This window comes from Nicotiana sylvestris, chromosome 1, assembly GCF_000393655.2.
Source record: "Nicotiana sylvestris chromosome 1, ASM39365v2, whole genome shotgun sequence".
NCBI lineage: Eukaryota > Viridiplantae > Streptophyta > Magnoliopsida > Solanales > Solanaceae > Nicotiana > Nicotiana sylvestris.
The window spans coordinates 52,725,640-52,797,728 of NC_091057.1; the positions used below are offsets into that span (position 1 = coordinate 52,725,640).

Sequence of the window (72,089 nt, forward strand, 5' to 3'; positions counted from 1 at the left end):
ATTAGTGGCCGACCAGCACTGGCGGGCATTCAATGTTTTGGGGAAATGGACTGACAGGACATTTCAATCACTTCGAGCGCCTACCAGAAAGGACGTCAAAGACTCCGGAAAAACAAGGATCAAATCGTTTCTTATCATCTTACTCTAAGAAATACGGGGACTATCTATATACGGTCAAAATCATATGCCTCCGATTTATAGGCTCGAGGGTCCATCCTAGGCCCATGTCCGGGCGAGGTCGAGTTCAAGCCCGGTGGACCAGACTCGAGCTCGAAGACAGAGTGAAATGCTGGGAGATAGGAGTACGAGGAGTACCAAGGCCAAGTATGCTCGACCCCAAAATAGTACAGTTATGGATTTGCAACAGAATGAGCTAGATCCCTGCCACGTCCCCAAGATCATGGCACAAATCCCGAAATAGCATTGTACGATTCCATATTAGGCGGTTAGACAGTTGTACCAAGAATATTCCTTACTGTAAATAGAAATATACCTTATTTAGGATTCCCCTATTATATAAAAGGGACTCCAATCATTTGTAACAGCATCTAATCATTGAGCAAAGAATATACTCTCTACTTTTTGCCTATTATTCATCAGAATTGTCCTTTAGCTCTACTGCTCTTACTTTACTTTTTTTGCTTAATTGTTCTTATTGTTCTAAACTCACCTCGAGGTCACTAAGCTCGAGGTCACTGCTGCTGAGTTACATTGGTTTGATTCACTTATTTCTTTCGCTTGTACTTCATATTTCTTGATTATTAATTGGTATTGAACTAAATCACATATTTTTAAAACTACAAATCAAATTTAATTGTTACTCGTATTTTGAGGTAAACAATAACATACATTATACTGCAGAAATTGTAGTAAAGTTGTAGTAATAATTGTAGAAAAATCGTATTATATTGTTTATATATATATATATATATATATATATATATATATATATATTATTTAAATATTATATGAAAGTTGAACAATATTGTATAAAAATTATATTTAAGTTGTATGATATTGTAGTTGTATATAACAAGGTAGAAATAATGTATGAAAGTTGCAGATAAATTGTAGATAAGTTGTTTAATATATAATTAGTTGTATGAAATTTATTTTTACTATGTATAAATCAGATACAAAATATACAAAAGACATATTGTATAAAATTTGTATAAAAACTGTATTTAAGTGGTATGATATTGTAGTTGTATATAATTGGGTAGAAATAATGTATGAAAGTTGTAGATAAGTTGTATAATATATAATTAGTTGTATGAAATTTGTGTCTTTTAAGGTGGTTGACACTCATAAGATAACGTCGACCTCAACTGAAAGATTAAACTAAAACAAAACGAAACAAGGCATCGTAGCGGGATTAGGGTTCTTCGAAGTTTCCTTTTACTAATACTAGGGGTGGGCATCGGTCGGTTCGGTTCGGTTCTGAACATTATCGGTTTTGCCTATCGGTTATCGGTTTACAAATATCATAACCCGATAACCAAACCGATAAGATATTGGTTATCGATTATCGGTTAATAGGTTATATATCGTTATCGGTTCGGTTATCGATTTACCCGATAAGATAAAACAACTAAAAAATTTTGCAATATACAAAACAAAGAAATCAAACTGTCAGAACGTGTAAACTGCCAACTTTTGTTGTTTCTTAACAAAAGCACGCTCCCACTTCTGTACTGATGTCTGGGGGAGAACTGGTGGTGAGTCTTGCGTCTTGACTCTTGGGGGCTGCGACGGAAACAAGAATGAGAACTGAGAGACAAACGACTGAAGACTGAAGAGTGAAGAGGGAATTAGGAAAATAAATAACCCTAGTATATACTCAAGGGTAAATTAGTAAATTATATCATTCTTATTGGGTTATCGATTTTTACCCAATAACAAAAATGCAAACCGAGCCCAAACCGATAACCCAATAAAAAAAGAATTTAACCCGTTACCGAACCGTTAACCCAATAACCCAATACCGATAACCCAATAAAGAATTAACAGTTCGGATTATCGGTTTTACCCGATATATGCCCACCCCTAACTAATACGATATATTTCCAAATTGATAAGAACAAGACAAGCCTTTGTATGTTACAAGTGTCAAATTGATGGGCGGCCAAGTATTCTTGTATTGTTTTGCTTTTAATTACTCTACTAAAGTAGCAGCTTCAATCAAAGTTACTTAGAGCCACAAGAGAATAGAAACAAAGATCAACTAAGTAGAGGCAGAAAAAAGTGTTATTTCAAAGGTCAATAATTCATGATTTGGCAAAGATTTATGTTTTCAGTGAAACATCATCTTCAATAGCCCTTAATTGAATTTTTACGTCTTATGTTCTTGTTCCTTTTCTTAATCTCCATTGTCAGCATTCAACACTATTAATTACGTGGAGTTTGCTTCGTAATTTTAAAAATAGTTTTCGAAAATAAAAATTAATTTTAAAATCAACAACAGAAAAGTAACTGAAAAACTTCGGAGTGTAGTACAAATATCTTTTTGATTAGAATTATATGTTTTCTTAGTTTCACACGATATGGTTTGATAATAAGTGTAAGTAAAATGGTGTAACTAAATCACTTGATTGAAGGTACAAATAATGGATTTGTGAGCCTTTTAAGGTGGATTGTATATATTTTATAACTAAAATATGTTTAGGTCGGATAAATACCAAAACATGAATATTTTTCGTAATAAGGTTTCCAATAGTGTATATGTATGTAAAAATTCTATTTTTATGCTGATAGTATAATGGAAGGTAAAATTAAACCTTTTCCTTATATAAATTATACATCATTTTTTGTATCTAAAATACATTTTTTTAATTAATTCTACGGATAATTAATTATATCACAGGTTGACGTGTAATAATCGTATTTCTATTTCACATCAAATTAAACGATCGACAATCTTCAGTAAATCTTTTGAAGTAACTTCCAAGAATGTCTTCTTCTTTTTTCTTTTCTTTTTTTGCAACACAAAAAACATGTTTGAATAGTCGTATTCTTCCCCAGAAAAAAACACAGTTGTACTCTGTTTGGAATTTTGTTTAGAAAAATTTCCACCAATAAACTTCCTTCCCGTGCGACAGAACCTTTCGTTGCCTCATGCCCACCGTTCACTTTCTCTGATATGAAATTGTTGCAATTTTCTTCTACACACTATATATGACAAAATTAACTACTAACGTTGTTCGTGGGGTTCCATCTTTATTTAATTTAGAGAGAAATATATGCACTCCTCCGTCTAATTGAATATGAAATTTAAGAGAGAAAAAATAAAATCAACTTGTGGTCCAAAAATTGTTATAGATATTTGTGTGACTATAAATCTATCTTATTAAGGTTAAAATTAGAAGTTTAAAGTTAAATTATTGTTAAATTTAAAATGTAACATTTTTTTTTGGATAGACCAAAAAAAGAAAGTACACCGCATAAATTAAAACAGAGGAAATAGTTATTAGAGATGGATCCTAGATTTTAACTTGATGGGTTCGACTTTTAAATTTTTTGCTCTAAACTCATTGTACCTATAAAATTATGGGTTCCGATTTGATATTTGCTAAATTTTGTGATTTTTACATTAAAATCTATACTCCACATAGAAAATACATAATTCGGAAGAACCCGCTGCCGAAGCATTGGATCGGCAAATAGTTATGACACTATTTATATTAGGATCTTTATATAAATAGTTATTCAAATTCACTGTTTACTTTCCCTAATCGATATATATAAATTATACAATGATTTAGATGCACGTATGCTTATACGTAACAATGAAGAAATATCATTATTCATTCAGTTATTTGATTCACTTAGTGAATGTTTGAATTAAATGTATGACTTTGTGAATTAGTCTTCTCCATTATTTGTGTAGGGTCAATCTTTCACACGTGAACCAGCAATAATTCAAAATGGGACATCAATCATATTTTTGGTAGGTAGCATTAGAATTGAAAGGGCCACGAGCTAGTAATTCTTGTTAGTGGTCATAACAGTTTCAGATTCAGATTCAGATTCAGTAGATACTAGTCCAAATTATACCAAATTTAGTCACGTTTTCATGTTCAAATTGTATTCTATTTCGTGCCAAAGATATTTATTTGTGTATTGCAGTGTGGTCAATTGTCACTGCTAACAAACAAACTCTTTTGTTTTTCTCGGGGATTACTTTAAAACTTGTCAGTACATATAATATGTGTTTTACCAATTTTCAAGTTGAAATTCTCTTTTAATCATGAATTTTGTTACTGACGTGTTAACATTTTATTTTTACCAGTCTTAGGGTACGCGTAATGCGCGTCTACCTAATACTTTTAAATATAAATTTATTAATTTCACAGAAATAAATATTATTAGAATTTATTTTAGTTATAAAATAAATATTAAAAGAAAAGTTAAAGATAAAAGAATCAAGAAAGTAGGGATCAGGAGTTTCTTGTTCATGGAGTCCCTAAAAATTATTTTTTTCTTAACTCTTCAAGATACTACGGATATAATGTATAAGAACATTAATGTAAAATTTATTTTTAAAGAAGGAAAAAGTTAATTAATAATAGTACAGATAGATAGATAAATAATAATAATTATACTAATATAATTTTTAAATATGTGTTGCATGTTTATCTCAAATAAATGAATACAAATTTTAATATTATTTAAAAATATATTTGAGTTATACAATAGTATTTTAAGAAAAACTTAAGTTCCTGAAAATCATAAATACTAATTTTAATTAGTTAATGCAATAAATGAAGCAATTGTATCCTACAGAGTTTCTCTCATATCTTATTGAATACCACCATATTATAGAATTTTACTAAAAAGGCATGAATACTCGAAAAACATATGTCTATATTATATGATAGAATTATTACTCAATAATTATCGATAGTTAATTAGTTAATGCTGAAATATCTTATTAACATTGATAAATTATCTCCAATGGAGATTAAAATTGTGAGATAATTTTTTGTATATGACCGGCCATTTTTGTATAATGGAATCAACCATTTATTTTTCATTATATAGTTTTCTTTCACCTGCACCTTATAATTGTGTAAAAACGGGAGATTATACACATACAATTTACAAAATAATAAAGTCATATGCAAAAGACAATTAAAAATTTGGAACCATAAAGAAGAAAAGGAACGTGTCCGACCTTGAACAAATTAAACTAACTCCATGTCTGCTACATCATGAGGAAAAATTACCTATTGACAACATAATACGCTTCGACATATTTTTTAAATCTCTTGCCAATAATTCTTCATCGAGATGATCACCTTCCCTGCCAGAAAAGAGGCCTTTAAACTCAAGGAACTTAACAACTTCATATATAAAAAAATTATCTAAAGGAGCATACTCTGAAGAAATCGATTTTAAAATTAAAGCACAAACATGTTTGAAGTAATAATTGTACATCTACCTTCCATCTATTGGCTCTTCAAAAAAGAATCTATACATAAGTACCTTCATATCTCAAATACTATGGATGGATAATTTTTGAAAATATATTACCATATCCAAGCCTTAGGAAGAACATGTGTATATCCACACCACAAATAAAAGGAATTATACTTATTGAAAAATTAATAAGTTTGGAGGAAAAAATAGAGAAAGGCAAGTTTTGAAAATACGTGAATTGATGTATAAATGCTTGTCTCCTATTTTTGGCATGACTCTAGTATTTTATAAAACTTGTACAACCTAAAAACCCACCCTAACTTGGTTTTAACTTACAAAAGTAAATCCTTTTAGCTTGCAACTCTAAATCACGTTAATATTTCAAACATTATGTCACATAAATCAAAAAAGGAAATATTTATATATTACAAAATTTTAATGAATTTTGAAGTCTTAAATATTAGGACTCTTTTAAGTAGTTCAAATAAGGTTAGATTTAATAAATAAAATTTTAGTTGATTTAAGAATCCTAAATATTAGGTAAATAATCAATTTACTATTTTGTCTAGTGCGAAATTTATTTTTAAAGGGTAAAAAAAGCGAATAACATTTCGATAGGGGCTTCGTGATTTTAATATAGTATAGATAGATTTTTAGCTGCGTGAAGGCGGCTATCTAATGAACTAATTTGACATGATTTTTTTTATTTATTAAATTTACGTTTCAACTACAATATTAATATACTTTTTAACTTGGATTTAAAAATGTTATTTAACTTGATTTTTCAAGGAGAAATATTTAAATATTTATAGTTTAGTTTCGAAATCTTTAAAGTTAATGTCAAATAGTTGAAATTTGATAAGCAATCTCGAAAATTTTGTAAAAATAGCACGGACTAGCCAGTTTTCGGACTGGTCATTGAAAAATAGCCAGCGTATTCAAAGTCATTGAAAAATAGCCACTATTTTGCTGCAACACAGAAAATTTCAGCATAATATACTGGAGATCGATGCACCTGTGTATGAACTTCCAGCATATTATGCTGAACTCCAACACGCAGAAAGTCCAGTATATTATGTTGGACCGGTATAATATATTGGAACTCCAGTATATTATATTGGAGTTCTTCCAGTATATTATACTAGAGTAATTTTTCAGATTTTAAACAGTATTTTCGTTCAGATTTATCTTTACATGAAAAATGACTAAATTTCAATTACTTTTGAAACTATGCCTATATTTGAATGACAACTTATAAATCTGGCTATTTTTGAATTTCTCCCGAAAATTTTGTAATAACCGGCCCAGTTAGTTTTAGTGAGATTGAGGACAGTTTGTTGATTGATTTGAACTTTGATTGACTACTACTGCAACTCTTACAAGGAATAAGGATAAAATTTGGAGTTGCATTTATCTCATGTATGGTTATAGATAATCTCATGGGATATCCTTGTTTATCTCACCATTATACCAAACAACCCCCTAAGTTAACAACTGTCTAGATTCAAAGGGGTTAAACATAATCATTGGAGGAAGTAGTGTTTTGATGACAAAGAGGATAGATAAAACTAGTTAGTTATAACATGTAAAAATGACTTGATAGTGTTAAAAAATACACAGATTTACATGTATTAATTGCCTAATGGTAATACTCTGCAATTATATATAGTCAATATGTACATACATCAAGGGAAGGCAGTCGCCCGCACCTCCCTTTTCCCCCCTTCCACTCTAAATCCCAAGTACAATGGATATAATATATATTCTTCATTCAACTACAACTTCTGAATCAAACTGATACAAGATTGGCATTCAAAGAAACCAACTTGGACCAAAAATATGAACCCCAAAATTTCAGTTTCAGAATATATGTCGTTTAGTTGATGCATCTGAAAAAGGCAAGCGAATGCATTAAAATTTCTTGTAAGACAGTTTAAAAGTAGAAAAAGTAGCAGGCAACTTTCGTTTACCTCTTAGAATAATCAAATGAGTTGTACAACAGCTGCTATGCGCAATGCTCCATTTTGGAGAAGGTCGGCTACTTCATCAAATAACAGGGCCGAGCGCCAGCCCCATCCTTTGGGAGCTTTTGGGAGAAGTGTTCCAGTTTGTTTGAAGCTTCCTAACACCATCACTTCTCTCTTTGATGGACATATCAACTGGTTTACCAAATTATTGACAGTAAAAATAAAAGCGGTTTCAACATGATATTCTGGAGAAGATACCAATATAAAAGCATTAAATCTTAGCCTTTGTAAGTTCACCTGATATCTAGAAGTAACCTTTTCACGGGAATCGACATACATTTGCACCTGAATACACGATACAGAAAAGATCATCATGGACAGAGAAATCAATGTTAACTTACAACTTTATTGAAAACAAGAGAGAAGGGAAAGGAGGAGGAGAAGGACCTATCATATTTTACTTGTATAAAACATTCCAATTAATTAGCAGCTCCAGACTTCATACACACACACACACACACACACACACACACACACACACACACACATATATGTTCAAGAATGGTTTTTTCTTCTTCTTTTGATAATATATGTTCATGAATGGTTTTGGACTTTTGGTCCGGATTAAGTATTAGAAAATAACATGCTGTTCCACACTTAAAAGTAACTTCAATTTGCTCATGAAATTACAAAGGAAAAGTTCACCTTTCTAACTGGATCAGCTATTTCTGCCTTCCTTCGATGAAGAAATAGCCCTGAGAAAACAACATACCAATATAGTTACAAAAGAGGTCTATTATCATCATGCAGACAATTTGGAGGAATACAATATTACCAAGTGTTCGGCGTCCCTGAGGGTCTTCATCACTGAAAGCCTGTACACTAACCTAGAGGATGCAAAAGACCAGATTTTCATTTACTCCTTATTGGTTGCAATAGCAAAAATCTCGTGAAGAGCACACACGAAATAATTTACATTTCCCCTAAGAAAGATGTGAGTATTGAAATGCAATAAAGGGTTGAAAGATCCACAAACCTTCCATAAGGAACCAGCATAAAAGAATTCAGGAGAGTGTTTGACTTGGCCATCAATAAGCCTAAGAACATCGTGAAACTCAACCCTGTGAAGCAATTCAGGTGTAAGTATACACCTTTGTCATAACAACAACAACAACAACAACAACAACAAACCCAGTATAATCCCACGAGTGGCCATTAGGCCATGGGCGCTGTTGTTGGAGTATACACTTTTTTTGGGTCATAAAGAGAAAAAAAAAAGGATTCTATTCTCACAAAGAGGACACCATATTCAGAACACAAATTAGAAGGAAATTCACACCAAACAAAGAGTTCTGCTATTGCAAGACCAATATCACGACATTGAGATTTCTGCAATTTGAGAGATTGATTAAGGATGGATTTCATTATCTGAAGAAAGAAACATTGAGAGGCACATAAGGATCTCCCCGTCTCAACTATCAATTTGTTGGTCACAAAAAGGTAAGCAAACACTTTCAGGAAATTCAAGGGGTTGCATCTTGCAAAGGGCAAAAGGTACATGTTTTTGTGCCAAATAATTGCATCTCTTTCGGGGGGAAAAGGTACATCTTTATCACATGAAAGAACTATGTGAATTTTCTTGAAGATTTCCACAAGAAATTTGTAGTGTGGTCCCTTATATGGCACCATATATTTGAGAGTTGAAAGGTGGACACATGGTGGACAGAGAGACAGCTTTATTTGCAGTTATGAACCAACAGATCATATGGGCAGTTTCTAAATCATATGGAAAGGTCCACCTTAATACAAAATATGAACTGGTTATACTTCATCCTTTTCTTTATTTTATTGGTAACTGGTTATGCTTCATCTTCCACTATAATGAAAAGAATATTCAAGAATGTTGGCTATATTTGTCTCTTTATGAAAAGTGAATAGTGAATAGTGAGTATAGAACTTCTTCTTCTCAAGGTTGACAAATTACCTGGTCAGGAGCTAAAAAAATTGACACTTCCAAGGATTTAACAAACAAAGATAAGTGTGCAGAACCTAATCTGCAGAACATATTCTGCATACAAAGTATTGACCTTATGTAGAAGTCAAATGTCAACCAAACATAGCAGAAAGAATAACGTACCCAAACCGAAAGGGAGGAAAGTGACTTAAAGGTGTTTTCATATCCAATGATATAGAAGTATTTCCATTCTCCCACTCTATTCCCATTGCATGTCCAGACGAGTCTAGCATCTGGGGGGAAATACTGCTTGAACTTGGGCCAACAGTTGGTGATCCTACTAGTCTGTTCTGCGGTTCTGTCTCATATCCCCTTTCTACCCGTTCAACATGAATATTAGCACTACTGCTTCCTTCTTGGCTAAGCCCAACCAAAGCAGTTAATCCATCTCCAGCAAGATCCCCGCTCTGTTCTGCTCTATTTTCTGAGTCATCATTGGCAGGAGACTGCTGACAGTTCCGGTTGCCCATACCAAGTGGTACACGAGAGAAAACAAAACGAGTTGGAGGCCAAGCGACTGCAGGTACAAATGTAGTTCCACGCCCAATACCGGCTAGCCCATCAATGGGGCCCCGAACATGAACACGAACAGGCCTAAACATGCCACTTCCTTCCCTGTGAGGCGAGTCAGTGACATACATATTTCCTATATTGTTGGATTGATTACTCTGATCATGCTCTGGCATGTAATATCCAGTAGTTCCACGTGAATGTCCAAATGGCTGCCGACAAGCACATTCCATACTCACAAGACAGCAATTTTTGCAAGTGTCAGCACCAATTTCTTGCACCCGTTGACTTAAGAGAATCTGCAAAATACACAAGCAGTTTTAAAAGCACAATTAAATTAGGAAATAAGAAATCTGATATGGTTAGGAATGACGAAGGGCAGACTATTCTGTAAGCTATCAAACATATAAAAGAAAAGCAAATTGGGGATGAAAATGGTTACAGACCTGCAGCCATAACCCGTCGTTCACAGCTTTGCAAGGAAACCCCATTTCTTCAAGTTGTTTTCTCACACTAAGAAGTGCATCAAATGACATGTTACAATATAAAAGTGAGCCACCCTCGAAAACGTTCGCAAAGGCATCGTAATCTTCTCTACTTACTCCGGAATGTGCCTTTAGACAAGTTTTGACTTCTCTCCGGCCCACAGTTCTACCACCCCAAGATAGAGGAGTGAAATTGCATCTTTCCCATTCATTTGGTATCATCAAATTACAGGATGAGCCCATTGAAGAGAAGTTCCTCTGATCCCCACAAAGCCAACTGTTGTTATTCAATTGATAGCATGAATCTTCTTCAGATGGCCCTTCCACAGCCATACCATTGCCCCCTAATCCACTAGCTCCAGCATTAATGGGCATTTCAATATAAGAACATGAAGACCTGACGTCATCAGTGAATAAGAACGAGTTATTTGATGAAGGATGTCCACTGCTGCATGGGTATCTTGACTCCGAGTCTGACTGAAGACATGCTGATTCTTGCATCTTTTGTTTAGAGTTAGTTACCTCAGTGAGCGAATCAACACCACAATCTGCAAGCTCAACCAAGATATTTTGAGATGTATTACAACCATCAACTCCATCTATTAAGCTTAGGTGTCCTAGTTCAGATTCCACCCTTCTGTAATCAGTTAAATTCTTTGGCGCTATTCTGGGAATATCAGAAACTGTACTTGTTCCAACTCCAGAACTAGGATTTTCTTCTTCATGATGTTCTGCCTTGCAAAAAGCATTTTTTGCAAGAAGTGTATATAAAGCTAGTTCAAACCTGCTCAAATTTGCAAGCAGAAAACCAAGATAGGGAAAGGGTTATCATGCTAAAATCAAATTTCAAATGTCACTTTAGCCAGTCTAAACAAAAAAGCAGCCACAGTTCTCACCGTTTCTTTTCGGTAGGGACCCATAACTCGTCTGAGGTCAGTAGTGCATTTAGCGTTGGAGCAGAGAGCTTCGGAAGGACCTGGTATTGACAGGAGGATAACAGGCCAACTAGTTATCATCTCATGGCCTTCATCATAACTCAAATAAGAAAGAGAATCATGCATACGAGAAATTGAACTGCAGAATCAGGAATTATCTTAATAACTAAGCAAGGTCTCCACATGCTTATTTACAGTGGCAAGGACGGGAAGCCAGGTAACTTGCTTTAGCAAAGGCACTAAAAAAGGAAATATGGCCATGTCAGAAGATATGCAGAAATCCCCATGTATGTGAAATGTTTGAAAAGAGACTGCTGTAGATCTTTTGCATTGTCATTTCACAGATTGCATTTCAAGATAAAACTGCTTCCTCAAGTTGCATCATGTTGAAAAGAAGGCATTTACATGACAGCAATTCAACACAGAAAAACATGTACCACTTAGCCCTTGCATATACACCATCTTAACACCTTGGAGTGAAAATGCAGTTTTGTAAAAACATAGTTCCTTCATAAATAGTTCCGATCAAAAAGAGGTTCATAAGATTTTGGAATAACTGAAAGCTCTCACATGCACAATGAGAGAGGACTTTACTGATCAGTTGCAATAAATTAGGAACAGAAGCGTCTTTTCTAGAGAAACAAGCTCCAGTTTGGCCGTAAATTTTGGCTGCTTTTTTCAAAAAAAAATTGAAAACATTGTTTGTTCATGGAATATGATTAGTTTTTGAAAAAAATTAAAAAAGGATTCAAGTTCTTCTACACACAAAACTTCAACTCTTGTGAAATTTTTTCTTCCACTCACAAAACTTCAACATTTTTTCAAATAAAATGCATGTCCAAACACAACTTTAACTTTCAAAAATTACTTTTCAACCTTCAAAAACTCTTTTTTCAAGTTTCAACCAAATCTATGTCCAAATGCTAGCTTAGTTTCTCCTGAACACACGCCACAACTAAAGTTGGTTAAACAAATACATGTGGTGCAACAGAGTTCCTGCTAAGCTTTGTAAAATACGCCTCCAGAAAAGACAAAAGCTGTTGTGATTTAAATAAAGGGAGAAAAGACAAAGCTGTTGTAACTTCCACTATTCACTGATTAAAACCTTAGAATGTTTTCAAATAGTTACCTCTTTCAACTCCACGGCACCACTTTGACAAAGGTATCCCCAACAAGCATTTCTCACTCGTTCACCATGTATGCCATAATCTTGGCGTTCTGCGAACACCTAAACCTCCACAACAATGTGATCAGTAAAATACATGAACGTACGGATGATGAAGTATAAAAATATCGAACAGCAATCTAACCTGGTATGTTAAGAAATTTGACGTCCACAACTCGGATATGATAAAGTCTGTGCATATTGCACATAAATCCTGCATGAAATTTTAAATCTGTAATGTTATGCCAGGGAAGAATATTGATTATCGAGCAAAGGATTGGACACATCATTCAGCAAATTCAGGCAGATCTTTTTTTTTGGGGGTCGATAAATCAAAGTAACTATTGATAACACACCAAGATGGGGTCAGCTTTACAAAAGGTGCAATGGCATTGTACATCAAACCTCCCAAAAATCCAACCATCTACAGAGGGAGACATGTCTACTTTGGACCAAAATTATAACAGGAAGATATAAGAACTCATGACTCTTGATATAGGGCTCCCGACATCATCAAAATTGAGGACATTTTTCAAGTGTTCTTTACATTCAGGTCATGCCTTTAACCTAGGAATTCTTGAGACTGTATGTGGAACTTTGATTGGATTAAGAAAAAAATAATAATTGGTTCGATCATTTTTGATACTCTAGTTACTTCTATTTTCGCTAGAGCTTTTGAGTTGGTGATCGTGAACTCTATGTTTCCGAAGAGGGAGGAACATTTGGTTACTTTCCAGAGTATGGTGGCTAAGACTCAAATTGACTATCTCCTCCTCAGAAGGTGTGATAGGGGGTACTGCGAGGATTGCAAGGTGATCCCGAGTGAGAACCTCGCAACTCAACAGAGGCTCCTAGTGATGGACGTCGGTATTTTGATGAAGAGGAAGAAGAGGTTTGTACGGGGTCCGTCGAGGATCAGGTGGGGAGCTTTGTCTAAGGATAATTCGCTAGAGTCGGAGGGGCAGCTGACAAATATGGGTGCCTGGAAGAGTGGTGGGGACGCTAGCGCTATGTGGACGGCGACGACAGACTGTATAAGGGAGGCAGCAAGAGAGGTGTTGGGAGTTTCGAAAGGCTATTATGGCGGGCATCGAAGCGACTGGTGGTGGAATGACGTGGTCCAAGGTAAAGTGGAAGCCAAGAAAGTGTCGCACATTAAGTTAGTAGAGAGCACCGACGAGGATCAGAGGAGAGCGAACAGAGAAAGATATAAGAAGGCTAGGAAATAGGCGAAAGTAGCGGTCACAGAGGATAAGACTGCTGCTTTTGGTCAGCTTTATGAGGAACTTGGGGGCAAAGGTGGGGATAAGAAGTTATTTCGGTTGGCCAAAGCGAGAGAGAAGAAGGCACGCGACCTGGATCAAGTGAGGTGCATCAAAGACGAGAACGGTCGAGTATTGATGGAAGAGGCCCAGATTAAGCAAAGATGGCAGTCGTACTTTCATAAACATCTGAATGAAGAAGGGGATGGAAACATCATGTTAGGGCAATTGGGGCACTCCGAGAGTCACCGAGACTTTAGGTATTATAGGTGCATTAAGGTTGATGGGTAAGATGAGTCGGGGCAAAGCGACCGGACCTGACGAGATTCCAGTAGAGTTTTGGAGATATGCGGGTAGGGCAGTGGCTGACTGGGTTGTTTAATGTTATCTTCAGGACAAAGAGGATGTCTGATGAGTGGCGGTGGAGTACAATGGTTCCGGTTTACAAGAATAAAGGGGATATCCAGAATTGTAACAATTATAGGGGTATCAAGTTACTAAGTCATACCATGAAAGTCTGGGAGAGGGTGGTGGAAGGGAGGATAAGGAAGGCGGTGTCTATATCGGAAACCACTTCCACTTCATGCCGGGCCGTTCTACTACGGAAGCTATCCACCTTATCAGGAGGTTGGTGGAACTATACAGGGATAGGAAGATGGATTTGCATATGGTGTTTATTGACCTAGAGAAGACATATGACAAGGTCCCTAGGAACGTCCTTTGGAGGTGTCTGGAGGTGAAAGGTATGTCGGTGGCTTACATTAGGGCGATAAAAGATATGTATGATGGAGCTATGACTCGGGTTAGGACTATAGGAGGTGACTCAGAGCCTTTTCCGGTGGTTATGGGATTACACCAAGGATCTGCGCTCAGTCCGTTCTTTTTTGCTCTGGCGATGGACGCACTAACACACCATATCCAAGGAGAGGTGTCATGGTGTATGTTGTTCGCTGATGATATAGTTCTGATTGATGAGACGCGAGGCGGCGTTAATGGGAGACTTGGAGGTATGGAGGCAAGCTTTAGAGTGTAAAGGTTTCAAGTTGAGTAGGACTAAGACAGAATACGTGGAATGTAAGTTCAGCGACGTGACGAGGGAAGCGGATGTGGAAGTCAGGCTTGACTCACAGGTCATCCTCAAGAGAGAAAGTTTTAAGTACTTAGGGTCAATTATCCAACGAGATGGGGAGATCGACGAGGATGTTACGCATCGTATTGGAGTGGGGTGTATGAAATGGAGCTTAGCGTCTGGAGTTCTGTGTGACAAGAATGTGTCATCGAAACTCAAAGATAAGTTCTATAAAGTGGTGGTTAGACCGGCCATGTTGTATGGAGCTGAGTGTTGGCCAGTCAAAAATTCACATATCTAGAAGATAAAAGTAGCAGAAATGAGGATGTTGAGATGGATGTGTGGGCACACTAAGCTGGATAAGTCGGGAAAGGGTGGGCGTGGCTCCCGTGGACGACAAGATGCGGGAAGCGCGACTTAGATGGCTCGGACACGTGCAGAGGAGAAGCCTAGATGCACCGGTTAGGAGGTGTGAGCGATTGACTTTGGCAGGTACGAGAAGAGGCAGAGGGCGGCCTAAGAAGTATTGGGGCGAGGTGATCAGGCAGGACATGGCGCGGCTTCAGATTTCCGAGGACATGGCTCTTGATAGGAATATGTGGAGGTCGAGCATTAGGGTGGTAGGCTAGGGGTAGTCGAGTGTTCTTCCCTCTTTGTACCAGGTAGTCTGATAGAGTTTCGTTTAGGTTCGTTAGTTGTCTTTGTTGTATTCACATTGTTGTTTTGCATAGTTTTGTGTTATTGTCCTTTCACTTATTCGTTGTGGTTATTTTCTTTTTGGTATCTTTTGTTGTTACATGTCTTTTCTCTTGTTTCTTTTCTGATATTATTGCCTCTCCTGTTGAGCCGAGAGCCTCCTGGAAACAACCTCTCTGCTCTTTTCGGGGTAGGGGTAAGGTCTGCGTACACTCTACTCTCCCCAGACCCCACTAGTGGGATTTTACTGGGTATGTTGTTGTTGTTGTAGTTACTTCTACTTTCACAAGAAAAACCTGGCTATGTTTATGAATCCTTTTTCCTCATGAGAAACTTTAAAATGAAACATTGGGAAGAACTAAAAACTTAAGTTAGACCAGAATAATCAAGAAATACAGCAAACTGGTATCTAAGAGACAGTAGAATGAAAACAATTTTTTTTTAATAAAACACTTCTAATTGATTTCAAGATATCCTTAGAAGTCAGAAGAGTAGCTGCAAATGATCATAATGCAGGAAATGCACGCAGGACAGACATTTGATAAACAGAAAATCACTTTCATTGAAACAATGTACAGAAGTTTTCCACAATGCATCTTGTTAAAATAATCATGTTTCCGTCCCTTTTACTAGACTAAACCAAAGGCGATTATCCAGAGCACAAGACTGATTGGTAGCCATAAATGTTTTCACATTTCATACCTGAAGATCAAGAAAGGATGCAGCAGCAAGAACACGGAATGCATTATTATCGTTAAGCTTTGGATGGTGTCCATATAGATATGCTAAAGCTATTGCAATAGCCTCCCCGTTAACATTGCTATCATCAACTGTCAAGGTTAAAACTGGAGCTTTGGCTTCTTTCCATGGTCCCTGAAGCATATTCCTGTTCATCAAACAAGCACATAAAGTTGACTTCAAGAAGGTACAGTTTCCTGTATGCAAAGACAAGTAGTATTTTTGTATAAATGCAGCCAGATATGAAGGCAGAGAAAGTAAATAAACATATCAGCCAACTACATACTTTTGAGGCATAGTAACTATGTGCAAACCCAGTCAAAATTTTTATTTAGAGTATTTACGGTGTACCAAACTACCCTTACAAAAGAAGGTGTACCAAACTAAAGCAACTTCACTTTCCTATAACTGGATTAAGTTGACAGAGTTATGCAGGGTGCGAGGAGTAATAAATCTGAAAATGGTTGAGAAGGGCAGCAGTAAATGCTGCAATAATGGTTCATTGAACTAAGCCCATTGATACTAAAATCTTTTGTCATGTATTTGTTTCTTTGAAAGTGAAGCGGAGAAGGAATAAAGATGGTGATAGCCCTAAGAAAGATGCTTTGAGATGCAGCACTTGTTAGTTATTTTTTGAATCTAAGAATTCCCAACATCACAAAAATTTGAGTAACATCAAATTTAGTAAAAGAAACCACCTTCTGTAAGATGTTAAAGTAGCCTTCTGGTTACTTTTTCTATCGCATAATGTCACAACACTGCTTTTTAGACCTACTTCGTGTTCTAGCTCTAGCATTCCATAATTATACACAATTAGGTCAGTGCAAAACCATCTGTTTTGTACCACCATTCTATGTTACAGAGGGTTTATTATTTCCACTCATTGCCATCCCAAAGAATTTGCAATCCATCTGTTTTTCTTTTTAATGTGGTAAACCCCAAACCTCTTTCTCCTTTGGTGACTCAAACTGCCAGCCTCATGTTTGGAGGTGGATGGCCCATTCCAGTAGGCATTAGTCAGGTGTCTTATTAGGACAACATACAAAATGAACTTGGCACTTCTACATGCAGGCATACACTAAGAGATTTCTGTGATTAGGGATACAAAAGGTACGAGTTCATCTACATGACCCTAATTTGCCAGGATGGTAAGTTTTGTAGTTAGCATGTAGCCAGTCATCAAACATGCAATAGTGACACCAGAGAACATGCAGTCTTCAATTACAAATACTAACCATGTGGATGTTGCTAATTAGATGATTACAAGAAACATACATTGAGGACCTTGAGTAAACTTGAACTGGAACAAGTGCAACTGTGCAAGGGGTGCAAGATCAGTTATAAATACATGAAGCTAGTACTTTACCGCTGTGCTATGTCGGTGTCAAAGCAGCAACTCTCTAGTTATTACTCCTTCCGTCCCAAAAAGAACTACAAACTTTTGAGTATGAGGGTTCACACATCTAATTTCGGTGTGAAATCAGATACATCAATTTTATAGCTTTTCTGAAATAAAGATTACATATTTAGATACTACATTAATTGTAATGTAAATCACGTTTTTTGTTAAAAGTACTTTTAGAATGTTAGAGAATTCGTATTCAAATTTCAAAAGAAAAAAACTATTGCGATTCTTTAAGTAGAAAGTGTCGGTGATTTTTGTATGCATGAAGCAATAGATACTGAGAGAAACCACTACGAAACCAGCTAAAAAACATCAGACCTTCTGCAGAATGACCATTAATGAAGCAAAATAACAGAAAGTTTTGTACTTTTCCAACTGAATTACCAATGCAAGCCAACCAAATCGTATGATAAAAAACAAAAAGAAAGAACCCCCACCAGGAATGGAGTTAAAAGAATGTAATGGGAGACCCAAAACTGAGAATAGAAGTCCTAAACTAAAAACTGCAGAAGTTGCATACTCTTTTAACTGATAATTATCAATGAGAACCAAACTAAATTATATCAGAGAAAACCCACCAAAAACAGCAAACCTTCTGAAAATATGAATTAGTGAACAAAATTACAGAAAGTTTTGTACTTCTCTAACTGATACTGTCAATGCAAGTAAATCTACACTATAACACAAAAAATCCCACCAAGAAATGAAAGTTTTTACTCTCTAACTGGTATAGTTTTGTGCTTGCCAAACAGACAATTATCCCAATGAGAGCCAAACCGAATTACATCAGGAAAAAAAAACTCACGAAAAACATCAAACCTTCAGCAAAATAGCCATTAGTGAAGCAAAATTACAGAAAGTTTTATACTTCATTAACATTTAACTGATAACTACCAATGCAAGTGAAATTATACTAAACATAAACAAAAAACCACCAACAATGAATTTTTTTTAACTCTCTAACTGATACAATTTTGTGCTTTCCAACTGATAATTAGCAGAAAAGACCCACCAAAACCATCACACCTTCAGCAAAATAGCCATAAGTGAAACAAATTACAGAAAGTTTAACTGATAACAAGCAATGCAAGTAAAATTACACTAAAACACAAGAACCCCACCAAGAATGGGATTAAAGGGTGTAATAAGAGACCCAAAAAGGCGAAAAAAGAACCTGAAATAGGAACTGCGTGAAAGGATTAAGCGATGAAGGTGATAAGTAGAACCCATAGCTTGAACAATGACATCAGAAAATGAGCCATTATTGAAGCCTTCTAATTGAATATGATCACAAAGGGATGTAAGGTTACAATCCAATGCTCGAAGTTCATTGCTTGTTCGGTCCTTATCGGAGTGTTGCGACTGTAATTGTGTTGTAGTCGGTTGATGTCTTGGAGTTTCCATATGTAAAGATCCTCCGCCGGTGGCGCCGGCGCCGGCGAAGGTTCTCTGATGCTGCTGCCGGTTAGGATTATACTGTGGTTCCATTGTTGTGCCGCGAAATGGGTGTGGATCGGAAGAAGTTTTTCCGGCTAAAGTGAAGTTATCAGAAAGTTTTGGAATTCAGACAGAAAAAATTTGGAAGTCCGTACTTGTAGTTTGGGAAGGAAAAAAAAGAAAAACAAAATGACAAATATTGTCCTTATGAATTATCCGTTAAAATAATTCCTTAACTACAACAACAGCCCACTAAAATCCGATAAGTGGGATCTGGGATAAGTAGGATCTGAGAAGGATAATATGTATGCAGACTTTATCCCTGCCCCGAAAAAGTAGAGAGGTTGTTTCCGGAAGACCCTCGGCTCAAGATAATAAGAAAAACAAAAGGGAGAGAATATTAGTTTCACCACAGAGAACATAGGAAAAATAAGAACATAAAATGTAGAAGGAAAAATGCAAAACAAAAATGACGGCTAGTAAATAGGTCTTGCACCGAAAAGAGAAAATAGTAAGACACGACAATGCCCCTAGCTATTTCAGACAAAAACCCTATCACACTAGGCTCACAACAATACAAGGTAACGCAAGACTCAACTACCTCCTAGCCTACAACCGTAATACTCGACCTCCACAACTTCTTATCAAGTGTCATGTCCTCGGAAATCTGAAGCCTCGTCATATCCTGCCTGATCACTTCTCCCCAATACTTCTTAGGCTGCCCTCTACCTTTTCTCGTGCCCTCCACAACCAATCGTTCACACCTCCTTACTGGAGCATCTGGGCTTCTCCTCTGTACATATCTGAACCATCTGAATCTCGCTTCCTGCATCTTGTCATCAATGGGAGCCATGTGCACCTTCTCCCCAATATCATCATTTCTAATCTTGTCCATCCTAGTGTGCCCGCACATCCACCTCAACATCCTCATTTCTGCTACTTTCAATTTTTGGATATGTGAGTTCTTAACAGGCCAACACTCAGTCTCATACATCATGGCCGGTCTAACCACCGCTTTATAAAACTTACCTTTGAGTATCGTTGGCACTCTCTTGTCACACAAAACTCCGGATGCTAACCTCCAATTCATCCATCCTATCCCAATACGGTGTGTGGCATCCTCATCGATCTCCCCTCCCCCGTGGATAACCGACCCAAGGTACTTGAAGCTACCTCTACTTGGGATAACCTGTGATTCAAGCCTCACATCCACGCCCACTTCCCCCGGCTTAGTGCTGAACTTACACTCCAAGTATTTCGTCTTTGTTCTGCTCAGCTTGAAACCTTTAGACTCAAGATTCTGTCTCCAAACGTCTAGTCTCTCGTCAACACCGGCTCGTGACTAATCAATCAGAACTATGTCATCGGCAAATAGCATGCACCATGGCATCTCCCCTTGAATATGGTTTGTTAATGCATCCATCACCATGGCGAATAAGAACGGACTGAGCGCAGAGCCTTGGTGTAACCCCATCTCAACCGAAAAATGCTCAGAGTCGCCTCCTACTATCCTAACCCGAGTCTTAGCCCCATCATACATGTCCCTAATCGCCATAATATAGGGAACCGACACACCTTCTGTCTCCAAGCATCTGCAGAGAACTTCTCTAGGAACCTTGTCATACATTTTCTCTAGGTCAATAAACACCATGTGCCCTTCTTTCTCTCTTTGTACAGTTCCACCAATCTCCTAACAAGGTGTATAGCTTCTGTGGTAGAACGACCCGGCATGAACCCGAACTGGTTGTCGGATACAGGCATTGTCATCCTCACCCTCTCTTCAATGACCCTCTCCCATACTTTTATGGTTTGACTGAGTAATTTGATACCCCTATAATTGTTACAACTTTGGATATCACCTTTGTTCTTATACAATGGAACCATCGTACTCCACCTCCACTCATTCGGCATTCTCTTCGCCTTAAAAATAACATTAAACAACCCAGTCAACCACTCCAAACCTGCTCTCCCTATACACTTCTAAAATTCTACCAGAATCTCGTCTTGCCCGGTTGCTCTGCCCCTACTCATCTTATGTATAGCCCCCACAGCCTCCTCAACGCAGTGCCCGAAGTCACGGTGACTCTCGAAATGCTCCAATTCGCCTAGCACAATATCCCGATCCCCTTTTTCATTCAGAAGTTTATGGAAGTAAGTCTGTCATCTCCTCTTAAACTGGGTATCTTCTATCAGTATCCTACCATCTTCGTCCTTGATGCATCTCACTTGGTCCAAATCCTGAGCCTTCTCTCTCTCAACTTGGCCAGCTAGAATAACTTCTTCTCCCCGCCCTTTTCCCCTAGTTCCTCGTACATACGACCGTAAGCCGCAGTCTTAGCCTCCTTAACTGATAAATTAGCTTCCTTCCTAGCTATCTTATATCTCTTCATGCATGCTCGCCTCTCCTCCACACATATGCTCCCCATTAACTTCATGTATGTTGCCTTCTTCGCTTCCACTTTACCTTGGACCACTTCATTCCACCACCAGTCTTCTTTATGCCCACCAGAGACACCGGTCGAGACCTCTAATACCTCTCTCGCAGACGCCCTTATACAGTCTGTTGTTGCTGACCACATAGTGTTTGCGTCCCCACTGCTCCTCCAAGCACCCATAGCCGACAGCCGCCACTACAACTTTTGGGCTTTATCCTTAGTCAAGGCTCCCCACTTGATTCTCGGTGTTCCCCGAGCATTCCATTTCCTCCTCTTTAACCTAATACCAACGTCTATCACCAAGAGTCTATGCTGCGTCGTGAGTGTCTCACTCAGAATCACCTTGCAGTCCTTGCATAGCCCGCTGTCACATCTCCTGAGGAAGAGATAGTCAATCTGAGTCTTTGCTACCGCATTTTGAAAAGTAACCAAATGCTCATTCCTCTTCGGAAATCTAGAGTTCGCAATCACCAACCCGAAAGCCTTAGCAAAGTCCGACAGCAAGGTAACTCCTCCGTTCCTCACCCCAAAACCAAAGCCTCCATGCACCTCGCCATAATCACCCGCGGTCGCCCCAATATGACCATTGAAATCTCCTCCTATGAATAGCTTCTCGGAAGGCGGAACCTGGCGCACAATCTCATCTATCCCCTCCCAGAAACTCTGTTTAACCTCCCATCTAGGCCAGCATGCGGCGCATAGGCACTAATGACATTTAGGGTGTACTCACCAACCACCAACTTAATAACCATCAATCTATCATTCACTCGTCTAACTTCGACCACAGACTCTCTAAGTTCCCTATCCACCAAGATACCCACTCCATTCTTACCTCTCTCGACTCCTGAGTACCAAAGTTTATACCTGTCCGCATCCTTCGCACTTGACCCTACCCACCTTGTCTCCTGGACACACGTTATATTAACCCTCCTCTTCTGAAGAATCTTCGCCAACTCTATAGACTTACCCATCAATGTACCTACGTTCTATGACCCGATTCTTAACCTATAGACACCCTTGTTCCCTTTACCTCCCTTGCCTCCCGACCCACCCTCTAACCCATGCCCTACCTCCCGCCCCACCCCCGCTCCCCCCGAGGACATGACCTTACTCGACCATCCCAGACCACAACCACTATACCTACGACATACTAAAGGGAATCACTAACACACACAAGGCAACAGACCAAGCTAGAGAAAGACACTCTACAACTATAAGTGCACTAATACGATGGATAAACAAATAGGAACAAAGATTGCAACAATTTAACTAACACAACAATTCCTTAACTACATTCCTCAAAATATTTTATCCGTTAAATTTATCAAAGTGAGCCTCCTAAATATTTAACAAAATCTTTGTATGTTGGATGTAATGAGAACTATTTAAAAAACTTAATCAAAAAAATCCAAGGTATCTAAAGAAGAGTTGAAGATAACACTTCAGAAGGCATTATCAGATATTAACACAACAACAAAAAAATATGAAATCGACAAAATAATAGAGGTTATTAGAGAAAGCGTTATTAGAACCAGCTTATGCAGATATAAAAAAACCAGGAAATGACATAGAATTAGCAGCTAACCAATAAACATATAAGAGGATTAGCAGGCAAAAATAGTTAAAAGATGCATCGATAGAGATTACCTATTATCCAACAATCAGAGTCTAAAAATAAAAAACATTCTTTGTAAAAGTTAAAAGTTATAAAATTATTATACAAAAAGTTAAAAAGGCTTTTCTTTAATCATTATCAATAAATCAAGATGACATCTCAAACACTTATTAAGTAAGAACTAGTAAATAGTTGTGAAGTGAGGCATAAGATTCTCATTACAATGAGAAAACAAGTCTTGAAAGACTAATAATTCAAAACTAATTCTCAATCTTTCTTTGAAAAAATCTTTATTTTTTCCAAGTTATCAATAGTTATGCTCTACTCACTTCGTTTAAAAAAGATTGGCACTACTTTCTTATTAATCCGTTTAAAATAAAATTGGCACATTCCAATATATCCTTAATGGGGGATTTTGTAACCACACAAATATTATGACTTGTTTAAGACTACAAGTATCAAACGTTTTATAGCCACAAATATATTATGACATATTTAAGATCACAAGTTATAAAAGTTTTCTCCCTTTATTAAACTTTGTATCGAGTCAAACTAAGACAAATAAGTTAAAATAAATAGAGTATCATTTTTTAGATATATTTTAAAAAGTTTAATTTCTTATTGTTATGATCAGGAACCCGAATTGTGTGGAATATAGCCAAATAATGTAATGATAATAATGGTAATTAAAGCAGATAAAGAAGACACCAATTTAATGTGGTTCGGTCAGTGAGACCTGTGTCCACAAGCAGAGAGAAGCAATTTCACTAGAACAACAAGAGTACAGAAGAGAGTACAAAATTAGAGTAAACATTGTAATTAATTCAAAATACCCCAAGAGAATAACCTCACAAGATCACTCTAAAGAAAGGGTTCACATAAGTATTTTCCAACACTCAACTCTTTTCCAAAATACTATTAATAAATTAAAGAGGAGAAAGAAAGACAAACGTGAAAAGCTCTTGAATTGGTGTATCTTCAACTGAAGAGAAATTACTCTATTTATAGGTAACAAAGCCTTGGGCTCAAAGAATGCTACAGTACCATTTTAATCTTCCACCACACAATGACAAAACTAGGTCACCAAGTTCAATTTGCCAGTAAATTGTCATAGCACATGGTGGGCCCCGTTGGAAGCCAAAATACATATCACATGGTGGATCCCACAGAAAGACAAAAGATATATCATATGGTGGACCCCACAGGAAGCCAAAAGATTGGCCATATTACAAATCTTCACATTGGCTTAATTTTGGCTAATATAGTAAATTTGTTTCACCTTCTCCCTAAAAGCCCCAATGGACCAAATCATTCTTCATAAATGTCAATCAAGTTCACGCAAAGCTTTAACTTAACAATAGGAAGATGCTTCGTAAACATGTCAGCAGGATTGTCTCTGGTGTTGATCTTTTAAATAGAGACTTTTCCAACAATAATGGTTTTCCGGATAAAATGATACTTGATATCAATGTGCTTCATCCTCTCATGATATATTTAGTCTTTAGTCAAGTGTATGGCACTTTGACTATCACAGAAAATGGTAATACCACCTTGGTGTAAACTAAGTTCAGCAAAATAAACTCTTCAACCATAAAGCTTCTTTGATCGCCTCGGCCACTGCCATATGTTCTGTTTCGGTAGTAGATAAAGCTACTACATGTTATAATGTAGCTTTCAAACTGATTGCGCAACCACCAATACAAAATATATAGCATGTTACTGATATTGTTTTGTCAAGATCACCTGCATAATCTAAGTCTACAAAACCAACCAAAGTGTTAGTATTTCTCCCAAACTCCAAACATGTGTTTGAAGTACATCGCAAGTATCTTAGAATCCATTTCACATCCTACCAATGTGCTTTACCGGGGCAAGCCATATACAACTTACCACGCTCACTATTTGTGAAATGTCTAGACGTGTACAAACCATTACATACATAATACTGCCGGCTGCACTAGAATAAGGTACATGTGCTATATACCTCTCTTCTTCCTTTTACTGTAGTGACTGAGCAACTGATAACTTAAAATGAGCAACAGGAGATGTACTAACTGGTTTAGCATCTTTCATGCCAAACCTCTCCAAGACTTTCTCCAAGCACTTCTTACGGGTCAGGAATAGCTTATTGCTCCTCGATCTCTTTTGATCTCCATGCTAAGGATTTTCTTAGCTGCCCCCAAATCTTTCATCTCAAATTTATTTTTCAGCTGACTTTTCAAATTATAAATTTCTGCCAAATCCTTAACAGCAATGAGCATGTCATCAACTTATAGTAATAAGTACACAAATGAACCATCATTTAACTTCCGAAAGTAAACACAACTATCATACATGCTCCTCGAATAACCATGACCCTACATGAAGGAATCAAACTTGTTTATAGCATTGTCTTGGAGATTGCTTTAATCCATACAAGGATTTCTTCAACAAGCAAACATGATCTTCTTTTCCTTCAATTTCAAATCCTTCTGGTTGATGCATGTATATTTGTTCCTCAAGTTTGCCATGTAAGAAAGTTGTCTTAACATCAAGCTATTCTTATTCCAAATCATACATGGCAACTAAGGCAAGCAAGACACGAATAAAGCTATGTTTAACAACATGTGAGAAAATATCATTAAAATCAACTCCTTGTACCTGACTATAGTCCTTTACAACTAATCATGCCTTATACCTCGCATCTTCAACCCCTGGAATGCCATTTTTTTCTTGAAGACCCATTTGCAACCAACAATTCTCTTGGTTGATGGCGGCTTCACAAGAGACCAAGTACCATTCTTGTGGAGAGACTCATTTTCTTCATTCATTGTAATCATTTACTTGGCTGAATCAACACTAGAAGCTACTTCTGAATATTTTGATGGTTCTCCAATTTCTTCAGTTTCTTGTGCAGCTGAAAAAGCAAATGCAACATAATCTCCTAACCTTAATGGTTGTTCACTTTCTCTTCTTGGTCTATGTTTGGTTATAGAATACTCCCCTTCATCTGGTTCAACTTCAGGAGTCTCAACTTTAGTAATTTCAGCTTCTAGCTCAACTTCAGGAGTTTCAACTATATTTTACTCCAAAATTTATGAGCTTGGCTCAGAAGGAATGCCAATCTCAACCTCCACCTACTTCAGTGTACTCTTCCCTTTATCTGTATTACAAGAACTAGAATACTCTTTTCTGAAATGTAACATAGAGGATTCATCAAAGGTTACATATCTACTAATTATAAATTTTAGTATCATGGGATCAAGATACCATAGTCTGTATCCTTTATGCAGATGCATATCCAAGGAAAATGCACTTTTTAGCCATTGACTCTAATTTTCCATCATTTACATGCATGTATACAGGCCAACCAAATATCTTTAAATCAAAATAATTAGCAGGAGCACCTAACCATATTTCCTCTGGAGTCTTAAAGTTCAAGAGTGTAGAAGGAGCACATTTGACAATATAACAAGTTGTAGAGAAAGCTTCTGCCTAAAAAGCATTTGTCAACCCAGCATTTGAAATCATGCAACAAGCCCTTTCCAAAAGATTTCTGCCTCACCATTTTGTTGATGTATTATTCACACAGTACGTGTAGAGAAATTCCTTCATTCTTGCAAAATTCGTTGAATTTATCATTACAAAATTCCAAGCCATTATCTGTTTTAAGCCGCTTAACATGTTTTCCTGTTTGCTTCTCAATCAAAATTTTCCATTGTTTGAAAGTTAAGAAAACATCACTTTTATTTTTCAAGAAATAAACACAAACTTTCCTTGAATAATCATTAATAAATGTTAACTTATACTTGGCACCATCTTTCGATGGGGTATGTGAAGGACCCCAAAGATATGAATGAATGTAATCCAAAGTACCTTTTTTATGAATTATTAGAGATTTGAAGCTGACTCTTTTCTGTTTCCCGAATACACAGTGTTCACAGAACTCCATATTTTCGGTACTTTGGCCACATAAGAGACCTCTTTTGCTGAGGATGGAAAGACCCTTTTCGCTCATATGCCCCAATCGCATATGCAGAATTTGATGATGTCAGAATCAGATTTATCTGATGTGGAAACTGCAACAACACCTGTAACAGTAGATCCCAATAGAGTATACAACATATCATATTTGCGTGCTTTCATAATCACAAGAGCACCATGAGAAACTTTCTGAACTTCATCTTCACCTGTGTACTTGCACCCAAGAGATTCTAGGGTGCCTAAAGAGATGAGATTTTTTTTCAAGTCAGGAACATGTCTAATATCGGTGAGAGTTCCCACCATACCATCATGCATTTTGATTCAGACTGTATCTTTTTCAATAACTTTGCAGGCATCATTGTTGTCCATCAAATCAACTCCACCTCCAATTGATTCATATGTGATAAAAAATTTCGATTGGGACACATATGATAAGAACAACCCGAATTTAAAATCCACTCATTGTTAGATTTGAAACTATTATTAGTTGCTAAAAAATAATTTTCTCAATCTCATCAGCAACTACACTTGCTTCGGCAGTATTATTACGCCCCACAATATTACGTCAATATTACGTCCCACAGTAAAATATTAAGATGGTATTCTACCCTGTAGTATTACATTATGGTGAGGTTGCACTTTGTAGTAATAAGTTACGACAGTGTTGCACCCTGTAGTATTTCACGTTGAATTTGTCGTAAGGTAATTGACATCAGTCCAAGGAAAAGATTATTTGGGAATTATAATGATTATGCTATTTCAAACAAGTGAGGAGTAAATCCGTGAAGGTGAGAGGATAAGGAAATCGAAGAAAATGAATTTTCGTCAAAATTTGACATTTTGGGATAAAATACGGGCCGAACGTTAATATCCGATAATTATAAACTAGTATCATACAAGGTACCACATGACCATGATAGTAAGTAGTATTCTAAGTAATTTGAAATAATTATTAATTATATGGATAATTGGTTAATTAATGATTTTTGTGAAAGATTAGTTAGTTAATTATAAACTTTTAGATAAGTTTTGAGCCCTCCCAACGTGGAAGCCAAGGGTGAAAAACATGAATGCAAAAAGCAGAGGGAACACATATTTTATTTCATTATTTATAAAGGCTCCAGGTGTATTAGAAAGTGTGTTGGCATCACATTATAAAGAATGACCTATAATTGACACATGCATAGATTAAGTTGTTCCTTAATAAATTTATATGACCTTTTTAACTTTTCATTTTGAAGTGAGATACTTTCTGAAACGGTGAATGTATAACACAATGTTGGATGGACTTTGCAAGCTTAAAACTTCTGATGATGTGAGGGAAACCTTCAAAGTCATGGTGGAAAAGGGGTGTGTCCCAAACGTTATCACATATAATATAATCATTAAGAGATTTTGTATATCAAGAAAGTTTCTGAAAGCTTTAGAGTTACTTGAGGATATTCAAAGCAAGGGTCTAATTCGTGATACAGTGACTTTTGGCACTTTGATAAATAGGTTTTGTGAGAATGAATCCAGACAAATCATTCTATTTAGATATGTTTAAGGATTGTGAGCGTAGGTCACTGGTCAAGTTATTTCATCACAGAAAGCCATCCACTCCACCTTTTCTAACAATATCATACGGATGTTCTCCTAATTTAGGTATGTTAAGGCTATCCCTTCTTTCTTTTGGCATGATCTATACGATACGAATGAAACGTGCAAATGCACAAATTTCATGAATGACTCTATTCATAGAAGTATTAGAAGTGCCTATGTTCTTAAATTTCCATATGTCTTATTATTCCATCGTCTGTTCATGGGTCTCAGAAAATACGTAAAATGAGCTTATGATATTAATCAGAGGTACAATGGTCTTATGGCGTACCAAGAGATTTTGTTATCGTATTTCATATGCATTTCATGCATTTATACATGTACATTGACCCATGAATAAGACGGCGTTATTTACGCGTATATATGTATATATATATATATATGGGATATGGGAAAAGGCTACGGCGTTATATACGCACCACCACCTGATCAGCTGGTATATGATGATGATGTTGCCTACAGTGGCTGAAATATGATTCAAACGGCGTTATATACACATATATGGGTATGTATTTAAACGGCGTTATATACGCGTATATATATATATATATATATATATATATATATATATATATATATATATGGGATATGGGAATGGTTATGGCGTTATATACGCACTACCACCTGATCAGCTGGTATACGATGATGATTTTGCCCACAGTGGCCGATATGATATGATGGGATGCCCTCAGAGGCTGATGATATTATGAACATGTATCTATGCACGACATGACATTCATACGCATATGCATGACGCTAAAAGTAATTTATGATTTACAAAGTTATTCAGACTTACAGGTTGAGTCATGTACTCCATATCTCTTTCATGTCTCTTATATATTTATTTATGTGCCTTACATACTCGGTACATTATTTGTACTGACGTCCCTTTTGCCTGGGGACGCTGCGTTTCATGCCCGCAGGTCCAGATAGACGGGTCGAGAGCCCTCCAAGTAGGCTATCAGCTCCGCGGAAGATGTTGGTGCACTCCATTTGCTTCGAAGTGGCATGTTTAGTTAGTATGATTTACACGTGTATTGTCTGGTATGGCGGGACTTTATCCCGACCTTTATGACATTTATGTACTCCTAGAGGCTTGTAGACATATGTCGTATACGTGAAAGATTGTACGGCCTTGTCGGCTTATGTTTTGAGTTTATAAATGATTATGTTGGCATATTTGGCCCGTATGTCACATGTATATGATGGTGTAATAAGAAAGATATGTTACGTTGGTACTCGGTCGAGTAAGGTACCGGGTGCCCATCGCGGCCCATCGGTTTGGGTCGTGACAAGTATCAGTATTTTTGTGCTTATTTTTCTTTTATATTTGCTTTTCTTTATTTTTCAATTTAAAGCATTCATAAATAATGTGACCATTATTATGACAGTATTTACACATGACATTTTGGTATCTGGATTTTGACCTTGATTTAGGTCTCTCAGTACTCAAATCTTTTTTATTGGATCTACCTCTTATAAACAAGTCTTCTCCTTGGTTCCCACTAGTTTTCCCAGTAATATCTCTATCTATTTGTTCTTTTGATTTCAAAATACATTTGATATCTTTATAAGAGATATTATCCTTTCCATAAAGCACAGTATCTCTTATATGCTTAAACGACTTGGTAACAAGCAATAACGCATCTTGATCCTCATCTTTGATTTCAACATCTATATTACTTAAATCTATAAGAAGGGAATCAAAAGTATCAAGATGTGTAAGTATAGAGGTACCTTCAGCCATACGAAACGTGTAGAGTTTTTGCTTTAGGTAAAGCCTATTTTCTATCGTCCTTTTCATATATAGGATTTTCAGCTTTTTCCATATGCCTTTGGTTGAGCTTTCTGCAACAACTTCACACAAAACCTCATTTGAGAGATTAACAATACCTGCTTTTGCCTTTTTTGTCTATGACAGTAAACTCCCCATCCGTCATTTTATCTGGCTTCTTTTTCTTTCCTTGTAGTAAAAAATCTAAGCTATCCTGAATTAGGATAGCCTTTAATTGCCACATTTTGAAGTTTGCACTTTGGTCAAATTTTTCAACATAAGTCTTTTGTTAGAGTCATTTTTTGCTATTTAAACTAACCCAGTTAGATCCGGCTCTGACACCAATTTATTATGATCGGGAATTCGGATAGCCTGGAATATAGCAAATAATATTACAATGACAATAACAAAGACAATACAAGTTGATAATAACGAAAATTAAAGCAGATAGAGAAGACACCAATTTAATGTGTTTTGGTTAGTGTGACTTACGTCCACAAGCGGAGAAGAGCAATTTCGCTAGAACAACAAGAGCACAAAAGAGAGTACAAAATTAGAGTAAATACTGTAATTAATCCCAAATACTCCAAGAGAATAACCTTACAAGATCATTCCAAAGAAAGGATTCACATAAGTATTTACTCTTAATAAATAAAGGATGAGAAAGAAAGACAAGAGTGAAAATCTCTTGAATTGGTGTCTCTTCAACTGAGGGAAAACTCCTCTATTTATAAGTAACAAAGCCTTGGGCTCAAATAATGCTACAGTAGCATTTTAATCTTCTACCGCACAATGGCAAAACTTGGTTACCAAGTTCAATTTGCTGGCAAAGTAAATTGGCATATCACATGGTGGATCCCATAGGAAGTCAAAAGACATATCACATGGTAGATCCCAAAGGAAACCAAAAGACATATCATATAGTGGACCCCACAGGAAGCCAAAAGACACATCACATGGTGGACTCCACAGAAAGCCAAAAAGATTAGCCATTTTACACTTATCCTTAAAAATGGTATCAGAGTCAAGTTTACTTAGGACAAGTTAGGTTATTGATGTCTTCAAACACCTTTCCTCAAATAGGTTAGATTTTTCTACCTTTCTTGAAATAGGTTAAATTTTTCTACAAATTCGTGTTAGAACTTGTGCGATGCACGAATAATTTGACAGAATATTAATTTTATAAAATTATAATCTAATATATCATATTATTTTAATAAATATTAGTTATTATTTTATTATTTAATATAGTGTGCAGAAGTATAACAAAATCTATACAAAGTCAAAGGAAACACATCATATAGTAATCAAATAAATTATCTGTTCTTTATTAAATTAGCAAGTACATAGTACTATGCATTTACTAGTGTGACTTTTTACTAACTTATTTAAGACTATAAGTTTTAAAAGTTTTATAGCCACACAAATGTTATGACATATTTAAGATCACAAGTTATTATAGTTTTCTTCCTTTATTAAACTTTGTATCAAGTGAAACTGAGACAAACAAATTAAAATAAGTGTAGTATTATTTTTTAGATATATTTTTAAAAGTTTAACTTTTTATCCTTAAAAAATGGTATCAGAGCCAGGTTTACTTAGGACAAGTTAGGTAAATGATGGCTTCAAGCTTCTTTCTTGAAATAGGTTAGATTTTTCTACCTTTCTTGAAATAGGTTAGATTTTTTTAGAAATTACTTAGTTACTGGATATAAAAATAATGTTACAACATCCTACTTAGATTTTTGTTGGACTAATGCCTTCTTGTTAAATTACATGAATATTACATTTATTATTTTTTTTTATCAGTAAAATACCTCATTCCACTGATTTTTTCTTGTAAGTTTTATTGATATCACAAAAGTTGTCTCTTAGTTAGAAGCATTTTTGTTATTTTATAGGCAATCACAACTTTATCCATATCATGCGAAGATAGGTCAGTTATTTTTTTTAAATATAATATATTTGAAATACTTCTAAATTTATATAAAAATTGGTGATCCTTACACAAATAATGACTTTATATAGCCATTTTATGTTTCTTATCTTAAATGTGGTCCTTCAGATTGTCAATTACACATTGATTGCTTTAGCTTGCTACAATTAGTGAGATATTAAATTTATGCAATATTTTCTCTAATTTAATTGTGAGTCAGAATTGTTATCCATTCAATTTTCACTACATTCTTTTATTGCTCTTCCATTAAGAGAGTTTATATTTAATTTTGTACTCATAATTTAATTATTTAGATGAAACGATTCATAATAATATCATGCTAAATAAGCATAATAAGTTTAAATTTAATTGAACGATTCAAATTTGTATGCGTAAAACAATTAACAAAGAAGCATCTTTGAAGCTATTCACAATTAACTAGAGAAGAATTTGTAGATTTTATTTCTACACCCAAATAGATGAACAGATTCCGTCGATGTCGTCGTAATAGAGAGATGTGAGAACTTCTCTCTCAAAATACTACTACCACTTTTCCGTCATAAATTTCTCCCCTTGATCTACAACACTCCAACCTAACTTTAATACACATCTACTGACCCACTTTCCCCAATAAATGACTTTATACAACAACCTGATTCCCACAATTTCATAACTGAACCTCCTGACATTGGTACCATGCAAATAGATGATCATAACCCAATTACGCTTCCTGCATCTTTCCTTCAGACCTTGATCTCCAATAAATACCTCTCACCTGCTCCTAATAATCAACAGAGCGTAAACACTACACTCGATCTCTCTGATGAAAGTCTCAATAGTAATAATGATGATAATATTTTTATCCCAATAACTGCCAAAGACAAATGCCGTTAATATTCTCCATGAAAGTACTCGGTAATCATAAAAGTCTTTGGTAGGAAGATAGCACATCAGTTATTAAAAAATAAGCCCATTTTCTTATGGAACCCAACTGAAGATCTTCCTTTAATTGATCTTGGTTCTGATTTCTTCCTTATCAAATTCCAAAAGGAAGAAAACATATTTAAAGCTCTACATGGATGCCCATGATTTGTACTCAATCGCTTCCTATTTGTTTGCAAATGGGAAACCAAGTTCATAGCTTCATCTACTAAGAATTTTATGGTCATTTTACTAAGAATTGAGTTGCCAGATTTTTAGATTAATTACGAAATTGCCACTGCTGCGTATTTAAAAAATATGCACTATTTTCAAATATTGAAACCAACATATCTTCTTTAATATAAGGTCAAATAGAGTGATTCAAGAGTCTAACTTGACTAGAATTTTACAAGGAATCCATTGGAGGTATTAAAAGTGAGTTTCGAGATTTTTTGACATAAGAAACGAGGCAGAACGGTGTTAAAATGAGGGTTTTATGCATTTAACATATTTTGAGTTGGGGAGCTCGAAATTGGGCAATTTTTCGAGGTATCTTTTAGCATATGAATTGGGGTAAGTGTTCTCTACTCGGTTTTGGTTATATTTCATGAATCTATATTTGATTTTAGCTTTTGATTGATGAATTTTAAAGAAGAAATTGGGGGTTTTTCCCTAAAGTTCCATAATATGAATTTTTGAGTTTTGAACACCGATTCGGAGTCGGATTTGAGTGAAACTAGTATGGTTGAGCTCGTAATTTAATGGGTTGACGAATTTTATGAGTTTTTTCAGGTTTCGAGATGCAGGCCCGGGTTGGGATGTTTGACTGATTTTGGGCTTTTGATTAAAGATTCGACCTTTTTCGATTGGAATTGGTTCCTTTAGCACTGTTTGATGTATTTGAGTTAGTTTTAATTAGTTTCGAACTATTCGGAGATCGGAACATGCGTGATGGGATTCTTGGAGCATCGCTTGGCTTGCTCGGTGTTGGAATTGGCTTGTTTAAGATAAGTAACTCTTTTAAACTTAGTGCTGAGGGTATGAAACCCGAACTTATGTGCTATATGATTGGTGTTGAGGTGACGCACATGCTAGGTGACGGGCGTGTGGGCGTGCACTCGGTAAATTGTGATAATGTTGTCTTCTTGGCACTGTAAAGTGGCCCTACTTTGTTGCTATCTATATTTTCACCATGTGATTAAGTAATTGAGCTATACATCATGCTAGACACCCTATTTATGCTGATATTGTTGGGACCCATAGTGGTCGTTTCTTGCTATCATCTCATGGATTTCATTGATATTCTGTACTCAGTCATATTCATGCATTTCATATGCCTGATTGATTTATACCATGAATGGCTTGTTATAGTGCTTGGGCTGAAGAAGCCCCTCCAAAGTTTGCACATCCCCAGTGAGCGCAGTTGATTATATTCAGGGATAGATCTTGCCTTGTTATGGATATGGATCTTCTTCATGAGGTTGGATTGGCTTGTTTCCTCGGTACTGAAGACTGATGGTCAGTGATGTATATATTCCGGGATGGATCTTCCCTAGACCATATGAGCTATATACAGTACCGAGAGGTTGAGAATTTATATATATACCTGGAGATGGATCTTTTCCATGGCACCATATGGCCTTTCCTCAGTGCTGGGCGACTTATAGTTAGTATTGTATATATTCCGAGATGGGTCTTCCCTGGGCGTATAGGCCATATACAGTATCGAGTGGTTGATTATGAGTAGTGGAAGGTGTAATACAGTGAGGTTGAGTACTCTGAGAGTGTGAATACATGATTCATCTCTGAGATATATGGCATTGGCATGCGTATATAACATACATGCATCGAGATGCATTTTCCTCATATTGTACGGTATCACATCATACATGATATTTTACACATATTGATATGTGGTCATAAGAGGTATCTCACACTTGCTTTCTGGAAAGAAAAAAATGAAACATCTTATTTATTGTGAAAAAGGATTTTTTTCTAAAAAAAAGAAATACATATTTTCAAACTATCTCATATTTCATGATGTTTTTGGTAAAGAAATTGGATTTTCGCTGATATTCTTGAAAGGCGGAATACTTTATCTCTGAGTCGCTTCCTTATTTATATGCTTTACATTGTTATGAACTTTTATTGGATATTGGTGTTGGACCCGACCTATATTCCAGCTCGTCACTAGTTTCAACCTAAGTTTAGGTTTGTTACTTATTGAGTACATGGGATCGGTTGTACTCATACTACACTTCCTGCACATTGCGTACAGACTTAGGATGCCGATGTTGATGTGTTTGTTGGGAGCTAATTTGGAAAATGTACCTGCGTCCCTGCTGTAGCCGCCTCTTGTTCGTGGTAGCCTTAGAACTTTAAATTCTGTTTATGTATTTGTCAAAGTGATGATTTACTTTCTTCATATCAGCCTTGTAAAATCTATTCCCTATAAGCTCAGAATTTATACTACCAGTCCTTGGGGAATGAAATAGAACTAGATAATTTATTTGTTTAATTGTTTAATTAACAGTACTGGAGATTGGATAGTTATTAGTTGGCTTACCTAGCGGGTTGGGTTAGGTGCCATCACGACTAGTAGATTTTGGGTCGTGACAGATTGGTATCAGAGCTCTAGGTTCATAGGTTCTACAAGTCATGAGCAAGTGTCTAGTAGAGTCTGGCAGATCGGTACGATGATGTCCATATCTATCTTCGAGAGGCTACAAGACATTTAGGATATACTTCCCATCTTTCTTTCCTTATCATGCGACATTGATTCAACTTGAACCATAACTCTTTGAATACCTTCCACACATTCGTATGCACATGTGAGCGCTCGGTATCAGTTGTACATTGATAGCTTTTGATTCCATGGAAGAGGTGCGAGATGTAATTTCGGTATGCTGATGATGGGCCAGTCTGGAGGACTTGAGGCCAGGTTTTGACTGTGGTTTGAGCACAGAGGTATTGATTGTGTGAGCATGTGCTATTGGATTTATATATCCGACAGTGTCCCTATTCTTAGAATTTATGGCTAGATGGCTACGTGATGAGTATGATGTGACTGCGAGATATGTTCATATGGTTAAATGTGAGGAGAAGGGTGTGCTTGGAGTGTAGAAAGAACTATTTGGTGCTTGATTTCCATCTTGATTTAATATATAGTCCCGAGTTATGGGTGTGTTGAAGGGTCTTTTCGTGTTGATTAGTTGAGGAGTGAAGTAGATTTCATGTCGTGACATGAGTTCAGACTCAGGAAGATTAAGTGGTTGCGTAATAGTTATGATTGTGGAAGGGTATAGAAAGATGTCAGTTTGAGGCTAAGCAGGTGGGTTATCTCCTACAGGATGTCCTAAGGTTGTGTGATCCCTATGTTATTTTGTTGAGAGTTCTCTTTTTACCAGTGAATTATATATAGTGCAATTTGAGTTTGGATCGCTTGTGAAAGTTGGCTTGACTATTACGAGGATGAATACGAAATTTGCAAATGATTTAAGGTATTATATGGTTTGTATTACATGAGCTTAGGAAGGATTTAGTTAAATCCTATTGCGGTGTTATGCCAGTATGAGGGTGGCTATTGTAAGTTATCAAATGCTTTATTCCTTAGCTTTGAGCCAAGTGGGGGAGTCTGCTATCGACAGGTTGATTGCTCGGTTATGTGTTGTATTGGTTTTAGTTTAATGTATACTAGTGAATCAGTTATGGCTTACAGAGGTTGAGATCGAGGATAACTCGAGTAAAGAAACTTTTGGACAAGGATTGTGTTATGCTTTATGGGTATATGAGAAACATTGGATGATTGAGTTGTTATTTGTAAAGGATGTAGCGTGCATGGAGTAAGGATTCACTCGGTTGCTTAAAAGAGTGGATCACTTCCTTGGGTGTTGTTGTGCTAATGGGGCACATGTCGTTCGGTTTGTTTGATCAGTTTAATTGAAATCTGAGTAGAGTGGAAGACTCTCAAGAATGGTTCTAATGGATGCAAGATCTAAATGTGGCAATTGAGAATTTTGCAGACTTGTACATGGTTGGAATTAGAGTGTTACATTGGATGGTGTCAAAACTCGCAGTATTTCTATATCATTATGGATTCTACATTCAATATCATGAAGGTAAAATAAACAGCTTTAAATTCACAGAAGGTCTCTTCAGAGTGGGTATCTCGATTATAGTACTTTTGGGGTGATTAAGAGAGCATTCAGTGACTTATAAGCCTTAGGGCGGTGTGGTTTATGCTAGGGTCTCGTGTGGTGAGTCTTCGTTGAGGATTGTGGTATTATGGCAAGGAGAAGTATCAATTTGAAGGTTATTCAGAAGGAACTAGGATAAATAGGACAACTTGGTAGTAGGTTGGATCGGCATGGTAATGGATGCGATTGGCTCTTTTGGTCCTTATGAGGTAATGAGTTTCTACAGGTGTTTTGTGATGGTACTCTTGGGTTTTGGTAGTCTCCGTGGCTTGGTTGAGTTAGAGAGATTTAGTTATGATGGTTTGGTTATGTGCAAATAGGTTTCAGAGAGTTCTCGATAGTTTCTACCATGGTTTGAGATGTATATTTTCTACTGGCGTAAGGAGCATGTGATGTATAGTAACTTTCTCCGGATGAAATCAAATGGAAAGTTCTTAGCTAATTGAGTGAGTAGTTACTTGTAACTCGGAGTGGATTACAAAGTTCTCGTATTTTTCGTATGATGGCATAGTATATGCAGTGTGTTTTGTAGGATTGAGATTTGCATGTGTAAGATCACGGTTCAGTTTTGAAGGGGAGGCCATGAGTCCTTAGGCAACATGGACAGTTTCAGATAACTAGGTAAATAACATTACTATTTGGTATGGCTTGATGAGAGTATACATTTCAGAAGGGGAGATGTGTTTTGATTTATGGATACTTCATTGGTATTGCGGCACTCTCTTAGTTGATCGACTGCTGGTGTTCAAATTTTGCTTTATGGCATAGACGAATTATAGAAGTATTCCTCGCGGGATGATCGTGTATAAGAGATGTGTTAGATATTTAGGTGGTGGAGTTGGGGTCATATATGGTGATTCATGTGTTCTGTGGATTTGGAGACTAAGAGCTCTCAAGAGTAGATTGTTGCATAGTTGTGGACTGTGAAGTGTGGCTGAAGCTAGCCAGGTGATAGTATGTGTTGTGATTCAGTCATTGTGGACTTTTGGAGGATTATTTATCTATTTGTGGATGACTAAAGTTGATTTTGGGGTCCATTGGTTGACTCCGAACTACTATTGTTGAGGGAGGTGTCATTCAGTTGTTGTTGAGCTTATTCGTGTTCTAAAATGATCTGTGAGTTACCCTTCTATGTTACGAGGAGTTTTGAATCGTTGGTTATATGCACACATGGTGCGGTTCTATTGGGCTTATAGCGGGAATTTGAGCAAGATGAGTATTTGGGTATTGCATATTGGTTATGCTCTCTCGGGTTTTGTGTGGCGTTGTGTTATTTGCTTCTCTGTAGTTATAGTAATGCACTTTGGGTGCTTGATGTCAAATTTTGCGTGGTTGTTGATTTTGAGCAAGGTGACTTGAGGTATATTCCATGAACCGGTATTTGGATGGGGTCACGTATTGTAGCAGAGTTATGTAGAGGTATGACCCTTTGTATTAGATTCGTGAGTTTTGGTTCTGCGATGTGTGATGGGTTCTAAGCATCGCGTCATGATGATACCCATTGAGCTTGCAGAATGATTCTCTTGTCTGATGTCATTTTCCATGTTTGAGTACATTTGGAATGTTGCTTATTAGTGCACGGATTGCACATGTTGTGGCATTAGATTGCATCGATGTGTCATGTCACGAGAGTGGTCGTGTTAGATGTGATGGGGTCATTGGGCCTATAATGGGTGCAATCAGATCTGATTGCATTATATTTGGAGGGATATTGATGCTTATCAGCTTAGAAATTTGCTATAGCTCCTATCGAATGAGAGAGAGTTCCACAACTTGTTGATATGACAAATGGTTATAAGTTTCTACGTGTTTCTTTCTTTGTTGGCAGTATATGAAGGTATTAGAAGGAGGCTCTGTTTGATAAGAGGTTTATTATCGGAATTGGATTGTTTTGAGCAGATACTGTGATTATAAATTATCGCTATGAGTGTTTGAGTTATGTGATATATCATGTGATTTCATCTTGGGTTACAGATATGGCTTGATATAGCTTATTCAAACTTATACAATGTGTGGATGAGAGATACTGATTTTATGAAAAATTTCGGATGTGAAAAATTTAGTGCTAAGGCTTATGGGCTAGGTTGGATTAAGAAATTTCAGTCGTGTTGTGTTATCAGACCTACATGGGATAAAGTAACATGGGATCACCCCCGGGTATGTGCATAGTGAGGTTATACGGCGATTTGATGGCTTTTGGAACAACTCTTAGCATGTTCGAGGACGAGCATATGTTTAAGTGGGGGAGGATGTTACGACCCGACCGGTTGTTTTGAGCATTTGTACTTCGCTCAGTAGTTTGGGGGCATGAGTAGATCCGTATGATGTATTAGAGTTCATTCTGAGTTGATTTGATATGTTTCGGCGTGAGTTTTGGAAGTCGAAAGTTCGAAAGTGTCACGACCCTAAACCCGGACCCGGTCGTGATGGCGCCTCGTGAAGACAAGGCCAGCCGACACTACCCATTTCAGTATTTAATAGTTAAGCATTTAAGAAACAGTCTAAGCATAATCAAATAAACCAAGGTTTAAGCAGTCAATAGCATAATTCGCGAAAAATAACCTAACATAGCCCGATACCGGGGTGTCACTAGACATGAGCATCTACAAAACGGAATACTCCGAGTATATATAACTACAGAGTTTATTACAGAATCTAAGAACATGAAGGAATAAGATAGGGAAGAGCTCCAGGTTGCGAACGCCAATAGCTACCTAGAGACTCCTCGGATCCGCCTGAGCCGGAATGATCAACACTCGGGAGCGGGACCAGATACGCCTGAATCTGCACACAGGGTGCAGGGAGTAAAGTGAGTACTCCAACTCAGTGAGTAATAATCACAAATAAAGATTGAAAGCAGGAAATCACGAAAGGCACAAAAGCATGCTATAGTGAAGTAGTAAAACCATTAAAAATAGTAAAAACTAGTAAAAGATAGGTAGAAATCCTTTAACTCAAATTTAACTTCATAAAAAGCCTTTTTCAACAATTTAACAGGTAATTGACAGTCAATTATGAAAAGTAAACACATAAAACTTCGACCCTCGGGCAACATCTTAGAACAATACCAGCCCCTCGGGCCATCACATAGAACAATACCAGCCCATCGGGCTCAATCTCACATCACAATGGGTACCGCACGCTCACTGGCGGTGTACAAACTCCTGAAGGGGCCCCTTACGGTCCAAGCGCAATATCAAGCCACCTCCTGGCATCATCACTATGCCCTCGGCCTCATATCAATCAAGCCACCTCGTAGCGTACATATCTCAGGACCTCGGCCTCATAATCAGTATCAAATGTTTCCTCACAACATAGGTATCGACCTTACTTAGTCAAAATCCTCACAAGCCACTCGGACAATAGTAAAACATGATTCTTAGCCTAGAAATATCATTTAAAAGATCATGTAAGTGTTAAAATAGAGTAAACATGGCTGAGCACGAAAACAATGAAATATAACATGACTGGGTTCAAGTATAAAGTCAAAACAGGGAGGAAATACCAGTAAACATCCTCGAAGGGTTTAAATAGTTGGCACAAGGCCCAAATATGGCATTCAGCCCAAATCATGATGATAGCAAATAGATTTCAGTCAAATACGCAGTAAAATAGTCATTCGGGACGGACCAAATCACAATCCCCAATAGTGCGCGACCCCATGCTCGTCATCAAGCGTGTGCGTCACCTCAATATAGCACTACGATGTGCAAGTCTGAGGTTTCATACTCTCAGAACATCATTTACAATCATTACTCATCTCGAACCGGTCAAATCTCTAGCTCACGAAGCCTTTGCCCCTTGAATCGGCTTCCACTCGCATCGAATATATCCAAAATCAGAACGAGGACGTCAAAATATGTTATGGGAACGAAGCCCAAGCGAAAATAATCCATTTACAACATAAATCCCGAAATTACCAAAACCCGACCCCCGGTCCCACGTCTCAGAATTCGATAATTTTTACATCAATAGATTTCTTATCTCCCCACAAGTTCATACATTTCAAAAGTTCTGAAATCCGATCGCAAATGGTCCTTCAAATCCTCTATCAAAGGTCTAAGTTTCCAAGCCCTAGTTCTTCAATTTTTGGCTTAATTTCCATGATTATTTAGGTGGAATTTACATTAGAATCGAGTTTTAAGTCCAAGAATCTTACCTCCAAGTGATTCCCCTTGAATCCCTCTTCAATCCTCTTCAAAAAGCTCCAAAAACGACCAACAATGGAAGAAATAAACCCCACATTCGCGGACAAGACGACCTTTTAAACCTTCTGCCTAGGTCTTAATTTCCTTCTTCGCGAATGCGGTCAATGCCTCGCGTTCCCGAAGCACAAAATGACTTTGACCAAAAATCCTCTTACGCGAATGCGACATGACCATCGTGAACACACGATGGTTCCTCAGAATTACTCTTCGCGAACACACTTCCTCTCTCGTGAACGCGATGAGCCACTCGACCTCAAACCCAACTGACCAAATTCCTCTACGCGAACACGATGCACGAACATCCAGCCCTTCGCGAACGCGGAGCCTTCCTCGCCAATGCGAAGGCTAAAATCCCAGCTTCCTCAACTGACTCTTCGCGAACGCAAAGAGTAAAATACTTGCAACAGCTGAAACCAAATTCTGCAATTTTCTTCAACTTAAAATGATTCGTTCAACCCTCCGAAAACTCACCCGAGGCCCTCGGGACCTCAACCAAAAGCACCAACATATCCCAAAACCTTATTCAAACTTGTACCAATCTTCAAAACACCTCAAACAACATCAAATAAACCAAAACACATCGGATTCAAGCCTAAGTTTCCAAAATCTTCCGAATTCCGCTTTTGATCAAAAACTCAACCAAACCACGTCCGAATGAGCTGAAATTTTGCACACACATCCCAAATGATACAACGGAACTACTGCAACTCTCAGAATTCTATTCTAACCCCTATATCAAAATCTTGCCTACCAACCGGAAATCGCCAAAATATCAACTTCGCCAATTCAAGCCTAGATCTACTACGAACCTCCAAAACTCATTCCGATCACGCTCCTAAGTCTCAAATCACCTCCTGAAGCTATCCGAACCATCGAAACTTACATCCGAGCCCTCTAACACATAAGTCAACATCCGGTTGACTTTTCCAACTTAAGCTTCCTCAAAAGAGACTAAGTGTCTCAAAACCTTTCCAAACCCAAGCCAACCAACTCGATCACTCATAGAACCGATAAACAAAGCAATAAGAAGCAGAAATGGAGGAAATGGAGTGCTAACTCATAAGACGATTGACCGGGTCGTCACATCCTCCCCAACTTAAACTAACATTCGTCCTCGAACGAGTCAAGAAACATACCTGAAGCCTCAAACAGGTGAGGATATCTGCTACGTATTTCCCGCTCGATCTCCCAGGTAGCCTCCTCCATGGGCCGACCTCTCCACTACACTTTCACTGAAGATATATCCTTTGACCTCAACTTTCGAACCTGATGACCCAAAGTAGCTACTGGCTCCACATCATAAGTCAAATCACCATCCAACTGAACCGTACTGAAATCCAAAATATGAGACAGATCCCCAATATACTTCCGGAGCATAGAAACATGAAATACCGGATGCACACTCGACAAGTTGGGTGGCAAAGTGAGCTCATAAGCCACCTCCCCAATCCTCCGAAGCACCTCAAAAGGCCCAATGAACTGAGGACTCAATTTGCCTTTCTTCCCAAATCTCATAACACCCTTCATGAGCGAAACCTTTAACAGAACCTTTTCACTAACCATGTAGGACACATCTCGAACCTTCCTGTCAGCATAACTCTTTTGCCTCGACTGCGCTGTACGAAGCCTCTCCTGAATCACCTTCACTTTGTCTAAGGCATCCTGCACCAAGTCTGTCCCCAATAGCCTAGCCTTACCGGGCTCGAGCCAACCAACTGGAGATCTACACCGCCTCCCATACAAAGCTTCATATGGAGCCATGTGAATACTTGACTGGTAGCTGTTGTTATAAGCAAACTCTACAAGCGGTAGAAACTGATCCTATGACCCTCAGAAATCAATGACACAATCACGCAACATGTCCTCCAATATCTGAATAGTGCGCTCGGACTGCCCGTTCGTCTGAGGGTGAAAAGCTGTGCTCAACTCAACCTGAGTACCCAACTCTCGCTGCACAGACCTCCAAAAGTGCGAAGTAAACTGAGTGCCCCTATCTGAAATGATGAAAACTGGGATACCATACAAACGAACAATCTCCCGGATATAGATCTATGTCAACCGCTCTGAAGAATAGGTAGTACATACAGGAATGAAGTGCGCGGACTTGGTCAGCCGATCCACAATCACCCAAATAACATCAAACTTCCTCAAAGTCCGTGGAAGTACGACAACAAAGTCCATAGTGATCCTCTCCCACTTCCACTTGGGAATATCCATCTGTTGAAGCAAGCCACCCGGTCTCTGATGCTCATATTTTACCTGCTAACAATTGAGGCACCGAGCTACAAATCCTACAATGTTTTTCTTCATTCTCCACCACCAATAGTGTTGCCTCAAATCCTAATATATCTTCACGACACCCGGATGAATGGAATACTGCAAGCTATGGGCCTCCTCCAGAATCAACTCCCGAAGCCCATCCATATTGGGCACACAAATCCGGCCCTACATCCTCAACACCCCATCATCACCAATGGCCACATCTCTGGAATCATCGTGCTGAACTCTGTCCTTAAGGACAAGCAAATGTGGATTATCATACTAGCGCTCTCTGATGCGATCACATAAGGAAGACCGAGAAACCACACAAGCCAATACCCGATTAGGCTCCATAAATATCCAACCTCACGAACCGATTGGCCAAGGCCTGAACATCAACTACAAGAGGTCTCTCCCTAACTGGAATATATGCCAAACTCCCCATACTCACTGTGAGCACGTGATTTTTGTTTCACACGACAATCGCTCCAAAAAGAAATAAAAACAAATATAATTGGCCCTGCTGTACAATTTCGGATTTCTGTGCGGCACTTTGTTGATTTATTTATGACTTTGGCCCATTTTTATTTATTTACTTTATTAAAATAAAATTCAAAAAATATATGTGTCCTGCATAATTCAAACCGTAATCCGGTCGTTAAATAGAAAATCGTGAATAGGCATTTTCGTCCGTGATTTTATTTGGTTTGACCTTACCTGTTTTGAAATATTTTAGTATGTGTGCAAATAATTGTATTTGAGGGTGTATTTAATTTTAATTTGATTTTTGGCTTAGTTTTGTTTTAAAATAAATAAGAAAAGAAATAAAAAAAAAAAAAAAGACCCCTTCCCTTTCGGACTTGGGCCAATTTTAACAAAATTGGCCCAAACAAACAGCCCAAGACCCAGGCCTGCCCAGCCCAGGTCACCTGATGCCCAGAACGTCCAAACGACGTCGTTTGAGTCGTGCCTGATCTGGGCCGTTGATCTCAGAGTGATCAACGGCCAAGATCAATCCCCATAACCCATCAACAAACCCGACCCATTTACACCCGGACCAAACCCAAACCCTCAACATTTGAAACGACACCGTTTCACTTAAGACCATCAGATCCAAACCGTAGATCTAGATTGATCTAACGGTTGAGATCGACCCACCCACTAACTATATAAGCCCAAATCCTTACCCTACCCCCCCTGTCCAATACCCCGGCCTCGTCGTCTTCACCCAAACCCATCCCCTTCAAACCCTAGCCGCCCCTGCACACTTTCACCAGAAACCCGGCGGCCTGAACGCCGGTGACCTCCACCTGAACACCCTAGAACCCCCTTGCCATCCTGAACATGGATCTGTTAACCATGCAGTTCGAATCATCCCCTAGGTCCTCGAATCTTCATTTGAAGATTCGAGTTAAAACTCGGTTTACACCAACCAACCCCAGCTTCACACCAGACACTCCCCAGACCCCCCTCGTGACCAAACCATACTTGGTTTGGTCCGAATCTGACCAGGGAAGCCTGAATCCCGGATCTGAGTTTTGGAAATTTTTGTATTTCTTCGTCACTGGTTTATACCGGTTCAACCGAAGAGGTTAAGGTCTAATGGACTTTAATCAAAGTGTTTCTCATCTGAGAAACACTTCGATTAAAATCCATTCAGCCTTAAGGAAGGTCTGTCCAAATCCGAGTCAAGGTTTTGATCTTTCAAAGATTTGAGGTGAGTCTTGTTTTCTTTTCCTTATTTTTTTTAGTCCGTGTGATTGGTCTTTAAAAGTTTGTTCATATTTGTTTTAAACTTCTGTTTGTCCACTTTGCCTGAACTTCTTTTTGTTTGAATGAGTCTTTCTATTTGCCCTGATAATGTGTATGTTAAGTGGTGTGCAATTAGCTGATTCTCTACATTGAACTGATCAAATGGCTTCCCGAGCACCATTTTGTTTATCCAGTACAATTCAAATCATATGTCGATACTGTTTAAATGTCTGATTTTTTGGCTCCGATTGTGTATGTTAATGCTAATATAGTCGAGTCGACATATGTCGTCAATTAGTTTCAGCTATCCGAACAAAGTTAAATCAATTTGCTTCTGATGAACATTTGCTTGAAACAATTAAGAACCAAGTCCAGTTACTTATAGCTGTTAATATAATTTCAGAAACCTAAGGCTTGGTCTGTTAATTGAAATCTGAGTTGATGGCATGTGCACTTGTGCACAGCATGTGCATTGTGCACAGCCTGTTTCTTTCATAAAAGGGGCTTTTAATTTTAAAATGTGTTGACAGCATATGCTGTCAGATAGATTCTACTGCCCATACCTTGCTTTAAGTTTAAAAAGTATTAAACCTTTTAAAAGCTAAATCTGCCAGGGAATGTTGATGGAGGTTAATACTTAAATAACTAATGGGAATCTGAAATAAAAATGCACATGGGAGGGGCATGGTGATATTCTGAAAACAGGCTGTTAAAAGGCATAGTTCTGAGGTTTATAAGGAGGAGGACCATCTGATAATAGAGGGGAGGGAGGGCATAGATAGAGGAGAGAATCAGAACTGAAAAAGAAAAATACACACACTGTGAGGAGTTTTGAAAGAGAGAGCTGATAGAGATACACGGAAAAAGCATAGGTAGAGGAGAGTGGAAGTTCTGGAGAAGACACACACAGGGATATAGAGAGGGACAGAATTAGGAGATAGAAATAGACAGAATTAGAGGGGAGAGGAGATCAGAAAATAAAGGAAAGGGGAACACACTGTGAGGAGTGTTGAAAGAGAAAGCTTGAAAGACATACAAAGAGATACAGAAATTATACAATCTACAATCAGAAATTGTTTCTTCCTATTTGTTATTTGGGTTTTCAGTTGTTTAACTCGTTGAAATCAATTCTGATTGTTTGAAGTTCCAGCTGTGTCTATTTAGTCAAGTGTTTTCCATTGGTTCACTATTGGTTTGGTCTGCTTGGAGTTCTTGATTCTATTCCACTGGGTTGTGCTCTCGTTTGGCTATTTCTTTCTATTGGCCATAGTTGCATTTCTGCACTTGAGCCTTTTCTGCTGTTCGTTTTGTTTTGCTGCTGCCCTGTCCTGCTGCTATTGCTAGTCCTGCTTCTTTTGCTGCTGATTTCAACATCTTCTTCTTTTTCTCCTTTGCACATTCAGCATTTTCAGGTACACATTTCAAGCCCATATTGATGTAATTGAAACAGTTTGAAAGCATGAAATGAAAAAGGTTGAAGAAGTTCAAAATCATTTGTTGTAATATTCATGGCATATTAAGGGGCCTGTGTAGTTGTTAGTTCCCAGTTCAATAGTACGAAAATGTATGTTAACTAATACACTTCTGAGCTTGGTCCTTCATGTTTTAGTTTGTAGCTATTTGTTAATACAAGGTATGGATACTCCAAACTTATACTATGTTGACTTGTTTTATTTTAGTCTTTGCTGGGTCTCGTTAGGCAGTACATAATATCATATTCAAATCCCATTAGTAACAACGCCTAGTAGTTAATTCCTTTATTTCAGCCCCAATAAGTCTAGTAAAATTCAATTCAAGAAACGTTTGGACACAAGTATAATATTGGGTCAATCTCGAATGTAATTTCTTTGTCCAATTAAAGTATGTTTCATAAGTTATGGCATCCCTCCGCTTTGTAAATAATCAATCAGAAATTGATAAGAATCCGGATTAGACAAAAGCATATAGTTAATTTAGCATTTTCCTTCTCTTTTAGTTTTTAGGGACAAATGTATTAAAATGTAGCCACTTTAGGATATCCTTTTCTAAAATAGAGATGAGCCTCGCCAAATAAAGATGCAAAATTGCGGGGCTCTCAATAAATAACCATGATAATTATTTAGAATTCAAGACAGGTCATTTAATAAATTTCATGGCCTTCTGCAAAGATAATAACGCGTTAGACTCTGAAGGCGCGGCTTAATTAAATCATATTCTTAAATTCGGGTGCACATTGATGTGACCCAAATCCGAATCTCAACGAAGTCCGAATGTGTCGACGATCACGGGTGCATTGATTGTGACGTGGTTCGAGATGCATTTCCACGACGTTGCAATTCCATAAAAATAAATGATAATAATAAAAGCGGTTTAAACTTAATAAAAGCACGTAAGTCACAACATGTAGTTAAATCAGATATTTAGCCATTATAACAATTTAAGCGACCGTGCTAGAACCACGGGATTCGAGGGTGCCTAACACCTTCCCTCGGGTCAACAGAATTCCTTACTTAGAATTTCTGGTTCGCAGACTTCATTTGGAAAAGTCGAATATTTTCCTCGATTTGGGATTCAAGATAAACCGGTGACTTGGGACACCAAAAGCCAAACCTTTCCCAAGTGGCGACTCTGAATTAAATAAATAATCCCATTTCGAATATTGTCACTTAAATTGGAAAAACTCCCTCGCGCATTTAACCCTTCGGGGCGGGCGCGCAAAAAGGAGGTGTGACAGCTCTGGCGACTCTGCTGGGGAAGGAAAAACCCAGAACCACTGGTTCAGGGTTCAAGAATTCGAGCTTAGAATAATTGTTATATTTGGCTTTATTATCTGATCTTTATTACATGTTTTTGCATAACGTGCTAAATGTTGTCTTTTACCGCTTTGATATTATCTGAACTGTATATAAACTGTGCCGAAACCCTTCTTTTCTTACCTCCGGGGAGAAGCTCGCTGGTCGAGACTCCCTATTCTGTTAGTGTCAATACCTAAAATAAGAAAGAGGACGAACAAGTTACAAAGCCGGACGATCTCGCGGGTCCCCGGTACGTAGCCCCCTCCTCGACTCGAGTTGTCCGCTCGGGTACACAGTCTAGAACAAATACCAAGGTTTAAACCTAGTATAACGAAACTTCATGCCGGATCCCTAGTAGGAACGCTTATTTGCATCACATTGCATTTGACTTAGGGGACTCAACACAGGGGTTGGGTCCGTCTAGGACAGGCAACCTGAAATGGAAAAGACCATCATGCTGCATTCCTATCTGTGTTGTGCATTTATTTGCTTCGATTCCGCATGTCGACCGGTTCCTAAAAAAAAGAAGGGAAAATAGCAGCGTAGGGGGATAATTACTTAATTTTGGAAAATAAAACCAATGTCCAAGTAGTGTCAAAACCTTGCCGAAATTTTCCTAAAAAAAAAAAACTGTCTTGTTTATTGAGAGTTGTTAAAAAAAAAATATACAAAAATTTTTCTTTTATCACTTTCAAAGATAAAAAAAAAAAAGGGTATTTATTTTAAGAGTAAAAAAAAAATCGAAAATTCATAATTCAAAAAAAAAATGAGTTGTTTCTTTCGTAATACCCCTTTTATGAATTCAGACTAATAGTCCAAATTTTTCTTAAACAAAAAAAAAATAATAATAATATATAAAAAAAAAATATATAGTTTCTTTAATCTTTATCTCTTTTCAAAAAAAAAAATGTAAAAAATACGCATTCCTGATTTCTAGGTTTATTCGATTTTTTTTCCTATGTTACGATACCCCGAACTACGCCGGTTTGATTCTCACCGGATGTGAGATACGTAGGCAACCCTCGTCGGGTTCAACCCCCATTTTGCTAAAATAGCCAAAATCAAAAAAAATATGTTTCAAATTTTTAAAGAGTCATAAATAAGTCAGGTGATGCTGTTTTGACATGAATAGCCGAATGTTCCCGAAAGGGACGCCGGAAGGCTGACTTTGCATAAATAGCCACTTTTGGGTTTTGCTTAGCATTTTTAGACCCACACAGCCTTAAAATCTTCGTCCCCGAAGTGCTTAAAGGCCGTGTTCAAAGCTTGGTCCCCTCTGTAAAATATTTTGAGTCAGTCATTTTTGTTAAAATCACCTTAATAAATGTGCAGGATGAGCACGATGCAAAATGAACATTTTTCAATAATGACCAAAATCCCTATCAAGTTACGGCTATGGTGGAATGATCTAGGTGTTGAAGGGCAAAATGAGGTTAAGAAAAATCTGAAAGGTCTTGTGGGTCTGTTGGAAATCCAGCCTCGGGGAGATATCATAAGAGCTTTGGTTACCTATTGGGACCCGGCGCACAATGTTTTCCATTTCTCTGATTTTGAGCTCACCCCAACTTTGGAAGAAATGGCCGGATACATCGGGAATACTGAACTTCCGTTGAAGGAAAAATACTTGGTCGCCCCAAGAGTCGTCACGGTACATCGGTTCCTGGATTCATTGAAAATACCTAGAACAGTCCACAACCCGGATCTAGCAGCCGGATTCTGTACTCCATGCTTCATATATGATAGATACGGTCACGAGGGGGGATTCAATAATCCAATCAACAAACTGTGCAGCAAAGGAGTTCGTCAGAAGTGGGACGAGCACAGACGGGTGGCGTTCATGATAACGTTTCTGGGTCTTCTGGTATTTCCCAGGAAAGATGGAAACATTGATTTGAAGATATCGGGGGTCGTCAGCACTTTACTCACGCAAAGTGACAGTACTCTCGCGCCTATGGTGGTGTCCGACATCTTTCGAGCTCTCACAGCTTGTAAAGCTGGGGGAAATTTCTTCGAAGGTTGTAACTTGCTCCTGCAGATATGGATGACCGAGCACCTTTGCCATCATTCCGAGATTTTGAGCCATGGTTCCCCGGAAAAGACCCGCATAGAAGAATCTTACGCGAGAGCCAAAGAGATTAGTTTGCCCGAAGGAGTCCTGGCTTGGACCTCGTTCTTTCAAGCTCTTACTGCCAGCCAAATACAATGGAAGTTGGGATGGTTGCCCGTTGATGAGGTCTTATATATGTCAGCGGCTAAAACTCATTTCTTGCTGATGGGGCTTAAGAGCATTCAACCTTACGCACCCGGCCGAGTTTTAAGACAGTTCGGAAAATGCCAGACAGTACCTCATGAGGAAGATCTAAGCACTCAAGCAATTGAGATAAGTCCTAACGGACAGTTCCCAGAAGCAAAGATTCGCCAAATCTGGAATGAGGGTCAATATTTGAAATCAGATACTTGCGTGCGGGATCAAGCCAAAGGAGAAACGGCGCCAGGTTACCTTGCATGGTACAGAAGGGAACTCGAGCATGAAAGGCCAGCTAAGAGACCCCACATCCGGAATTTTACCGAATCATCACAAAAGCAGTGGGATTGGTTAGCAAAAGAAAGAGGCTATTGCACCGAAATCAGCAGGTTAAAGCAACAAGTGGAAAAATTGAAATATGAACACAACGTGCAAGTTGCTACCGATCTGGGAGAGCGGAACAGGTTGATTCAAGAAAATGAAATGCTCAGAGCCCAGATCAAACAGATAAGGTTGGATGCAGATAGACAACCAAGGCGTCGATCGGACGAGCAGCTGATAAAAGGGCTAAAAGGTGAAATCAGGGAATGGCGAGATGGTTTGGAGAAATCTGAAAACATCATAGCAGAGCTCAAGGCACAGTGGGATACAAGAACGGACAAGCATCGCAGGTACCTGAATCGATTGGAAAGCGACCATGAGAAGACTGTTGTTAAAATAAAGAGAGAGATGGCTGCACTTGAGATCAAGGCAGCTAATCAGGCCAAGGATTTCCAAATTGAGAGCAGATACTGGTATGACTCAATAGCCCAGATGAAGTTGGAAGTACGACGACTGAAGCATCAGCATGTACAAGATGCTCAAGTTTTCAAGATATGCAGCGATCAGACAAAACGCCTGCTCGTAGAGAAGAAGCAAACCAGAGATAGGATCAAGGCCATTGCCCATGCCATCACCAGACGATGCCTACGATGTGAGAACATGTCCAGCGCTACCGTCCTCTCGGCAGTAATGGGTTATGTCAAGCAGACTATGCACGAGCTAGAGCAACTTGAGAGGGATCTCACGCCTAGGACCGCGGCGAGGCCGAACGACGCCCCGCGGAAACCAATTTTTAAAACCATAATGCATTCATAGGTCAAATCTGTATCTTAGCATCTTCTGCCTGTTTTTTTTTCATCAGGGTGATTTTTAGTCTATTTTTGAGTCTAGGTTTATTTCCAAAGTTTGCTTTTTCTTTTGCAAAATGTAGTTTGTAATAGACTGCTTCAATAATAAAGAGTTTGCTTCTTTCACGCTCATTCGTGTTTTCGAACTACGTAATGATCTGATTCACGTGAGTATCGTGATACGTAGGCAATCCTCATCGGATCCGATCGCATTTTATTTTGCTACAAAAAAAAATATAAAAGAAAAATAAATGAAAATAAAATAAAAGAAAAAAAAATGGGGGAAATAAGAGGAAAATACCGGAATGACGCATGCTCTCGTAGCAGACATATAGTAATCCACTTAACTGTATAGGTGCATCATGCCCAACGTGAGATTAACTATCTGTTATTTGCTGCAAATTAACCGTGCGCTTGTCATTGAGCATGTTTCCAGGGTTTTTGAAAAGACGGTTGGTTTGGTGAAAGTCTGGCCTCGCACTCATACTTCACGAGGTCAAGGAGAGGTGTTCAACTACCTATTGTTAGGACCAGAAACAGTACTCACACCTACTTCACCAGGTCAAAAGGAAGTGTGGAAATGTCTTCGGAAATTCCATTGCAAACAGTCCCCGTCTCTGAGGAGAGCTCAATCTCAGCCGTCCTCACGCCTGAATCCGCAACTGCAGAAGAAAATAGAATCCTACGGCTCCGCATGTTGGAAATGCTGGATGATTGGAACAATGGGAAAGAGCCGCCAAGTGTCGTCCCCGGATTCCCTGAATTATTCTCCAGGTCAGGTGGGACTTCTAATGTCCCCATAAATTACCCTGCTACCCCATTCGGGTACCCAGCCAACTCCGTTTTCTCCGCCGGATCACCTTCTGAGCCTCATCCCCGAATGTCGGCCACCGATGCAAGCATGAATATCTTTACTGCATCGCCTTGCCCAGCTACGGCACAGCCTGCCACATACAAGCCAAGCTTTGACTCATCCTCTTTTACATTCCAAGCACCATCGTTCTCAATGGAACCAACCAGGTTCGCTACCAACAATAATCCTCTACCGCCTCAGTGCGAACTCGCACCGGGACAGGATCAGAACCCCAGGATTGCAGAACAAAATGAGATTGCTAAGAGAATGAGAAGCCTTGAACAAAGTTTGAAGAATATGCAAGGTTTGAGCGGGCAAAAGAGCGTCTCTTACACCGACCTGTGCATGTTCCCTCACGTGCACCTACCGACGGGTTTCAAGACCCCCAAGTTCGAGAAATACGATGGGCACGGTGACCCCATTGCACATCTTAAGAAATACTGCAACCAATTGCGGGGAGCCGGCGGAAAGGAAGAACTGCTAATGGCGTATTTTGGGGAAAGCTTAGTAGGGATAGCTTCGGAATGGTATATGGATCAGGAAATGTCCCGATGGCATATATGGGATGATCTCGCCAGAGATTTTGTAAAGCAATTCCAGTATAACATCGACATTGCGCCAGACCGAAACTCTCTGTCGAATCTGAAGAAGAAGCCTTCGGAAAGCTTTAGAGAGTATGCTATTAAGTGGCGTGAACAGGCGTCGAGAGTGAAGCCTCCCATGGATGAAGTGGAAATGGTCACTACCTTTCTCCAGGCTCAAGAGTCTGACTATTTCCAAAACATGATGTCAGCCATGGGTAAGCCATTCGCGGAAGCAATCAAGATAGGAGAGATGGTAGAGAATGGGCTGAAAACGGGTCGGATATTGAGTCAAGCAGCCATAAGGGCAACCTCCCAGGCCGTCCAAAGCGGGTCTGGAGGGACGACAAGGGGGAAGAAGAAGGAAGAAACGGCTATGGCAGCCTCTGAAGCAAGGGAGTATCGTCATCCCAGGCCCCATTTTTCGGAAAGGGCCCCACAACACTACTACCCCCACTCAAATGTGGCATATGCTCATCAACCTTATATGGTCATGAATGCCCAGCCTTATAACCATTCACCACAACAAGCCAACCGAGGCCCAGTTCCACCTCCCAGAAATCAGCTTCCTTACCGCAACCACTATAACCCACAACCCCCGCAGAATAACTACCGCCCCCAGGAGCCACCTCGACGGCGGACTTTTACGCCCATCGGTGAACAATACTCCACATTGTTCCCTAAGCTAGTCCAGTTGGGTTTCTTGCAACCAATTCCCCAAACGAGGCAAAACCCGACATCTCCTTCTTACAAAGCCGGAGTCAGATGCGCCTATCATTCAGGGGCCGAAGGACATGATACAAACGACTGCTGGTCATTGAAAAGAGTGGTCGAAAACTTGATAGAGCAGGGGAAGATAGTGCTAAGGGACGAAGAGATCCCAAATGTAACTAACAATCCATTGCCCGCTCACAATAATGGGCCGCTGATCGGCATGATTTGTGAAGACAAAGAGTTCGACCCTGCCTTGAAAGCCATAATTGCCATTGTCGACACAGCGAGGAGGCCTGAAACAGACCAGAAATCAGAAAGGGGGGAGGAGGCCAAGGCTGCAGAAAGCAAGCCCGAAAAGAAGGTGGAGAAGAAAGTAGTACCAGCAAAGGGTGGAGTTCTTTACATACCACGAGGTCAAGCCAAGAAGACGCAGAACTTCGGGATCAAAAAGGCAAAACCTATGTACGTGCCAAAAGGGGCCTATGTGGTCCGGGGGACGATTCAACCACCTCGGCTGAATGAGCCAGTGGTTATCGGACGCGTGCCACAAAAGCCAATGACCAACCCGTCCACAGTGCCGTGGAATTATCAAAAGACTTTGGTAACGTATAAAGGTAAGGAGGTCAGGGAAGAACTTCCAGAAAATACTTTCGTTGGAGGGTACTCAAATACCCAAGAACTGAACAACGCCACACAAAGGCGCTTCCCTCCAAAGGAGCCTGTGAGTGTTGAAGAAGCGGAAGTGTTCTTCAAGCAGATGAAGATGCCGGATTACGAAGTGATAGACCAGCTGCGCAAGCACCCTGAGCAAGTGTCCATGCTGTCACTATTAATGAGGTCAACCGAGCATCAAAAGATCCTGTTGAAAACCCTGAATGAAGCATACGTACCGGTCGAAACCTCGGTAGAACAACTGGAGCGGATGACAGAAAGATTCTTCGCCGTCAACCAAATCTCCTTCAGCAAGAACGATCTACCCCCGGAAGGAGCAGCACACAACAAGGCATTGCATTTAACAGTCAAATGTGAGGACTACTATGTCAAGCGGGTGATGCTGGATGGGGGATCAGGTGTTGACATCTGCCCGCTCTCCACGCTGCAAAGAATGGAAATTGAGACCGGAAGAATCCGACCCAACAACGTCTGCGTGAGAGCTTTCGATGGTATCAAGAGAGACACCATGGGAGAAATAGACCTGTTGCTGGTCATAGGACCAGTCGAATCTCGAGTCACTTTCCAAGTGATAGACATGGACACATCATACAATTTCCTCCTTGGCAGGCCTTGGATCCATGCGGCAGGAGCCGTGCCTTCTACTCTTCACCAGATGGTGAAGTTCGAGTATGAAGACCAAGAGATCGTGGTCCATGGAGAAGATGAACATGCCATTTATCGGGACCCATCTATCCCGTATCTTGAACCAAGAGAAGGGAGTGAGCATACGGTCTATCAAGCTTTCGAGGTGGTATTGGCAGAGCAGCACGAAGAGGGAGTACCTTGCCCCCAGCCTTTCTTGTCTAACGCTTCGGTTATGGTGGCCAAAGAGATGATCCGACACGGATTTAGGCCAGGGAAGGGGCTTGGACGAAATCTTCAGGGAACGACGGAACCCATTACTTTACCAGTCATCAAGAAACCTTTTGGACTAGGTTTCAAACCTACTCCAGCAGACGAAAAATGGGCAAAGAAAAGGAGAAATGAGGGCTGGAAGTTGCCTCAACCACTGCCGGATTTACATGCGACTTTTGTCAGGCCAGGGTACACTGAAGAAGAAGAAGATGAGGTCTTCACAGTTGAGGAAATCGAGGAAATATGTGGGGCAATGAGGGAAATGCTCTACGAGGTCCACATGGTTCAACCAGGCGAAGGCACGAGCACTGCTGAGATGATATACATGGGGCCAAACGCCAAGCTCCAAAACTGGGAGATCACGCCATTCCCAACTAGACGGAAGTCCGGGTAGACCTGTCCTGCCACCTTTCCTGTATCACAAGTTATCTCCGGGACATAACTTGAACGTTTTCTTCTTTTCATTTGTTATTCCGAATTCCTAGTTGTAAACGTTGTTGTCTTCCAATTTTCCAAAGAAAATGAAAAAAAAATCTTCATTGCTTTCCTTTCTTTCTTTCGTTCTGATTTTATTACTTTTCCTCTTATCTTCCTTTTCAGTCCTAATAATGCGGCTTTAAATATGACATGCTTGCGGACTTCACGCCCGGATCACAATGAGCTATTTAACTGCGAATTAATGAATCCAGAACCAGAATATGATGCGGAAGAGGCTTTTAGGGAGATAAACCGAGAGTTGGAATATTTCGAGAATAAACCTAAGCCAAATCTAAATGACACTGAACCGGTAAATTTAGGAACCCCGGAAGAAATCCGGGAGACCAAGATAAGCATTCACACGGACAAGAAAACGCGAGAGGCGATAATTCAACTTCTTCTTGAATTTAAAGACGTGTTTGCTTGGTCATATGATGACATGCCGGGACTAGGTGTCGATCTAGTGGTTCACAAATTGCCGATTCATCCTGATTGTCCTCCGGTTCAACAAAAGCAACGAAAGTTCAAAACCGAGGTCAGTGACAAAATTAAAGAGGAGATCACCAAGCAACTGAAAACAGGAGTGATCCGGGTAGTCCAATATACAACATGGTTGGCGAATGTGGTTCCAGTACCGAAAAAGGACGGGAAAACTCGAGTATGTGTAGATTACCGAGATCTGAACAGAGCAAGTCCTAAAGATAATTTCCCGCTGCCCAACATCCACATCCTCGTTGATAATTGCGCCAAGCACGAGATACAGTCTTTCGTAGATTGTTACGCTGGGTATCATCAGGTATTGATGGATGAAGAGGATGCCGAGAAAACTGCCTTCACCACGCCTTGGGGCACCTACTGTTATCGGGTCATGCCGTTTGGTTTAAAGAATGCTGGGGCTACTTACATGAGGGCCATGACCGCCATTTTCCATGACATGATGCATCAGGAAATAGAGGTGTACGTGGACGATGTAATAGTCAAGTCCAGGACACAGGATAATCACATCCAAGACTTGAGGAAATTCTTCGAGAGACTAAGGAAGTATGACTTGAAGCTAAATCCAGCCAAATGCGCTTTCGGAGTTCCGTCGGGTAAACTTTTGGGTTTCATCGTAAGCAGGAAAGGTATCGAGCTAGATCCGACTAAGATAAAATCTATCAAAGATCTACCTCCCCCAAGAACGAAGAAAGACGTGATGAGTCTTTTGGGCAGGCTGAACTACATCAGTCGGTTTATTGCCCAGCTGACGAGCACGTGTGAACCCATATTCAAGTTGTTAAGAAAAGATGCGGCGATTAAATGGACAACGGAGTGTCAAGAAGCCTTTGACAAAATCAAAGAGTACCTTTCGAATCCCCCAGTCTTGGTCCCTCCCGAACCAGGGAGGCCACTTTTCTTGTATCTGACAGTCTTGGAGAACTCCTTTGGCTGCGTCCTGGGGCAACACGATGTGACCGGGAAAAGGGAACAGGCGATCTACTACCTGAGCAAGAAATTCACCAGCTACGAGGCCAAATACACTCTGTTGGAGAAGACATGCTGCGCTCTCACATGGGTTGCTCAAAAGCTGAGGCATTATCTCCAAGCCCACACTACATTCCTCATAAGCAGGTTGGATCCCTTGAAATATATATTTCAGAAACCAATGCCTACTGGGAGACTGGCTAAATGGCAAATCTTGCTTACGGAGTTCGACATAGTTTATATCACTCGCACGGCAATGAAAGCCCAGGCGTTAGCAGATCATTTGGCCGAAAACCCGGTCGATGAGGAATACCAGCCATTGGATACCTATTTTCCAGATGAAGAGGTAAACACCGTAGAAGCGATCTCGGAGGAAGCTCATGTTTGGAAGATGTTCTTTGACGGAGCCGTGAATGCCAAGGGTATAGGGATCGGGGCAATTTTGATCTCACCTGCCGGTCAGCATTATCCCGCCACAGCTAGACTTCGTTTCTTCTGCACAAATAATACAGCTGAATATGAAGCCTGCATTATGGGCATACATATGGCAATCGATCAGGATGTCAAAGACTTACTGATTATGGGAGACTCTGACCTGATCATCCGGCAAGTTCAAGGCGAATGGGAAACTCGGGATGTCAAACTTATCCCATACCGACAACATGTGGAGGACCTCAGCAAGCGCTTTAACTCAATAGAATTCAGGTATATTCCGAGGTTTCACAATGAACTGGCAGATGCACTTGCTACTCTGGCTTCTATGCTACCCTACCCGGGCAACGCCCACGTCGATCCTTTGGAAATCCAAATCAAGGAAAGACACGGTTACTGCAGTGTAATCGAGGCGGGATCAAATACGCAGCCTTGGTACCATGACATCAAGAAATTCTTGAAGACACAAGAATACCCCGAGCACGCAACTGGAGATCAAAAGAGGACCATTAGGCGACATGCAAGTGGTTTCTTTTTGAGCAGTGAATTGTTATATAAGAGGACTCCGGACCTCAATCTCTTAAGATGTGTCGATATCGAGGAAGCGAGAAAGATCATGCACGAAGTACACGCAGGTGTGTGTGGACCTCACATGAACGGGTATGTCTTAGCGAAGAAGATCCTTAGAGCAGGTTATTACTGGATGACCATGGAAAAGGATTGCTTTAGCTTTGTCCGGAAGTGTCATCAGTGTCAGGTGCACGGTAATTTGATTCATGCGCCTCCCACGGAACTGCATCCCATGTCCGCACCTTGGCCATTTGTCGCTTGGGGCATGGACGTCATTGGACCAATTGAACCAAAGGCTTCGAATGGACACAGGTTTATACTGGTTGCCATCGATTACTTCACAAAGTGGGTAGAGGCTGTCACTCTCAAGTCGGTCACCAAGAAAGCTGTAGTGGATTTTGTACACTCAAATCTTATCTGTCGCTTCGGTATTCCTGCGACTATCATTACAGATAATGCAGCAAACTTGAACAGTCACTTGATGGGAGATGTGTGCGAGCAATTCAAGATAACACACAGGAATTCCACTCCTTATCGGCCAAAAGCCAATGGTGCTGTAGAAGCTGCAAATAAAAACATCAAGAAGATTTTGAGGAAAACAATACAAAGTTCCCGACAGTGGCATGAGCAGTTACCTTTTGCGTTATTGGGGTATCGCACTACGGTGCGCACATCGGTGGGAGCGACTCCTTATCTTTTGGTTTACGGAACCGAGGCCGTAATACCGGCAGAGGTAGAGATTCCTTCACTTCGAATCATTGTCGAAGCAGAAATCGAGGACAGCGAGTGGGTTAAGACTCGACTGGAGCAATTGACGTTGATTGATGAAAAGCGGATGGCTGCAGTTTGTCATGGACAGTTATACCAGCGAAGGATGGCCCGCGCCTACAACAAGAAAGTCCGCCCCCGGAATTTCGAAGTAGGACAATTGGTACTGAGGCGTATTCTGCCGCATCATGAAGAAGCAAAAGGAAAGTTTGCCCCAAATTGGAAAGGCCCATACATCGTAAGGAAAATATTGCCAAGAGGAGCATTGTATTTAGGTGATATCGAAGGAAATGACCCTGACACAGCGGTGAATGCAGATGCAGTCAAGAGGTACTACGTCTAGATCATACTCCAAGTGGTCCTGACACGTTGAAAAGGGCGAAGGTGTTTATTCCCCACTACTCCCCAAACACTACCCAATTCTCGCTACCACCTTTTGAGCCGTTAAAAAAAAAAAAAAAAAAAAAAACATTGATTGAGGCCTGAACTACGTTTGACTTGATTCCGAAAGGATACGTAGGCAGCCTCTCCCTGAGGTTCAGTCACACCACCAACAAAATCCCAGCGGCCCTGAAATTGAAAACCGGGGCATGTCAGGACACTTGAGAAGTTTAGTATCAGCTACCTCTCTTTACCAAGTACAAGCCTTCAAATCAATTACCAAAGATAGTGGGAAACCAATAAGCATCACAAATGGAAACCGGCACACCCTGAGTTGAGAGAAATAAAATGAGAGAGTCTCGGCGGTGAAAACCTTCGGGCACCACGAGGCGACGGGAGAAGAGAAACCAAAATGAGAGAGCTTGTTTAGTAAGAACTCGCAAAGAGTGCTATCAAGCGATGACAGGAAGAGAAATGAGAGAGGTCAGCCAGTGAAAACCCGCAAAGGGCGCTGTCGGCCGAAAAGGAATGACGCCACTCCAAGAAGGTCTCGGCGAAGTTCCACCGGTTTTGGAATCACAGATCTGTTCTGGTTCAGGAAAACGCAAGTTCATGGAAGGTCGGACGTCCAGTCCAAAGAGCATGTCATGTCATTTAAAGCCAGCGTTATCTTCCTCAGATAAGTCTTTCTCACCCCGAAAAGGGTATTCCTTTTCTGATTTGTTTTCCCCTGCTTTGTTTCTTTTCGAATCCCTCTTGCATTTTTACCCCGAGTTCAGAACACACCGGAAAGAGTAGGTGGCATGGTTTGTTTTCACGGAATCCCGTCTCATGAAGGAAAGCACCTCATCTCGTTGATATGATTACCCAAGCATGATGAATCATGACGTTTGATGGTGTTCCGGAGTAAAGGAAAAGAGAGAAATCTTGAAATCTTCCCCAGCAAGTCCACCTTCGGACAAATCCCCACAGAGTCTCCCCCTGTACAAATCCCAACAGAGTCTTGTACAATCTCCCACAGAATCTCCCCAAATTATAAAAAAAAAAAAAGAGAAAAAGAAAAATGGAATCTCCCCAGCACATCCCAGCGAGTTCTTTTGTAGACATCCCCAACAGGCTTGCCCCAACAAATCCTGGAAATCCCACTTTGAAATAAATCCCCAGCATGCCCATTGTACAAAAATCCACACAAAGAATCCACTTTGTAAATATTCCCCACAGAGCTTCCCTTTGTACAAATCCCCACAAAATACCTCCAGTAAAATCCCCGTTGAGAACCTCCAAGCAAAACGGGACAAAAAAAAAAAAAAAAAAAAAAAAAAGAGCCTTACGAGGCAAATCATCACAGAATCTGGAAATACAAGCCTGAGCGGTCTAAAGGGTTTCGGCATATGAATCAAATCAATGGCGGGACTTCACAACAGAAATGAAGACGCAACAAAGCAACCGGGAACGATCGAGGTCACCAAACCGACCGTCATTTCCGAACTAACAATTGTCCTTTGTCTGAAAAGTTGAAACAGGTGTAATCCAAGACAACCGTGCAAAGAGCAGGTGTCGCCCAAAGAAGAAGGTACATGGGTACAAGAAATATTTTGGCAATAAGGAATTCACTCGAAAGGTAAGTTTCCACGAAACTCCCTTGTATTTTCTACTAAAACAAGAAAGTTCAAAAAAAAAAAAAAAAAAAGAGGTCGTTTAGTATTCTCGAACTTTGCCCCTAGCCAATCAGCATTAGGGTTTTAAACCCTAAACTGAACTTTTTTCTTTTAGCCAGCATTAGAGTTTTAAACTCTAAACTGAGCTTTTCCATGCAATCAGCATTAGGGTTTTAAACCCTAAACTGAATTTTCCTTTAGTCAGCATTAGGGTTTTAAACCCTAAACTGAACTTTTTTCTTTTAGCCAGCATTAGAGTTTTAAACTCTAAACTGAGCTTTTCCATGCAATCAGCATTAGGGTTTTAAACCCTAAACTGAATTTTCCTTTAGTCAGCATTGGGGTTTTAAACCCTAAACTGAACTTTTTCCTTTTAGCCAGCATTAGAGTTTTAAACTCTAAACTGAGCTTTTCCATGCAATCAGCATTAGGGTTTTAAACCCTAAACTGAATTTTCCTTTAGTCAGCATTAGGGTTTTAAACCCTAAACTGAACTTTTTCCTTTTAGCCAGCATTAGAGTTTTAAACTCTAAACTGAGCTTTTCCATGCAATCAGCATTAGGGTTTTAAACCCTAAACTGAATTTTCCTTTAGTCAGCATTAGGGTTTTAAACCCTAAACTGAACTTTTTCCTTTTAGCCAGCATTAGAGTTTTAAACTCTAAACTGAGCTTTTCCATGCAATCAGCATTAGGGTTTTAAACCCTAAACTGAATTTTCCTTTAGTCAGCATTAGGGTTTTAAACCCTAAACTGAACTTTTTCCTTTCAGTCAGCATTAGGGTTTTAAAACCCTAAACTGAACTTTTTCCTTTCAGCCAGCATTAGAGTTCTAAACTCTAAACTGAGCTTTTCCAGCCAATCAGCATTAGGGTTTTAAACCCTAAACTGAATTTTCCTTTTAGTCAGCATTAGGGTTTTAAACCCTAAACTGAACTTTTTCCTTTTAGGCAGCATTAGGGTTTTAAACCCTAAACTGAATTCTTCCTTTGTTTGGCGTAAGGGTTTTAAACCCTACACTGAACCTTTCCCCAGCTAGTCGATATTAGGGCTCCAACCCCGAACTGAGCACGCATATCCTCTTTCATCAATTTTATGAACTTCCTGGTGAATAATTAACGAAATTTTCCTAGTGAAACTGGGGCAGAAATTTTCGTTCGTTTGTTTTCTCCCGCAGGTCTGACCTCGAGCCACATGAATCGAAATGACCCCACGAGATGAATCCCAGTTCGGAATCAAAAAAAAAAAAAAAAAAAAAAGATGTCCCGAGATATCGGAGTAAATGCCAGGAGGATTGACTCCAACGTTTAATTAAGGGTCTGAACCCTACCGATCGCGTCTCACTCAGTATCCCAGAGGATAAACAAGTCGCTGCAACTCGCAAGCATCAAGATTCAGATCGGAGTCTACAAGCAGAATCAGCTAAGGCCCAAGATCAAGTCGTAAAAGAATCATAGATAGGAATCTTGTAACTAACAGTTGACATGCATATAAGTAGTTAGTTCAGTTTCCAATTTTCGTTTGGTTGTAATAAGGCGGTCAGTGACGTAGCAGTGACAACAGCAGCAGCAGTAGCAACAAGCATTGCAATCCCATGGTAGCCCCAGCTACCAAAACTTCTCGAACTACATTGACCTGATTCCTGTTTAGCCCAGGATATGTAGGAAATCTTTGAAGCAAGATTCGGTCAGATCTTTCAAAAGAAATGCTTCATACGGAGTGGTCCATAGGCAAAAATCGCTCATACACGCTCACTTTATCTTTGCACGAAAACTCTTCGTGTTTCCGAACAAAGAGGGGCAGCTGTGAGCACGTGATTTTTGTTTCACACGACAATCGCTCCAAAAAGAAATAAAAACAAATATAATTGGCCCTGCTGTACAATTTCGGATTTCTGTGCGGCACTTTGTTGATTTATTTATGACTTTGGCCCATTTTTATTTATTTACTTTATTAAAATAAAATTCAAAAAATATATGTGTCCTGCATAATTCAAACCGTAATCCGGTCGTTAAATAGAAAATCGTGAATAGGCATTTTCGTCCGTGATTTTATTTGGTTTGACCTTACCTGTTTTGAAATATTTTAGTATGTGTGCAAATAATTGTATTTGAGGGTGTATTTAATTTTAATTTGATTTTTGGCTTAGTTTTGTTTTAAAATAAATAAGAAAAGAAATAAAAAAAAAAAAAAAAGACCCCTTCCCTTTCGGACTTGGGCCAATTTTAACAAAATTGGCCCAAACAAACAGCCCAAGACCCAGGCCTGCCCAGCCCAGGTCACCTGATGCCCAGAACGTCCAAACGACGTCGTTTGAGTCGTGCCTGATCTGGGCCGTTGATCTCAGAGTGATCAACGGCCAAGATCAATCCCCATAACCCATCAACAAACCCGACCCATTTACACCCGGACCAAACCCAAACCCTCAACATTTGAAACGACACCGTTTCACTTAAGACCATCAGATCCAAACCGTAGATCTAGATTGATCTAACGGTTGAGATCGACCCACCCACTAACTATATAAGCCCAAATCCTTACCCTACCCCCCCTGTCCAATACCCCGGCCTCGTCGTCTTCACCCAAACCCATCCCCTTCAAACCCTAGCCGCCCCTGCACACTTTCACCAGAAACCCGGCGGCCTGAACGCCGGTGACCTCCACCTGAACACCCTAGAACCCCCTTGCCATCCTGAACATGGATCTGTTAACCATGCAGTTCGAATCATCCCCTAGGTCCTCGAATCTTCATTTGAAGATTCGAGTTAAAACTCGGTTTACACCAACCAACCCCAGCTTCACACCAGACACTCCCCAGACCCCCCTCGTGACCAAACCATACTTGGTTTGGTCCGAATCTGACCAGGGAAGCCTGAATCCCGGATCTGAGTTTTGGAAATTTTTGTATTTCTTCGTCACTGGTTTATACCGGTTCAACCGAAGAGGTTAAGGTCTAATGGACTTTAATCAAAGTGTTTCTCATCTGAGAAACACTTCGATTAAAATCCATTCAGCCTTAAGGAAGGTCTGTCCAAATCCGAGTCAAGGTTTTGATCTTTCAAAGATTTGAGGTGAGTCTTGTTTTCTTTTCCTTATTTTTTTTAGTCCGTGTGATTGGTCTTTAAAAGTTTGTTCATATTTGTTTTAAACTTCTGTTTGTCCACTTTGCCTGAACTTCTTTTTGTTTGAATGAGTCTTTCTATTTGCCCTGATAATGTGTATGTTAAGTGGTGTGCAATTAGCTGATTCTCTACATTGAACTGATCAAATGGCTTCCCGAGCACCATTTTGTTTATCCAGTACAATTCAAATCATATGTCGATACTGTTTAAATGTCTGATTTTTTGGCTCCGATTGTGTATGTTAATGCTAATATAGTCGAGTCGACATATGTCGTCAATTAGTTTCAGCTATCCGAACAAAGTTAAATCAATTTGCTTCTGATGAACATTTGCTTGAAACAATTAAGAACCAAGTCCAGTTACTTATAGCTGTTAATATAATTTCAGAAACCTAAGGCTTGGTCTGTTAATTGAAATCTGAGTTGATGGCATGTGCACTTGTGCACAGCATGTGCATTGTGCACAGCCTGTTTCTTTCATAAAAGGGGCTTTTAATTTTAAAATGTGTTGACAGCATATGCTGTCAGATAGATTCTACTGCCCATACCTTGCTTTAAGTTTAAAAAGTATTAAACCTTTTAAAAGCTAAATCTGCCAGGGAATGTTGATGGAGGTTAATACTTAAATAACTAATGGGAATCTGAAATAAAAATGCACATGGGAGGGGCATGGTGATATTCTGAAAACAGGCTGTTAAAAGGCATAGTTCTGAGGTTTATAAGGAGGAGGACCATCTGATAATAGAGGGGAGGGAGGGCATAGATAGAGGAGAGAATCAGAACTGAAAAAGAAAAATACACACACTGTGAGGAGTTTTGAAAGAGAGAGCTGATAGAGATACACAGAAAAAGCATAGGTAGAGGAGAGTGGAAGTTCTGGAGAAGACACACACAGGGATATAGAGAGGGACAGAATTAGGAGATAGAAATAGACAGAATTAGAGGGAGAGGAGATCAGAAAATAAAGGAAAGGGGAACACACTGTGAGGAGTGTTGAAAGAGAAAGCTTGAAAGACATACAAAGAGATACAGAAATTATACAATCTACAATCAGAAATTGTTTCTTCCTATTTGTTATTTGGGTTTTCAGTTGTTTAACTCGTTGAAATCAATTCTGATTGTTTGAAGTTCCAGCTGTGTCTATTTAGTCAAGTGTTTTCCATTGGTTCACTATTGGTTTGGTCTGCTTGGAGTTCTTGATTCTATTCCACTGGGTTGTGCTCTCGTTTGGCTATTTCTTTCTATTGGCCATAGTTGCATTTCTGCACTTGAGCCTTTTCTGCTGTTCGTTTTGTTTTGCTGCTGCCCTGTCCTGCTGCTATTGCTAGTCCTGCTTCTTTTGCTGCTGATTTCAACATCTTCTTCTTTTTCTCCTTTGCACATTCAGCATTTTCAGGTACACATTTCAAGCCCATATTGATGTAATTGAAACAGTTTGAAAGCATGAAATGAAAAAGGTTGAAGAAGTTCAAAATCATTTGTTGTAATATTCATGGCATATTAAGGGGCCTGTGTAGTTGTTAGTTCCCAGTTCAATAGTACGAAAATGTATGTTAACTAATACACTTCTGAGCTTGGTCCTTCATGTTTTAGTTTGTAGCTATTTGTTAATACAAGGTATGGATACTCCAAACTTATACTATGTTGACTTGTTTTATTTTAGTCTTTGCTGGGTCTCGTTAGGCAGTACATAATATCATATTCAAATCCCATTAGTAACAACGCCTAGTAGTTAATTCCTTTATTTCAGCCCCAATAAGTCTAGTAAAATTCAATTCAAGAAACGTTTGGACACAAGTATAATATTGGGTCAATCTCGAATGTAATTTCTTTGTCCAATTAAAGTATGTTTCATAAGTTATGGCATCCCTCCGCTTTGTAAATAATCAATCAGAAATTGATAAGAATCCGGATTAGACAAAAGCATATAGTTAATTTAGCATTTTCCTTCTCTTTTAGTTTTTAGGGACAAATGTATTAAAATGTAGCCACTTTAGGATATCCTTTTCTAAAATAGAGATGAGCCTCGCCAAATAAAGATGCAAAATTGCGGGGCTCTCAATAAATAACCATGATAATTATTTAGAATTCAAGACAGGTCATTTAATAAATTTCATGGCCTTCTGCAAAGATAATAACGCGTTAGACTCTGAAGGCGCGGCTTAATTAAATCATATTCTTAAATTCGGGTGCACATTGATGTGACCCAAATCCGAATCTCAACGAAGTCCGAATGTGTCGACGATCACGGGTGCATTGATTGTGACGTGGTTCGAGATGCATTTCCACGACGTTGCAATTCCATAAAAATAAATGATAATAATAAAAGCGGTTTAAACTTAATAAAAGCACGTAAGTCACAACATGTAGTTAAATCAGATATTTAGCCATTATAACAATTTAAGCGACCGTGCTAGAACCACGGGATTCGAGGGTGCCTAACACCTTCCCTCGGGTCAACAGAATTCCTTACTTAGAATTTCTGGTTCGCAGACTTCATTTGGAAAAGTCGAATATTTTCCTCGATTTGGGATTCAAGATAAACCGGTGACTTGGGACACCAAAAGCCAAACCTTTCCCAAGTGGCGACTCTGAATTAAATAAATAATCCCATTTCGAATATTGTCACTTAAATTGGAAAAACTCCCTCGCGCATTTAACCCTTCGGGGCGGGCGCGCAAAAAAAGGAAGTGTGACACTCACCGCCTTTCGGCTCAAAGCATCGGCTATCACATTGGCCTTTCCCGGATGGTACAATATAGTGATATCATAATCCTTAAGCAACTCCAACCACCTCCGCTGCCTAAAATTGAGATCCTTCTGTTTAAACAAGTGCTGGAGGCTACGATGATCAGTAAACACCTCACAAGAGGCATCATTCAAGTTATGCCTCCAAATCTTCAACACGATAACTATGGCAGCCAACTCTAAATCATGAACGGGGTAGTTCTTCTCATGGGGCTTCAACTGACAAGAAGCATAAGGAATAGCTCTACCCTCCTGCATCAATATACAACTAATACCAACTCTTGAAGCATCACAATACACGGTATATAAACCTGAAGCTGATGGTAAAACTAACGCTGGGGTTGTGGTCAAAGCTATCTTGAGCTTCTGAAAGCTCTCCTCACACTCGTCCGGCCATACAAATGAAGCACTCTTCTAAGTCAACTTGGTCAAGGGCGATGCGATAAATGAGAATCCCTAAACAAACCGGCGATAATAGCATACCAAACCAAGAAAGCTACGAATCTCTGTGGCTGAGGACGATCTGGGCCAACTCTGAACCACCTCTATCTTCTTCGGATCAACCTGAATACCCTCGCTGGACACCACGTGCCCTAAGAAAGCCACTGAACTAAGCCAAAACTCACACTTGGAGAATTTTGCATAAAGCTTCTCCTCCCTCAATCTCTATAACACAACTCTCAAATGCTCCGCGTGCTCCTCCTAACTACAAGAATACACCAGAATATCATCAATGAAGACTATGACAAATGGATCGAGATAAGGCCGAAATTCGCTGTTCATCAAATGCATAAACGTTGCTGGGGCATTGGTTAGCCCAAAAGACATCACCAAGAACTCATAATGACCATATCGGGTCCTGAAAGTTGTCTTAAGAATATCTGAGTCCCTGATCTTCAACTGGTGGTAACCTAAACGGAGGTCAATCTTGGAGAACACTCTTGCTCTCTAAAGCTGGTAGAATAAATCATCAATGCGAGGCAAAGGATACTTGTCTTAATTGTTACCTTGTTCAATTGCCTATAATCAATGCACATCCTCATAGTGCCATCCTTCTTCTTCACAAATAGAACCGGCGCACCCCAAGGTGACACTCTAGGCCGAATGAACCCCTTTTTAAGGAGTTCCTGAAGTTGCTCATTTAACTCCTTCAGCTCCGCTGGTGCCATACGATACGGTGGAATAGAAATGGGCTGAGTGCCCGGCACCAGGTCAATACCAATATCAATATTCCTATCTAGTGGCATGCCCAATAGGTCTGCAGGAAACACATCAGGAAAATCTCTCGCAAATGGAACAGAATCAATACTAGGAGTCTCAGCACCGACATCCCTCACAAAGGCTAGATACGAAAGACAACCCTTCCCAACCATACATTGGGCTTTAAAGAATGAGATCACTCTACTAGGAACATAATCAGTCATACCTCGCCACTAAATCCGTGGCACACCCGGTATAGCCAATGTGACTGTCTTAGCATGACAGTCCAGAATAGCATGACATGGAGATAGCCAATCCATGCCCAAAATGACATCGAAATCCACTATACACAATAATAAAAGATCCACACAAGTCTCCAGACCCCCAATAGTCACCACATATAACTGGTACACATGGTCTACAACAACAGTACCGCCCACTGCGATAGATACATGAACAGGTGAAGCAAGAAACTCACGGGGCATACCCAAATAACGAGCAAAGTATGATGACACATATGAAAAGGTGGAACCGAGATCAAATAATACAGAGGCATCTCTATGGCAGACTGGAACAATACCTATAATAACAGTATCTGAAGCAATAACATCGGGTCTGCCCGGAAGTGCATAGAAATGGGCCTGACCACCACCTGATCGACCTCCCCTCTTTGGGGCGACCCCAAGCTTACTAGGCGGGTGGTGTTGAAGTAACTGGCGCTGAACCCGATGACTAATTCACCTGCACGCCTCAAACTGGAACCAACATAGCATATAACCGTGCAATCGACTAATTAATAATGGACTCCCCCACTTGGCTCAAAGCCATAGACCAAAACATACACAATAACTCATAGCACATATACTTTATTGCTGCCATAATACCATAGTGAGATTAAACTCAATCCTTCATAAGCTCGTGGAACACAGACCATCTAGTACTTTATATCTTCTGCAAATCTCGCATTCGCTCTCGTAGTAGTCAAGCCTACTCTCTTGAGCAACCCAAATTCAAATTGTAAAACATATATTTCCTTGGTAACAGAGATTTTCCAATAAATAACACAAGGGATTACACAAACTTCAAAACAATCCGCAGGAGATAACCCCACCTGCTTTGCCTCAAACTAACATTTATGTATACCTTCCACCGTCATAAACATTACGCAGTCACTTAAATTTCTTGAGTCTAAACTCAGACCGCAACATGAAATTTACTCCACTCCCAACTAGGAAACATGGAAAGATTCTTCACATACCCATAACTCGAGGCTATACCTTAAATCAAGATAAAAATCGAGCATCTAATAGTCCTTCTATCCTCCAGCAGACCCTTATCGTCGCTTCCAAATCACATGAATACATCTCGCAGTCACATCACACTCATCACATAAATATCCAATCATCACCTCCCTTAATAGGGACACAACAGAACATATGGATCCAGAAACAGGCGCTCACGAAATCAACAGCTCAGGGCTCAAGCTATAGGCAAAAATCCAGCCTCGAGTCCTCTAGAGTGGCCTAACATCAACGCACAGAGATCACATCTCGCCCCTCGATCAGGGAATCACAAGCCATCGATGCATATCTGATACCGAGCACTCATATGCGCATACGAACGCATGGAAGGAATTTAAAAGAGTTACTTTTCAAGCTGAATCAAGGACGCACGATAAGAATTCAAGAATGTGAAATTTTTCTTAAAGGTTCTGCAGCCTCTTGAGGATAAATACAGACGTCTCTGTACCGATCCGCGAGACTATACTAAACCTACTCATGACTTCTGAGACCTATGTAACCTAGGCTCTGATACCAATTTGTCACGACCCTAAAACCGGACCCGGTCATGATGACGCCTCTCGTGAAGACAAAGTCAGCCGACGCTACCCATTTCAGTATTTAATAGTTAAGCATTTAAGAAACAGTCTAAGCATGATCAAATAAACCAAGGTTTAAGCATCAATAGCATAATTCGCGAAAAATAACCCAACACAGCCCGATACTGGGGTGTCACTAGTCATGAGCATCTACAAAATGGAATACTCTGAATATATATAACTACAAAGTTTAATACAGAAACTAATAACAAGAAGGAATAAGATAGGGAAGAGCTCCGGGCTGCGAACGCCAACAACTACCTAGAGACTCCTCGGATCCGCCTGAGCTAGAATGATCAGCACTCGGGAGCGAGACCAAATACGCCTGAATCTGCATACAGGGTGTAGGGAGTAAAGTGAGTACTCCAACTCAGTAAGTAATAATCATAAATAAAGACTGAAAGCAGGAAATCACGTAACCCATAAAAGCATGCTATAATGAAGCAATAAAACCATTAAAAATAGTAAAAACTAGTGAAAGATAGGTAGAAATACTTTAACTCAAATTTAACTTCATGAGAAGCCTTTTTCAATAATTTAGCAGGTAATTGACAGTCAATTATGAAAAGTAAACACATAAAGGTTCGCCCCTCGGGCACAGTATCAACAAATCCGCCCATCGGGCAACATCTCAGAACAATACCAGCCCCTCGGGCCATCACATAGAACAATACCAGCCCCTCGGGCTCAATCTCACATTACAATGGGTACCCGCGCTCACTGGGGGTGTACAGACTCCTGGAGGGGCCCCTTACGGCCCAAGCGCAATATCAAGCCACCTCGTGGCATCATCACTAGGCCCTCGACCTCATATCAATCAAGCCACCTTGTGTCGTACATATCTCAGGCCCTCGGCCTCATAATCGGTATCAAATGTTTCCTCACAACATAGGCCCTCGGCCTTACTTAGTCAAAATCCTCACAAGCCACTCGGGCAATAGTAGAACATGATTCTCAGCCCAAAAATATCATTTAAAAGATCATGTAAGTGTTAAAACAGAGTAAACATGGCTGAGTATGAAAATAGTGAAATATAACATGACTGAGTTCAAGTATAAAGTCAAAACAGGGAAGAAATACCAGTAAAAATCCTCGAAGGGTCCAAATAGTTGGCACAAGGCCCAAATATGGCATTCAGCCCAAATCATGATGATAACAAATAGATTTCAGTCAAGTACGTTGTAAAATAGTCATTCGGGATGGAACAAGTCACAATCCTCAACAGTGCACGACCTCACGCTCGTCATCAAGCGTGTGTGTCACCTCAATATATCTCTACAATGTGCAAGTCCGGTGTTTCATACCCTCAGAACATCATTTACAATCATTACTCACCTCGAACCGGTCAAATCTCTAGCTTGTGACACCTTTGCCCCTCGAATCGGCTTCCACTCGCATCGAATCTATCCAAAATCAGAACAAGGACGTCAAAATATGCTAAGGGAACGAAGCTTAAGAGAAAATAATCAATTTACAACATAAATCCTGAAATTACCAAAACCCGACCCACGGGCCCACGTCTCAGAATTCGATAATTTTTATATCAATAGATTCCTTATCTCTCCATGAGTTCATACATATCAAAAGTTCTTAAATCCGACCTCAAATGGTCTTTCAAATCCTCTATCAAAGGTCTAAGTGTCCAAGCTCTAGTTCTTCAATTTTTGGCTTAATTTCCATGATTATTTAGGTGGAATTCACATTAGAATTGAGTTTTAAGTCCAAGAAT

The 72,089-nt window shown here is 39.3% G+C and overlaps 3 protein-coding genes and 1 long non-coding RNA gene across 5 annotated transcripts; all 4 read right to left on the reverse strand.

Moving 5' to 3' along the window:
• Window positions 1-6,977: 6,977 nt before the first annotated feature.
• LOC104213877 (uncharacterized) lies at window positions 6,978-19,286 on the reverse strand. Of its 2 annotated transcripts, none has more exons than XM_009763436.2 (13): window positions 18,839-19,286; window positions 16,224-16,407; window positions 12,640-12,708; window positions 12,459-12,557; window positions 11,291-11,370; window positions 10,356-11,178; window positions 9,523-10,208; window positions 8,422-8,506; window positions 8,221-8,272; window positions 8,091-8,140; window positions 7,683-7,730; window positions 7,389-7,577; window positions 6,978-7,307 (listed from the first exon to the last, which is right to left on the reverse strand). In XM_009763436.2, exons 1-12 carry the CDS (start codon window positions 19,150-19,152, stop codon window positions 7,401-7,403), a joined length of 2,667 nt encoding a protein of 888 aa, XP_009761738.1. In that variant the 5' UTR covers window positions 19,153-19,286; the 3' UTR covers window positions 6,978-7,307; window positions 7,389-7,400. The 2 variants fall into 2 exon arrangements, with proteins under 2 accessions (XP_009761738.1, XP_070010093.1); XM_070153992.1 differs by lacking the exon at window positions 18,839-19,286 and adding an exon at window positions 17,626-17,715.
• A 419-nt stretch (window positions 19,287-19,705) lies between these two features.
• On the reverse strand, window positions 19,706-20,032 carry LOC138870087 (uncharacterized). Its single transcript, XM_070147659.1, has one exon. The coding sequence runs from the start codon at window positions 20,030-20,032 to the stop codon at window positions 19,706-19,708; it is 327 nt and encodes a 108-aa protein (XP_070003760.1).
• Window positions 20,033-21,368: 1,336 nt separating this feature from the next.
• LOC138870089 (uncharacterized) lies at window positions 21,369-21,716 on the reverse strand. Its single transcript, XM_070147662.1, has one exon. The coding sequence runs from the start codon at window positions 21,714-21,716 to the stop codon at window positions 21,369-21,371; it is 348 nt and encodes a 115-aa protein (XP_070003763.1).
• A 7,748-nt stretch (window positions 21,717-29,464) lies between these two features.
• Window positions 29,465-31,157, reverse strand: LOC138879551 (uncharacterized). Its single transcript, XR_011402702.1, has 2 exons — window positions 30,980-31,157; window positions 29,465-30,859 (listed from the first exon to the last, which is right to left on the reverse strand). It is a non-coding gene; the product is annotated as an uncharacterized lncRNA (long non-coding RNA).
• Window positions 31,158-72,089: the final 40,932 nt, after the last annotated feature.

Bases quoted from the DNA above. Each gene is read 5' to 3' on its own strand.
- LOC104213877 (XM_009763436.2), bottom strand. From the start codon at position 19,152: ATGGAACCACAGTATAATCCTAACCGGCAGCAGCATCAGAGAACCTTC. The intron at 10,209-10,355 runs GTCTGTAACCAT...TGTATTTTGCAG, and splicing joins ACGACGGGTTATGGCTGCAG to ATTCTCTTAAGTCAACGGGT. The intron at 7,578-7,682 runs GTGAACTTACAA...TTGGTAAACCAG, and splicing joins AGGTTACTTCTAGATATCAG to TTGATATGTCCATCAAAGAG.
- LOC138870087 (XM_070147659.1), bottom strand. From the start codon at position 20,032: ATGAGGATGTTGAGGTGGATGTGCGGGCACACTAGGATGGACAAGATT.
- LOC138870089 (XM_070147662.1), bottom strand. From the start codon at position 21,716: ATGGGTGCTTGGAGGAGCAGTGGGGACGCAAACACTATGTGGTCAGCA.